The following is a 71,384-nucleotide window of genomic DNA, read 5'->3' as shown; positions in this document are numbered from 1 at the left end:
AAAGTATTCTTCTCATCAGCATACCATCCACAAACAGACGGCCAAACGGAGGTCACCAAACGGACGCTCTCTACACTCCTCTGCATGTTGATCAAAAAGAACATCAAGGAGTGGGAGGAATGCTTACCCATCATCGAGTACGCCTACAATCGAGCAAGACACTCTACTACTGGCAAGTCCCCCTTCGAGGTCGTCTATGACTTCAACCCATTGTCCCCATTGGACATTCTAGCGCTACCACTACAAGAGTGAATCAAAATGGACGTGAGTGCATGAGCAAGTTATCTCAGGAACGTGCATGAAGATACAAGGCACACGATCGGGCACCAAGTACAACGCCTTGCGACCAAGATCAACACAAACAAGCACCCTATGGTGTTCAACCCCGGAGATTTTGTGTGGCTACACCAACACAAAGAACGCTTCCCCAATGAGCGCAAGTCCAAGCTACTACCATGAGCCGATGGCCCTTTTAAGGTGCTAGCACACTACCACAACAATGCATGCAAGTGTTGGGAAATGTTGCATGGAAAACAAAAAAATTCTACGCACACGCAAGATCTATCCATGGAGATGCATAGCAATGAGAGGGGAGTGTGTCTACGTATCCTCATAGACCATAAGCGGAAGCGTTTGTTAACGCGGTTGATGTAGTCAAACTTCTTCATGATCCAACCGATCGAGTACCGAACATATGGCACCTCCGCGTTCAGCACACATTCAGCTCGGTGGCATCCTCGCCTTCTTGATCCAGCAAGACGGTGCTGTAGTGGATGAGTTCTGGCAGCACGATGGCGTGGTGACGGTGGTGGTTATGCTATCTCCGCAGGGCTTCGCCTAAGCACTACGAAAATATGACCGAGGGACGAAACTGTGGAGGGGGCGCCGCACACGGCTAAGAGATTTCGTGGCTTGGGCTCCTGCCCCAAGTAGGCCCGAATCCTACTTGGGCTCCTGCCCTGGCCGCGCCCCCTCCCCCTTACCATATATACCGGAGGGGGAAAGGAAAGGGGGGAGAGGGAAGGAAGGGGGAGACCGAATCCCCCTCCTTCCTTTCTCCCATAGGCCGACTGCCCTAGGGGGGTGCGCCAGCCCCTTGTGGGCTGGTGTGCTCCCCTCTAATGGCCCAATAGGCCCATCATCCTCCCGGGGGTGTCTGGAACCCCTTCCGGCGATCCGATGACTACCCGGTGCATTCCGAAACTCTTCCAGTGTCCAAATAGTATCGTCCTATATATCAATCTTTACCTCCGAACCATTTTGGAGCTCCTCGTCATGTCCGTGATCTAATCTGGGACTTCGAACAACATTCGTTCACCAAATCATATAACTCATATAACACTATATCATCAACGAACGTTAAGCGTGCGGACCCTACGGGTTCGAGAACTATGTAGACCTGACCGAGACATCTCTCCGGTCAATAACCAATAGCGGAACCTAGATGCCCATATTGGTTCCTACATATTCTACGAAGATCTTTATAGGTCGAACCTTTATGACAACATACATATTTCCCTTTGTCTGTCGGTATGTTACTTGCCCAAGATTCGATCGTCGGTATCTTCATACCAAGTTCAATCTTGTTACCGGCAAGTCTCTTTACTCATTCCGTAATACATCATCTTGCAACTAACTCCTTAGTCACTTTCCTTGCAAGGCTTCTTATGATGTGTATTACCGAGAGGGCCTAGAGATACCACTCCGATACTCAGAGTGACAAATCCAAATATCGCTCCATGCCAACTCAACAAACACCTTCAGAGATACATGTAGAGCATATTTATGATCACCAGTTACGTTGTGACGTTTGATAGCACACAAGGTATTCCTCCGGTATACGGGAGTTGCATGATCACATGGTTGAAGGAACATGTATTTGACATTCAAGAAAGCAGTAGCAATAAACTGAACGATCATATGCTAAGCTAACAGATGGGTCTTGTCCATCACATCATTCCCCTAATGATGCGGTCCCGTTATCAAATGACAACACATGTCTATGGTCTGGAAACCTTAACCATGTCTGATCAATGAGCTAGTCTAGTAGAGGCTTACTAGGGACATGGTATTTGTTTATGTTTTCACACATGTATTTAAGTTTCCGATCAATACAATTCTAGCATGAATAATCAACCTTTATCATGAATAAGGAAATATAAAATAACAACTTTATTATTGCCTCTAGGGCATATTTCCTTCAACAAGATCGACATTCCATGCAACTAGTACAACATGAGTGACATCTTCAATGTCAAGGACCTATCTCACTTACATGGTGATGAGGATTTTGATCCAAGGTCGGATCTTTCCCGGGGGGAGATGATGCGGGGCATCCCACGGTCATCCCAATGGACCTACCTTCATCTCCCCAATTGCTAAGTGGACCGATGACACGAGCACGTGCAAGAGCTATCGAGACCAACGTGACATCTCTCTTCGCTCAATTCCCTTTCAAATCACATGAGACATGGCTACTACCTCAAACGGAGACACTTTGCATACTCAAGTACCAAGGAACCATCCATGGAAAAGCTAAGGAGCAAGGCCGAATGATGGAGGGAGAAGAACGCGAGGACGGAGAAGAAACGGAGCAATGCAGAGCTTGCCCGGATGAACCACGCTTCCATTCAGACAAACCAGACCAACCCAGATGAGCCGGACCTCCTTCCAGACAATTGGGTAATGTGCCCGAAGACAATAGCACGCCCCTCGATGAAGCAGCATCATCCGGGACTCCACCAAGATCATACGGACCCAGTCGGACGTCCGGACCAGGTCCTGGACATCCCGGCCAGCCACATCGACCTAGCCGAACCATCTGAGTGACCAACCGTCATCCGAATCATCTCTCCCTTGCCTGCATGCATGACTTGAGCCGAGGCCCATGTCCCCTTCACTCCCCTAGACTATATATACTCGTCTCCTACCCACGTTTTAGGGTTAGCTAAGTGATAGCTCATATCTAGAGATTGAGTTTTGCTCATCCACTACCACTCCCATGGAGTTCAAGACCTCCACGTGAGAAGAACCCCTAGTGGATTCAAGACCCCCTTGTGGGAACATCCATCATGGATTCAAGACCTCTCTCCTTCAAGGATTGGGATGAACTAGCTACCCTTTGTCACCTACTTGTGTTGGATTTGGATCCTTGTATCTCCTCTTTATCTATGTGGATTTAGCATATGTGTGATTGGATCTTGTCTATTTGAGTGTTCATCTTGTGTTCCTATCTTGTTTGCTCTCTTTCCCCCTCCAAGTGTGGAAAGGTCTCCCTCTAGGGTTCCACACTACATCAGAGAGCCCATCGAGCGTACTTCACTTTTCGTATGTATTTTGCAAATCTCTATGTCTCCATCCTTGACCTTTTCACGAATGGAGTTGAAGCGTCTGTTTATGTGTTTGGTTCTCTTGTAAAACCTGGATTCCTTCACTAAGACAATTGCTCCAGTATTGTCAAAAAAGATTTTCATTGGACCCGATGCACTGGGTATAACACCCAGATCGAATATGAACTCCTTCATCCAGACTCCTTCATGTTTTGCTTCTGAAGGAGCTATGTACTCTGCTTCACACGTAGATCCTGCCATGACGCTCTGCTTGCAACTGCACCAACTGACAGCTCCACCAATCAATATAAATACGTATTCGACTTGTGACTTAGAGTCATCCGGATCAGTGTCGAAGCTAGCATCGACGTAACCATTTACGACGAGCTCTTCATCACCTCCATAAACGAGAAACATATCCTTAGTCCTCTTCAGGTACTTCAAGATGTTTTTGACCGCTGTCTAGTGATCCACTCCTGGATTACTTTGGTACCTCCCTGCCAAACTTATGGAGAGGCACACATCAGGTCTGCTACACATCATAGCATACATGATAGAACCTATGGCTGAGGCATAGGGAATGACTTTCATTTTCTATCTATCTTCTGCAGTGGTCGGGCTTTGAGTTTGACTCAATTTCACACCTTGTAACACAGGCAAGAACCCTTTCTTTGACTGATCCATTTTGAACTTCTTCAAAACTTTGTCAAGGTATGTGCTTTGTGAAAGTCCTATTAAGCGTCTCGATCTATCCCTATAGATCTTGATGCCCAATATATAAGCAGCTTCACCGAGGTCTTTCATTGAAAAATTCTTATTCAAGTATCCTTTTATGCTATCCAGAAATTCTATATCATTTCCAATCAACAATACGTCATCCACATATAATATCATAAATGCTACAGAGCTCCCACTCACTTTCTTGTAAATACAGGCTTCACCATAAGTCTGTATAAATCCATATGCTTTGATCACCTCATCAAAGTGTATATTCCAACTCCGAGATGCTTGCACCAGTCCATAGATGGATCACTAGAGCTTGCACACTTTGTTAGCACCTATTGGATCGACAAAACCTTCTGGTTGCATCATATACAACTCTTCTTTAAGAAATCCATTAAGGAATGCAGTTTTGACGTCCATTTGCTAGATTTCATAATTATAAAATGCGGCAATTGCTAACATGATTCGGACTGACTTAAGCATCGCTACGGGTGGGAAAGTCTCATCATAGTCAACCCCTTGAACTTGTCAAAAACCTTTCACGCCAAGTCGAGCTGTGTTAGTGACATTACCATCAGCGTCTGTCTTTTATTGAAGATCCATTTATTCTCAATGGCTTGCTGATCATCGTCCAAGTCCACAAAAGTCCATGTTTTGTTCTCATACATGGATCCTATCTCAGATTTCATGGCCTCGAGCCATTTATCGGAATCTGGGCTCATCATAGCTTCGTCATAGTTCGTAGGTTCGCCATGGTCTAATAACGTGACTTCCAGGACAGGATTACCGTACCACTCTGGTACGAAACATGCTCTATTCGACCTACGAGGTCTAGTAGTAACTTGATCCGAAGTTTCATGATCAACATCATTAGCTTCCTCTCTAGTTGGTGTAGGCATCACGGGAGCGGATTTCTCTGATGTGCTACTTTCCAATTTGAGAGAAGGTACAATTACCTCATCAAGTTCTACTTTCCTCCCACTCACTTCTTTCGAGAGAAACTCCTTCTCTAGAAAGGATCCATTCTTAGCAACAAAGATCTTGCCTTCGGATCTGTGGTAGAAGGTGCACCCAATCATTTCCTCAGGGTATCCTATGAAGACGCACTTCTCCGATTTGGGTTCGAGCTTATCAGGCTGAAGCCTTTTGACATAAGTGTCGTGATACGTCCATTTTGCATCATGTTTTCTTACTGATATCTATAATGTTTTTTATCCATAATAATGCTATTTGGAGTAATTCTAATTCCTTTTCTCTCATAATATGCAAGGTATACACAAAGAGGGAGAATTCCGGCAGCTGGAAATCTGGATCTGGAAAAGCTACGTCAGGCTACCTATTTTGCACAACTCCAAACAAGCTGAAACTTCAAGGAGATTTTTTATGGAATATTTAAGGAATATTGGAGCAAATAACTACCAGAGGGGGCCCACTAGGTGGGCACAACCCACCTGGGCGCGCCAGGGAGCCCAGGCGCACCCTGATGGGTTGTGCTCACCCAGGCCCACCTCTAGTGCCCATCTTCTGGTATATAGGTCATTTTGACCTAGAAATAATAAGGGGAGGACTTTCGGGACGGAGCGCCGCCGTCTCGAGGCAGAACTTGGGCAGGAACACTTTTGCCCTCCGGCGGAGTGATTCGGTCGGGGGAACTTCCCTCCCGGAGGGGGGAATCATCGTCATCATCATCACCTACAACTCTCCCATCTTGGGGAGGGAAATCTACATCAACATCTTCAACAACACCATCTCATCTCAAACCCTAGTTCATCTCTTGTGTTCAATCTTGTTACCGGAACTATAGATTGGTGCTGGTGGGTGACTAGTAGTGTTGATTACATCTTGTAGTTGATTACTATATGGTTTATTCGGTGGAAGATTATATGTTCAGATCCAATATGCTATTTAATACCCCTCTGATCTTGAGCATGATTATTATTTGTGAGTAGTTACTTTTGTTCTTGAGGTCACGGGAGAAATCATGTTGCAAGTAATCATGTGAATTTGATATGTGTTCGATATTTTGATAGTATGTATGTTGTGATTCCCTTAGTGGTGTCATGTGAACGTCGACTACATGACACTTCACCATATTTGGGCCTAAGGGAATGCATTCTGGAGTAGCAATTAGATGATGGGTTGCGAGAGTGACAGAAGCTTAAACCCCAGTTTATGCGCTATTCCGTAAGGGACCGATTGGATCCAAAAGTTTAATGCTATGGTTAGAATTTATTCTTAATACTTTTCTCATAGTTGCGGATGCTTGCAGGTGGGTTAATCATAAGTAGGAGGTTTGTTCAAGTAAGAACAGCACCTAAGCACCGGTCCACCCACATATCAAATTATCAAAGTACCGAACACGAATTAAACCAACATGATGAAAGTGACTAGATGAAATTCCCGTGTACCCTCAAGAACGCTTTGCTTATCATAAGAGACCGTTTTGGCCTATCCTTTGCCTCAAAAGGATTGGGCTACCTTGCTGCACTTTTTTCACTACTATCGTTACTTGCTCGTTACAAATTATCTTGCTATCAAACTACTCCGCTACTTACAATTTCAGTACTTGCAGATATTACCTTGCTGAAAACCACTTGTCATTTCCTTCTGCTCCTCGTTGGGTTCGACACTCTTACTTATCGGAAAGAGCTACAATTGATCCCATATACTTGTGGGTCATCAAGGCTATTTTCTGGCGCTGTTGTCGGGGAGTGAAGCGCCTTTGGTAAGTGGAATTTGGTAAGGAAACATTTATATAGTGTGCTGAAATTTAATGTTACTTCTTACTACGGAAAACAATCCTTTGAGGGCTTTGTTCGGGGTATCTTCACCTTGACCGGAACCACAATTAGCTACCTCTCAACCTACTGCACCTACTGAAAATATTGAATATGAAATTCCTTCGGGTATGATAGAACAACTGCTAGCTAATCCTTATGCAGGAGATGGAACCGAACATCCTGATATGCACTTGATATATGTAGAAAAAAATTGTGGATTGTTCAACTTGCAGGTTTACCCAGAGATGAGGTTATGAAGAAGGTTTTCCCTTTATATTTGAAGGGAAAAGCATTGGCATGGTATAGGCTATGCGATGATATTGGATCTTGGAATTGGAATCGATTGAAATTGGAGTTCTACCAAAAAAATTATCCTATGCATCTAGTTCATCGTGATCGGAATTATATATATAATTTTTGGCCTCGTGAAGGAGAAAGTATCGCTCTAGCTTGGGGGAGGCTTAAGTCAATGTTATATTCATGCCCCAATCATGAGCTCTCGAGAGAAATTATTATCCAGAATTTTTATGCTCGGCTTTCTCGTAATGATCAAACCATGCTTGATACTTGTTGTGCTGGTTCTTTTATGAAGAAGACTATTGAATTCCGGTGGGATCTTTTGGAAAGAATTAAACGCAACTCTGATGATTGGGAACTCGATGAAGGTAAAGATTCAGGTATCAAAATTAAATATGATTGTGTTAAATCTTTTATGGATACCGATGCTTTTCAAAAGTTTAGCACTAAATATGGACTTGACTCTGAGATAGTAGCCTCCTTTTGTGAATCATTTGCTACTCATGTTGATCTCCCTAAAGAGAAGTGGTTTAAATATCACCCACCTATTAAAGAAGAAATCAAGGAACTAGTACCAGTTAAACAAGAAACTATACTTTACAATGTTGATCCAGTTGTTCCTTCTGCTTATATTGAGAAAACACCTTTCCTTGTTAGGATAAAGGAACATGCTAATGTTTCAACTGTGGTTAACAAAAGCTATATTAGAACACCTAAACCAGATGAACAAATTAAAGTAGAACCTAGTATTGCTATGGTTAAAGATCTCTTGGAAGAAGATATGGATGGGCATGTTATTTACTTCTGTGAAGAAGCTGCTAGAATTGACAACCCTGATAAAAAGGATAAACATAGACCTGTAGTTGGCATGCCCGTCATCTCAGTTAAAATAGGAGATCACTATTATCATGGTTTATGTGACATAGGTGCTAGTGTGAGTGCTATTCCTTACACCTTATATCAAGAAATTATGAAAGACATAGCACCCGCAGAGATAGAAGACATAGATCTTACTATTAAACTTGCTAATAGAGACATTATATCACCAATTGGGATTATTAGAGATGTTGAAGTCTTGTGTGGGAAAATAAAATACCCTACTGATTTTCTTGTTCTTGGTTCCCCACAAGATGACTTTTGTCCCATTATCTTTGGTAGACTTTCTTGAACACCGTTAATGCTAGAATAGACTGTAAGAAACAAACTGTCGGTGTTAGCTTTGGTGATGAGTCTCATGAGTTTAATTTTTCCAAGTTTAGTAGAAAGATTCATGAAAAAGAATTGCCTAGTAAGGATGAATTAATTGGTCTTGCTTCTATTGTTGTACCACCTACCGAACCTTTAGAACAATATTTTGCTAAACCATGAAGATGATTTACATATGCATGAAAGAAATGGAATAGATAAGATTTTCTTTGAACAATGTCATCTACTTAAACACAATTTGCCTATTGAAACTCTAGGAGGTCCTCCTCCACCCAAAGGTGATCTTGTGTTTGACTTAAAACAATTGCCAGACACTTTGAAATATGCTTATCTTGATGAAAAGAAAATATATCCTTTTATTATTAGTGCTAACCTTTCAGAACATGAAGAAGAAAGATTATTGAAAGTTCTAAGGAAGCACCAGGCTGCTATTAGATATACTCTTGATGATTTTAAGGGCATTAGTCCCACTCTATGTCAGCACAAAATTAATATGGAACCTGATGCTAAACCCGTTGTTGATCACCAACATCGGTTGAACCCGAAGATGAAAGAAGTGGTAAGAACGGAAATATTAAAACTTCTAGAAGTAGGTATAATCTATCCTATAGCTGATAGTAGACGGGTAAGTCTTGTTCATTGTGTCCCTAAGAAGGGAGGTATAACTGTTGTTCCTAATGATAAGAATGAACTTATTCCACAAAGAATTGTTACAGGCTATAGGATGGTAATTGATTTTAGAAAATTAAATAAAGCAACTAGAAAAGATCATTACTCTCTACCTTTTATTGATCAAATGCTTGAAAGATTATTTAAGCACACACACTTTTGCTTCCTTGATGGATATTTTGGTTTTTCACAAATACCTGTTTCTCAACCTGATCAAGAAAAGACCACTTTTACTTGTCCTTTTGGAACCTATGCTTATAAACGTATGCCTTTCGGTTTATGTAATGCACCTGCTACCTTTCAAAGATGTATGACTGCTATATTCTCTGACTTTTGTGAAAAGATTGTTGAGCTTTTCATGGATGACTTCTCTGTTTATGGGAAGTCTTTTGATGATTGTTTAAGCAATTTTGAGCGAGTTTTGCAGAGATGTGAACAAACAAATCTTGTCTTGAATTGGGAGAAGTGCCACTTTATGGTTAATGAAGGCATTGTCTTGGGTCATAAAATTTCTGAAAGAGGTATTGAAGTGGACCAAGCTAAGTCTGATGCAATTGAGAAAATGCCATGTCCTAAAGATATAAAAGGTATTCGTAGTTTCTTAGGTCATGTTGGTTTCTATAGGAGATTTATTAAAGAATTTTCTAAAATTTCTAGGCCTCTTACGAATCTTTTGCAAAAGGATATTCCTTTTGTTTTTTATGATGATTGTTTAGAAGCCTTTGATACACTCAAGAAAGCCTTAATTTCGGCACCTTTTGTTCAACCACCTGATTGGAACTTGCCTTTTGAAATTATGTGTGATGCTAGTGATTATGCTGTTGGTGTTGTTCTAGGACAAAGAGTTGATAAGAAACTGAATGCTATTCATTATGCTAGTAAAACTCTAGACAGTGCTCAAAGAAATTATGCTACTACTGAAAAATAATTCTTAGCAGTAGTGTTTGCTTGTGATTAATTTAGAACTTATATTGTTGATTCCAAAGTAACTGTTCACACAGACCATGCTGCTATTAAATATCTTATGGAAAAGAGATGCTAAACCTAGACTTATTAGATGGGTTCTCTTGTTACAAGAATTTGATTTACATATCATTGATAGAAAAGGAGCTGAGAACCCCGTAGCTGATAATCTATCTAGGCTTGAAAATGTGCCTGATGACCCACTACCTATTGATGATAGTTTTCCTGATAAGGAGTTAGCTGCAATAAATGTTGCTCATAATACTCCTTGGTATGCTGATTATGCTAATTACATTGTTGCTAAATATTTACCACCTAGCTTTACATACAAACAAAAGAAAAAAAATCTTCTATGATTTAAGACATTACTTTTGGGATGACCCACATCTTTATGAAGAAGGAGTAGATGGTATTATTAGACGTTGTGTACCTGTCGGGGATATACCCCGCAGTATGACCCGGCCGGATATATGACCCGGCTAGGACTTGGTGTTTCATTGGTAACCCGCCGGAGGATTGGTGACTCACTGGTGACCCAGCGGGTGTTTCAGATGGATGACAAGGCCCAAGGCCCAGAAGGCCGGTTCATATGAAGGTGGGCCGGCTTAAGAGGAAAGGCATAAGGAATCTTCTCCTACAAAGGAAGCAAGACTAGGACTCCACTTGTAATAGAGTAATCCTAATCCTACTAGGACTAGTCATGTAACCCGCCCCTTCAACATATATAAGGAGGGGCAGGGCACCCCAAGAGGGACAAGGAAGAAAATAATCGCTAAGGCTAGACAAAACTAAAGGGGAGCCGGCTTATGCGGAGACTCCCTCATGAGCATAATGAGACCTAGCCACAAACAGCATGTAGGGATATTACCAGATGATGTTTCCCGGGGCCTGAAGCTGTGTAAATCCTTGTCTTGTGCGTTGATCCGCCTCGCGTCTCTCATCCCGATCAACCCCTCTCAAGCTACCACATAGATGCGCTGGCCTCATGAATAAGTCCTCACATTAGGACATCTGCCGTGACAATTCCACGACAGTACCTGAGCATGAACAGGGACAAATCCTACGGAAATGTCGCTCCGAAGCTTATGGAGGGCATCATGCTGGAGATAGAACTGCTCACAAGGTATTGCAATCTGGATTTTATTGGCCTACTCTCTTCAAGGATGCCCGTAAGTTCGTCTTATCTTGTGATGAATGTCAAAGAATAGGTAATATCGGTAAGCGTCAAGAAATGCCTATGAATTATTCACTTGCTGTTGAACCATTTGATGTTTGGGGATTTGATTACATTAGACCTTTTCCTTCCTCTAAAGGGTATACACATATTTTGGTTGCTATTGATTATGTTACTAAATGGGTAGAAGCTATTCCAACCAGTAGTGCTGATCACAACACCTCTATTAAAATGCTTAAGGAAGTTATTTTCCCAAGGTTTGGAGTCCCTAGATATTTAATGACTGATGGTGGTTCACACTTTATTCATGGTGCTTTCCATAAAATGCTTGCCAAGTATGATGTTAACCATAGAATTGCATCACCTTATCATCCTCAGTCTAGTGGTCAAGTTGAACTTAGCAATAGAGAAATAAGATTAATTTTGCAAAAGACTGTCAATAGGTCCAGGAAGAATTGGTCTAAGAAATTAGATGATGCACTTTGGGCTTATAGAACAGCATATAAAAATCCTATGGGTATGTCTCCATATGAAATGGTTTATGGAAAAGCTTGTCATTTGCCTCTTGAGTTAGAACATAAAGCATATTGGGCCATCAAAGAGCTCAATTATGATTTCAAACTTGCTGGTGAAAAGAGGTTATTTGATATTAGCTCTTTAGATGAATGGAGAACCCAAGCTTATGAAAATGCAAAATTATTCAAAGAAAAAGTTAAAAGATGGCTTGACAAAAGAATCCAAAAGCGTGAGTTTAAAGTCAGAGAATATGTTCTTTTGTACAACTCTCGTTTTAGATTCTTTGCAGGAAAACTCCTCTGAAAATGGGAAGACCCCTATGTTATCGAGGAGGTTTATCAGTCTGGAGCCATCAAAATAAATAACTCCGAAGGTACTAACCCGAAGGTTGTCAATGGGCAACGAATAAAACATTATATCTCAGGTACACCCATTAATGTTGAAAGTAATATTATCCAAACTTTGACACCGGAAGAACACATAAAAGAGTCCTTTCGGAACACTCTAGAATCGTGAAAATAAGGAGGTACATGATACGGTAAGTAAACGGACTCCGAAAAATCCGCAAAAATATTTTTTATCAGTTTTGGAATATTTAAAAATTTAGGAAATAAAGAAACTTCCAGGAAGCATACCCTGGTGGGCACAAGACACCAGGGCGCGCCAAGCAGCCTGGCACGCCCAGGTGGGTTATGCCCACCTGGGACACCTTCCGGACTCCGTTTTTCTACCGTATGCTTGTCCTCCAAGATAAAAAAATCTATATATACTTCGCAAGCCTGTTGATCACCGTATCACGGAGAAATCCTCTGTTCTCTTTTCTTGTTGTTTTCTGTTTGATTTATCAAGCCACGTCTCATGTCTTCCTCCTCCTCCAACAACATGGAAGAAGATGCTTGGTTGATGAAGATCGAGCTGAAGAGGGAGGAGCCTACGGACGTCGTCAAGGGAGACAAGGGCAAGGAGGCCACCGTAGATCCACCTTTGATGGTAGAACAAGCACTACCTGCCGAGGAGGAAGAGGAAGATATCCTTAAACCTTACCTTGCTCACCTTACCCCTGTTGAGATTGAAGCCTTTCGCATCATTGAAATAGTTCGCATACAAAATAAGTACCTTACCCACGAAAATATTATGCATCAAGAGCATATTATCCATCTCTAGAGCGTCATCCATCATTTGGAGAATCTCTTGATCCTTAAGGGTAGGATCGCTTCATCACCACCATCATCTTCTTCACCACCAAAGGACAACTGAGTATCGGGTATGGGCACTCCCCTTGGCTTCCGCCAAGCTTGGGGGAGGTGGCCCGGTATTGTATCATCCCACTATCTTTTTGCCTTTACTTATTTTAGCTCGATATTTTTCTTTAGATAAATAATAGTTTAGTTTGATCCTTTCTTCTTTGAGAGTTTGCTTAGTGATCTATCCTTGTAATCGTGTGCAAGTTATATAATAAAGTTTAGTTTGAGTTTTTGCTTTCTTTACTTTCATGTTGCAAATAAAAGAAAAGAAATAAGAAAGAAAAAGAAAAAGGAAATAAATAAAAGAAAGGAAATAAATAAAGACAAGATCGTATACTAATCTTATGGTAGGTGATGACACCACATAAGGAAAAGTATAAGTAGAAAATTTTATTAGAGATTGACAAACATAGCATTAGTCAATGATGCAACTCATGAAAGAATTAATAAGGGAAGAGAAGATTCACATGTAAATATACTATCCTAGAAATCTTTTGTGATTGTGAGCCCTCATCAAAATATTATATGCCAAAATTGTTGACGTTGGCAAGGAAGACAACTTAATGGTTTATGTTTGTTTCTATTCACATAGAATTCATATTGTCATAGATCCTTTAACATGTGGTGCTTGCCCCCTATCTTTGCTAGCCAAAAATTCCGCACTAAGTAGAGATACTATTTGTGCATCCAAAAACCCTTAAACCCAAATCTTATTTTCAAGTGTCCACCATACCTACCTAGGGATTGAGCAAGATCCCTCAAGTAAGTTTTCATCGGTGCAAAAAGGCAATAAAATTGCTTCTAAAAGTGTGAGATCATTTAGTGTAAGAGAAAATTGAGCGTTGCACGAACTTGTGATGGTGAAGAATAAAAGCGACAGACTGCATAATAAAGGTCGCTATCACAAGGGGCAATGCACCGTGATGTTCTTTTGCACTAAGGGTTGAGCATACAAACAAATAAGCGCATGGCAATCTCTGCTTCCCTCTGCGAAGGGCCTATCTTTTACTTTTATGAATTTACTTTTATGCAAAGAGTCAAAGTTTTCCTTCTTTCCCTTTTTATTTTCTCCTTTGGCAAGCATCATGTGGTGAGGAAAGATCTAGGCACATATGTCCAGTTGAATATAGATAGCATGAGTTATTATTGTTGGCATCACCCTTGAGGTGAATACGTTGGGAGGCGAAACTATAAGCCCCTATCTTTCTTTGTGTCCGGTTGAAACGTTTTGCTCATGTGTACGCGGTGAGTGTTAGCAATCATAGAAGACTATATGATGGTTGAGTATATGGACTTACCTAAAGGCTCCGATACGTGACCCTTCCTGAAAAGATGCTGAATTGTAGTTGCAAAGTTGACTGAGAACATAGTTTGTTGGTTTTTAATAGAGTTTTTGCTTTATACTTCAATTGTGTGATGAATTGTTACTTATTCATGAGAAGTATATGATAGAAGTTTATGATAAAAGTCTTATGTTTAATTTTGTTGCTGTTATAATAATCAACATGATACTTCTATGTTCGTATTTTGTTTTTATCCACACCTCTCTCTCAAAGCATGTGGACATGTTTTTCGTTTTCGGTTCTCGCTTGAGGATAAGCGAGGTCTAAGCTTGGGGGAGTTGATACGTCCATTTTGCATGATGTTTTCTTACTGATATCTATAATGTTTTTATCCATAATGCTTTTTGGAGTAATTCTAATGCCTTTTCTCTCATAATATGCAAGGTATACACAAAGAGGGAGAATTCCGGCAGCTGGAAATCTGGATCTGAAAAAAGCTACGTCGGGCTACCTATTCTGCACAACTCCAAACAAGCTGAAACTTCACGGAGATTTTTTATGGAATATTTGAGGAATATTGGAGCAAATAACTACCAGAGGGGGGCACCAGGTGGGCACAACCCACCGTACAAAAAAAGACACATCCGTGACATTTTGGGCCGAACGAAAAAAAATTCTGTCATACTTATAACACTTCTATGACGATAATTGTGACAAAACCCGGTATCATCACAGATGTGGTGGGCTCCTACTTCTATGACAAAAAATCATGACAGAAAATGGGTTTTTCGTCCTGGGCGGGCCGGAGACGCAGCTGCATGGCATTCTTTGGGCCGTCCATGACGGAAAAAACCGTGGTAGAAGCGAGGGCGAGGAAAATATCGGGGTGTTCCCGGTTACGGTGGGTGGTCGGGGCCGAGCGATGCACGGAGGTTTGCGCGTTTCTCTCGTACACGCACGCGTGTGGGTGCGAGGCGTTGGGCTCTAACTGAAACCGAGCGAGGCGTTCGCCTACTGAACCCGAGCGATTGCACTGCAGGCTACGCGCTACTGAACCCGAGCGATCGATCAATGGCTGTTAACTGAACCCGATCGAGCGATTCCTTCGCTACTGCTGCTAACTGAAGCCGGTCGATGCTGCCTTTGGATGCACAGTGAGCGTTGCTGGGGGGGTTTGGATGAACAGTTCCCGGTGGGGGTGGATGTACAGGGCCCCGTGGTGTTGCCTCTGGATGAACAGGACCCCGATCGATCGAGCCGGTTGGGGCTGGATGAATAGGACCCCGTGGAGGGCTGGATGAACAGTAGACGGTGGAGGGATGGATGAACAGTATCCCGTGGAGGGGTGGTTGAACAGGAGCCCGTGGAGAGGGCTGGTTGAACAATAGCCAGTGGAGTAGCGCGCGGTGGGGGCTGGATGAACAGGAGCCCGTGGATGAACAGTCGCAGGTGGAGGCTGGAGGAGGTCGACGATGGATGAACAGTAGCCCGTGGAGGCTGGAGGGGGTCGACGGTAGAGATGAACAGTATCCCGTGGAGTCCCGTTTTGCGGTACGCCACACCCCTCCCGATCAACAGGACCCCGTTTCGACCGTAGGAGGTCCGTTTTCTCCATTTTGCGGTATGCCAGACCCCTCCCGATGAATAGGATCCCGTTTCGAACGTGGCCGGTCGAACACAAAGCCGTTTCCTCCGTTGTGCGGTACGCCAGGCCTCGTTTCCATCGGCTGTTCCGTCCAAGCCGGTTGGCTCCCACGTGTTTCGTTGCCTCCCGATCAAAACGACGCATTCCGTTGCCTCCCCATGAACACGACGACGACGCAGTTTCTCCGTTCCAACCCAGCCATGTACACGAGCCCTGGCCGTACGTATGCACGAGTAGGCGTTCGAGACCCCGCCCGTATGTATGTACATGGCCGTATTTTCTTTCTTACACCCTGGCCGCTGTACGTACGTGTACATGCTACATGCGCGCCTCTACTACGACACGTGCGCACCTCTACTACGACACGTGCATGCCTCTACATCGACCAGTATGTACGTACACGTTCGCGACCAGAATGACAACGCTACTTACGCTTCGACCAGGTGGGTCCCGACTGTCAGGCACTTCCTTGTGTGCGAAGATGTAGCTGGTGGGTCCCAGAAATCAGGGGGGCGAATCGTTTTTTTTGCCCGGACACACTCCCTTGCGTGCGAAGATGTAGCTGGTGGGTCCCAGCAGTCAGGGGAAACATTTTTTTTCACGAAATACGGTGGCTCGTCTGGTGGGTCCCTGCTGTCAGGTGGAGGAATAATTATTTTGCGCGTAATAAGGAGGCACTTCCTTGCGGCTGTCGTGGACCCAGCTGTCAGCCTCTCCACGTACAGTACTCTTCCGATGGAAGTCGGTCATTGATCACATTGACCACGCCGCGCCAAGAGCACCACGGGTGTGGACGACGGCGAGGCCTAGGAAGGGGACGACGCGGAGCCGGGGAGACGCGGCAGTGGAAGCCCGCACATAGAGGAGTACGAGGGTTCACTGGTTCGGCTGCGGTGTGAGGCTGTCATCGCCATAGAATAACATGGGGTGTGGGTGAGTAGAGGGATGGCCTGGCCAGCGGTGGGAGTAGTAGGGGGCGGTGAGGCCTCTGCGGCATCACAGCCGGCCACGGGAGGCAGGAGCACGCGGCACGACCGGCGCTGCTTTGGGCGGCTGGAGCAAGAAGACCAGAGGTTGAAGAAGCACTACGGCCGTTGGATGGACATCGTACGGTCACTGCAGCTAGAATCGTTTATATTGACTAAGTTGACAAAGCCCTTGGTACGCGTCAACTTAGTAGGCCCACAAGTCAGCCTCCGAAACGGTGCGCCCCAGATGTCAGGGGGAGGAATCATTTTTTGGGCGGCTGAAGCAAGAATATTCGAGATTGAAGAAGAAGCACGACATCCGTTGGATGGACATCCAACGGCCACAGCTGCCAGAACCGTGTGTTGTTGACAAAGCCTTGCATACGCGTCAACTTAGTTTTTTTAGGGCACGCGTCAACTTAGAAGGCCCACAAGTGTGTGGCAGAGAACATATAGCCCATTTGCGATTTGTAAGAATGTACAACCCATTTTTTAATTCTAATGGAATTTACTACAGCCCATTTACAGTTTGTTAAAAGTACAGCCCATTTTCTAGCTAGGACAACGATTAATAATTTCAACCAACCGTTCAAAACAGAATTCAAAAAAATTCCCACATTTTTATGGGATCCGAAATATTTTTATCCAAAATTTCTAGTCATATTAAATATAATTTCAAAATAAAGTTGTATTACGTTAAAATCCAACGAAATATTGCGCGCGCAACAAGTAATGAAATTAAAATTTTCAAATTCCAAAAATAATATATTTTTTAAACTAATTACGCGTTTGGTGCATTTTTTATAGTTACTGCCCAGTTATTATAATTACATCCCATTTATTATTTCTTAAAGTCCATTTTCTTGTTAATCCTAATGCATACCTCCTAGGAAAGTTTGCAGCCCAGTGGGGCGGAGAATGACAAGTTCACCCGGATATTGTGTACAACTGTCGGCCCAGTTGCATTGCTGATGTTGGAAAAAAAGGCCTGTGTAGTACAGTACAACCTAACATGGCTACTCAGCCCATATTCAGCGACGCCGGAGAGGCCCAAACAAGGCTTTTATACAACTTTTTGAAGTCACTGAGCTCAATTAATAACTTAAGAAAAAAGTTAGATTACAGTGGAACCTAATTAAAAGCTGTCACGAGTAAAGAAATAATTCAACGGGTCCCACTTGTGCGTGTGTGCGCGCGCGCGCGTGTGTGTGTGAGAGAGAGAGAGAGAGACCCATCGGTCGTTGCTCGTAAATACATCTTTCAGCCATATGCATTGATGATGCTCAGTAAAAACTTATATAGTTGACACAATCATATAGAACATCATAGCACACTGAACTTGCATACAAAAATTTCACGTAGGCGGCACAATCAGGATGGAAGCAGTGGATCGCTACGGGTAGGGCTATGTTGAAACCAACGAACTCGTACATAACGGTTCGTATTAATCAATGACGGGGAAATATCTTGAATGATGTGCAAAGAAAACAGACAGACAACACAATAAGTTCTGCTAGCACATTAAGTTGACATGCAACCCTTTCTAAAAAAAGTTCGGGTACAAAATTAGAACAGGTCACAATCAAATGTACTGGCACATCAGTGCTTCACACCCATAGCTCGGATTTAACTCGTATCTGACAAGATTCAGTTGTTACCTCACATTAGAGCACATCCAGGCAGCCGGCCCTGCCTCTTCTCCCAAAGAAGCAGTGGCCTCCGCCGCGCGATGAAGTAGGCCCTGTGCCATCCATCGTTCCGAGCAACACGGGGAAAGTCGGATGTTGACTCTTGTAATGGACGTCGTCGACGGACCCTGGCACCAGCGACGGCGGCAGGACTTCGATTGATGGATTGACCACTTCTTCGACATGCACGAACACTCGATACAGGTACATCCCTAACGTGGTCCACGGCGGCCTTGGTGGCGACGAATAGTACAACCCCGGTTCCTGCACCGGTATCTCAACACCAATCACCTTCGGTATGGTGGACGGCTTCTTCATCCATGCCATAACCGTCAGAGCCTAGCTGTCTAGAGGAACAAACATACTTACGAGCTCACCTCCAAGGTCGTTGATAAGCTCATTCATGGAATCGTTGTTCCAAGCACGTCGAGGCATGTCGTGGAAGGTAAGCTTTGTTAAAAACTCAAGCTCAGAGGACACCGAGCCCCATCCTGGGTGCCACAGATCAAAGCTCACCAGCGCGCCATTGCAGAACAAACGCCGGGAAGATTCGAACACACGACTGCAGTCGAAAGTTGTCCGGAACCTGACAAAGAAATCAGCTGGTGGCGGACAGACTTCGACGAGCAAGTCACTTATTTAGATGCCGTGCGCAATGCCAAGAGCTTTGACAAGGTCGTCCGGCGAGACGGGAGGCCGGTCGCCGTTGATGGTTACCATCAGCACTTTGTCGGCAAACTGTTCGTCAAGCGCCGCCATGCCACTGTTCAGCGACAGCACGCAGCTACCGAAGGCAGGACGGACCTCAGGATCTCCGGCTCGGAGATCTGCGTTGACCGGCGACATGATAGTGCGCTTGAGTACAGGGAGTACAGGAGGGGGATTTGGGGGAACTGGAGTAGGAATTGAGATTCTAGAGGTGGGGGAGGGGCGGGAGATTGGGGATGAAAAGGTAGCTTGAATTTTGAACACGCGCCAATATGCTCTCGGCGCGCAAGCGCACGAAAACACCGGTGGCGCCCACATGTCGGCCTAAGAGTCCTTATTCTTTCTTTTTTGGAGAGCCCGGCCTTTTTTTGAGGATCTTTTGAGAGCCCGGCCTAAGAGTCATAATTGACCTATTTGGCATTGCGTTACTACTCGGCCCATATTCAACGACACCTCACTGGCCCAAACAAGTGTACATCATCAAAAAGACACTGAGCTCAAATTATATAACTTGAAAAAAGGAGATACACTATGAACACTGGAGAATGGTGATGCCCTCATTTAGCCCACCAGTAGTTCAAGACAATAAACAGTTCGAAACAACGATATATACAACATTCAAACACTGACTAGTGACTACTACTGACATAAACAGCAAGACATGATAGTTCATAAGAAGTCTTGCTACACCACCAAAACGCACCCATCTGCAGTGCTCAGACTCTCGTGAGAATGACATTCTAAACAGAGGCAACTATTACATAGTAAGAGTGACATAGACGAGGATGACCAAATGACAAGGAATATGCATAACAAAAGAAAGAACTACCCATCCAGAACAAGCAGCAAAGACAACAAAGTCATTCGAAGAGATGATCCAACACCATCATAATTTGCAGCCCCGCTTCAGCGACCAATGATCCGGAGACACCAGTACTCCACCCTTTCGATGCAACAGCCCAATTACCTATCAACCTGAAGGCTTGAACCACATCACTGCCTGTCGTAATTGAGACATCCAAGGATCAAAGTTAATCCGGATGCCTTTGTCATTCTCACCTTCTTTTGGCTGTAGGCTGTGTCGTTGACAATCAGGGGAGTTTGCTCCTGAACTCCTAGGGCTCGCCGTGTAGACACAGTTTTCCATAGCAAATAGAGCCTCTCTGCCATCAAGGTCCTTGCGGGTGATCTCCTGGTTAATTGGATAATTGAGTCCGAGAAACAGAGAGTGTGAACCAAGGCTGTTGACCCGCCTCCAACTAAAAAATCCTGAAGGCCCCAACAAGCTGGTATCCTGCTCATAGACGTAACAGCCACTGTCTGGATACTCACGTATTTCACGATGCTTGTATACAGTGGGGTTTTTGCAATATAACTTTTCCGACTCATGTGTCCGAATGATCATCAGTCTTTTGCCGTCGTCTGATCGAGCGAGGAACCAGTTGTGCTTCCATGTTTTTGGCAAAGGTGGTGTGATTACAAAGGGCAGTAACTGTAGGGACCCTGCATCATATCAAAAAGGACAGGCATTGTTAATGTAAGATCAGCATTGTTCAGAGTATGAGTAGGATAATGCAAGAAACATCATTGATATGTCCCTGTTGGAACTGGGAGGAAAATACAAGGAAATGTATACTGGGTTCGAAAATATAGAAGTGCCATGCATGGTTATACTCATGTTATCTCGCAATCAATTCTTCACAGGAAACTACCATGTCATGCATGTTATGTAATCATGTTCTGTCCTCACAAACAAATTCTTCAAGGTAACTAACAGACCATGCATTGTTATATACTCGTGTTCTGTGGGCAAAATTTTTGTGAGGATATTATTCTAGCCATTGATTGCTGAAGGGCGAATATAGGTATGTACACATGGTAAGCATTACAGGATTTCACTACTTCCAAATATAGAGTTCTCCATATGCACATTTACTCCCCTAATGTATGGTTAGATGAAACCAATAGTGTGGTGCATGTTTCTACATCATGAAAATGTGGAAACTAACATGGCCATTGATACACACTCATATTTAGTAGTAGTATATAGATTACTGTAAAATAAGGAGAATATCCATATATTCCTAACCGTTTGATTATTCAGGGGTACAAATTGGTTGTAATGACATGGTCACAATCGCATGAATTAACTCATTCCAAATATAGCTGATTTACGGCGTCTCTAATACATTGCCATAGTTCTACTCAAATTCTGCTCAAACAAGGATATGCCAATCATCACAAAAAGTTCAAACAGTTAGGGGGCCCACGAGGTAGGGGGCGCGCCCCCCACCCTCGTGGGCAGGGTGTGGGCCCCCTGGTCTTCATCTTTTGCAAGGATTTTTTATTATTTCCAAATAGATGTTCCGTGGAGTTTCAGGTCATTTCGAGAACTTTTGTTTCTGCACATAAATAACACCATGGCAATTCTGCTGAAAACAGCGTCAGTCCGGGTTAGTTCCATTCAAATCATGCAAGTTAGAGTCCAAAACAAGGGCAAAAGTGTTTGGAAAAGTAGATACGACGGAGACGTATCATGGACACACTCTCCCCCACTCGTTGCTATGCATCTCCGAGATAGATCTTGTGTGAGCGTTGGGAATTTTTGCAATTGCATGCTACATTCCCCATCAGTGGCATCCGAGCCAGGTCTATGCGTAGATGATATGCACGAGTAGAACACAAAGAGTTGTGGGCGGTGATCATCATACTGCTTACCACCAATGTCCTATTTTGATTCGGCGGTATTGTTGGATGAAGCGACCCGGACCAACATTACATGACCACGTTCATGAGATCGGTTCCACCGACAGACATGCAACTAGTTTTGCATAAAGGTGGCTGGCGGGTGTCTGTTTCTCCAACTTTAGTTGAATCGAATTTGACTGCGGCCTGTCCTTGTTGAAGGTTAAAATAGCAAACTTGATAAATCACCGCTGTTGTTTTGATGTGTAGGTAAGAATGGTTCTTACTAGAAGCCCGTAGCAGCCACGTAAAACTTGCAACAACAAAATAGAGGATGTCTAACTTATTTTTGCAGGGCATGTTGTGATGTGATATGGTCAAGACATGATGTGATATACGTTATTGTATGAGATGATCATGTTTTGTAAAAGTTATCAGCAACTGGCAGGAGCCTTATGGTTGTCGCTTTATTGTATGAAATGCAAACGCCATATAATTGCTTTACTTTATCACTATGCGTTAGCGATAGTTGTAGAAGCAATAGTTGGCGAGATGACAACGACACTACGATGGACATCAAGGTGTCAAGCCGGTGACGATGGGAATCATGACGGTGCTTTGGAGATGGAGATCAAAGGCACAAGATGATGATGGCCAAGTTCGTCGTGCCGAGACACCATGTGATGATCGGGTGTGATAAGCTCTACGTTCACATACAACGGGTGCAAGATAGTTTTGCACATGCAGAATACTCGGGTTAATCTTGACGAGCCTAGCATGTACAGACATGGCCTTGTAACACCGGAGACCGAAAGGTCGAGCGTGAATCATATAGTAGATATGATCAACATAGAGATGTTCACCATTGAAGACTACTCCATCTCACGTGATGATCGGACATGGTTTAGTTGATATGGATCACGTAATCATTTAGATGACTCGAGGTATGTCTATCTAAGTGGGAGTTCTTAAGTAATATGATTAATTGAACTTTAATTTATCATGAACTTAGTCCTGATAGTATTTGCAAATTATGTTGTAGATCAATAGCTCGCGTTGTAGCTCCCCTATGTTTTTTATATGTTCCTAGAGAAAACTAAGTTGAAAGATGATAGTAGAAATGATGCGGACTGGGTCCGTGATCTGAGGATTATCCTCATTGCTGCACAGAAGAATTATGTCCTTGATGCACCACTAGGTGACAGACCTATTGCAGGAGCAGATGCAGACGTTATGAACGTTTGGCAAGCTCGATATGATGAGTAATTGATAGTTTAGTGCGCCATGCTTTACGGCTTAGAATCGGGGCTTCAAAGACATTTTGAACGCCACAGAGCATATGAGATGTTCCAAGAGCTGAAATTGGTATTTCAGACTCATGCCCGTGTTAAGAGGTATGAGACCTCTGACAAGTACTTTGCCTACAAGATGGAGTAGAATAGCTCAGCCAGTGAGCATGTGCTCAGGATGTCTGGGTACTACAATCGCTTGAATCAAGTGGGAGTTAATCTTCTAGATAAGATAATGATTGACAGAGTTCTCTAGTCACTATCTCCAAGTTACTAGAACTTCGTGATGAACTATAATATGCAAGGGACAACGAAAAACGATTCCCAAGCTCTTCGCGATGCTGAAATCAGCGAAGGAAGAAATCAAGAAATAGCATCAAGTGTTGATGGTTAACAGGACCACTAGTTTCAAGAAAAAGGCAAGGGAAAAAAAGGGAACTTTGAGAAGAATGGCAAGCAAGTTGCCACTCCCGTGAAGAAGCCCAAAGCTAGATCCAAACCCGAAACTGAGTGCTTCTACTGCAAAAGAAATGGTCACTGGAAGCGAAACGCCCCAAAAAACTTGGCGGATAAGAAGGATGGCAAAGTGAACAAAGGTATATTTGATATACATGTTATTGATGTGTACTTTAGTAGTGTTCATAGTAGCCCCTGGGTATTTGATACCAGTTCAGTTGCTAAGATTTGTAACTCGAAACAGGAGTTGCAAAATGAACAGATACTAGTTAAGGGCGAGGTGACGATGTGTGTTGGAAGTGATTCCAAGGTTGATAATATCACCATCGCACACTCCCTCTACCTTCGGGATTAGTGTTGGACATAAATAAATGTTATTTGGTGTTTGCGTTGAGCATGAATATGATTGGATCATGTTTATTGCAATACGGTTATTCATTTAAGTCAGAGAATAATTGTTGTTCTGTTTACATGAATAAAACCTTCTATCGTCATACATCCAATGTAAATGATTTATTAAATCTCAATTGTGGTGATACACATATTCATAATATTGATGCCAAAAGATGCAAAGTTGATAATGATAGTGCGACATATTTGTGGCACAACCGTTTAGGTCATATTGGTGTAAAGCGCATGAAGAAACTCCATGCGGATATGGACTTTTGAAATCACTTGATTATGAATCATTTAATACTTGCGAACCATGACTCACGGGCAAGATGACTAAAACTCTGCTCTCCGGAACAATGGAGCAAGCTAATGACTTAATTAAAAATAACTAGTAAATATGCCCGGGTTGTTGTCCAAACCATGAACTATAGCCCGTGCATTGCAATAGTTTTACAAAATTACTTATAGTTAGTTTACCTGTTGTTATTTCATCAGATACATATTGCAAAAAAAAAGCTTATCAATCAAGCTAATTAATCCAGAGAAATATATGCCGCTTCCATTGATTATACAGGAACTGGTCAAAATTTATTATTAGATTTGGATCAAGATAAACTACTTTAGTTTCCCGAAAAGCAAAAAAAAACCTTCAAAGTGTAGAATTAACTCTACACAAGATGCTCAATGGAAGCAAACATTTGTATTTGTATAAGTCTATGCAAAACAAACTCACTGAAGTTACTCACCAAGATGCACGACGCAATTCCAAAGTAGAAACGGAATACAAACTCGTAAAACTCACAACAATGTCTGTATGCAAAGCCTCGCAAGAGGTTTCTGCAATCTCACAAGACACTAGGTTTAGTCTAGACGATCTTCTTCTGATCCTCATGATGCAATGATTGCACACCAGGTTTGTAGCTCTATTGGAATGTGTTGGTCTCGTTTATACCTTCGCATGATTGCGACTTTGGTTTACTTGTGCATGTATTCAGCGATGTACTGAATGTAAATAAGGCTATTTAGTGCCAGTCTGCCATTGCCTCTCAAGGCTTTAGTAAACAGACATATAATACCTCTTATTTATTTTATCTGAAGGTGTTTGTTGGATTCACAGTGTGAAAAATTGACAAAAAACTGACATTAAAATTTCTAAAAGTGGACAACTAAAGGAAATGTACAAACAAAATTTAATTTGTGTCAAGTAGGTCAAACCAGAACTATAAAATGTCATTTCTGAAATGTTTGCCAAGTATGTTATCAACATAAGAAAGGAGCCTTGCACTGTGTTTTGACTGAAAGGTGCACATTGGTGACCTTAATGTAAATAACATGTCTTAAAATAGTTCATGCAAGGGCTACAAAAACATATGAAGAACATAACCCTTCCAAGGTCAAATGGAGTTTTGAACCATTATCATAACCATGAAGATTCGAATCCCCAAAATAGGGCAGTATTAAGATGTAGATTTCTAGAGTCGTTACACTGTTGTTTGTATCCCTGTGGAAAACAAAATTTAAGTACAATTAAGTCCTATTAACCTACTACAATAATTCAAAATAATCAACTAAATTGCATTTACTGAACATGAGAACTTATTCTTGGAAGATGTCAGAAAGGAGATCAAACACCATCAACAATAGGCTGTTTAGAAAATAAATGACATGTCAACTGGCATAGAAAATCTTTAAATCATGTTTGACATGAAAATTTGGCTATTACAAATGGCAACTAAATTACACCTGAGAAAGAAAACATCAAGAAGCTAGAGAGAAAATGAACATGAAAGAACCACCTGAACATACAATTGCACCAACAGGATAGAAATCCATCTCCATCGATCAAACTTGTTTTCACCCTGTCGTACGTAGTGGAGTACACATACGGCATATCTGATGCCATCGGTTCATCAATTGATTCGAAAGAAAAGGTTCCGACCAAGCATGCATGAGCACATCCCAGGAGCTCCTAGCATTGACTTCCAACACCTATAACAGATTTTAATACCATGGAGCAGTATTTTCCATATGAGATCATCCTCACCTAGTGGTCCAGTCACGTGAATTTTTACAAGCCAATGCAACTTTTAACTGTCGGACTGAAACCACAAGCTATAGGCCTGAAGAACAAAAGGCAAAAATCCTCAAATTAACTGGCCGGCCACTTGTACTGGAATAACATATCTCTCCGTAGTGCATTACAGCATCATGTTAAACCAACCGGTGGCCAACAAACCAGCTTTGACCAATCAAAAATAGATCCCATAGGAATCCCCAAATCAAAGAAGAGCAACACTACAGCAGCAGATTACAACCTGATCAGAGATGCCAGCCCAAGGGCAAGGAGAGGAGGCCATACCTCGGTGGTGGTCGTCGAATCCTCATCTACAGCCTGGCCTACCTGCAGCTCGTCCAGAGAATATCGTAGATGTTGCTGCAAGAGCCCGACCCGCCGCATCGATGACCAGCAGTCCACCTGCAAGAGGGCGCAGGTGGAGGCCATGATGGCCCTCGTCGACGATGTCGCCTACCTCGCCGGCACCTACCTCGCCACTGCCAAGGCCCACTGCAACATCAAACTCCCAACAGCGCTAACTTTTCCAATTGAAAGAAGCAAAGATTATTTAACAACAATATTTTTTGATCTCAAATTCAACATCCTTCAGAGCACCAGGGTCTCTCTCTGCCAATCTAAAGTTTCAAACGGTCCAATGCCAAAACCTCATAAAGTCACCACAAGCTTATCTTCTAATGTTTCGGTTCGAAAGAAGTCCCAAGAATTTCAGGTATCATTGACCTGAGCATGGAAGACAAAGCTTGTAAATGTCATGGCTATTTCACTCCTAATCGATGGCAGAATTCGTTTGAGAAATATATGCAGAACAGAGGTACCGGAAAAATGATACTATAAACTGACCACATCTAGGATTCTGATCTACAAAAATAGAAGACTTAATGTTTCTGGCTTGCTTTGAACTGATGCACCAAATGAAAACATTTGATGTGCCCTCCTATATAATAATTAGAAAACATAATTATTTTACGAAGAAGAATAAATATTGTGTGTTGGACCATTCGGGTCGTTGGCATCAATTGTCAGTCTTTTTTTAAGAGAGAACATCAACTATTGATCTTAAAATTACTTTATGTCCACTCAAAAGTATTAAAGCCACTCTTCACTTGCATGATCTACAAGTATCTCAACACTTCCTTATGGACTATATGGCTCGGAGGTCCATCTTAATAACGATCTAAAGTTAGAATGGAAGCAAGTAAGGAGGCAGAAGCAGTCTGTTAGGAGCTCTAACTCAGAAACACATAGCTGCAGTTTCCTAATATAATCCAAATATATTTGAAAAGGTTGATTGTATTAAAACGGCAATAACCGACCATGAATAATAAATTTTGGAAATAGAAACAACCAAGAGCTAGTTAATCATACACCATGAGATGCGATAGGTATATTAAGTTTGAATGTTTTCTTGTGCTGAAACAAACAAATGTGCATGCAGTTTTTTTCAGCTTTAGCATGGGAGGACAGTACTTTGGCAGTGACTGAGTTTCTTCACCGGCACACTGATATTGACAATGACATATATTTGTTTCTACTGCATGTTAAATGAAAATTTTGATTAATTTGCTTACCTGTCTAACCTAGGATATCGCAATGCTCATAACAAATCTAATGACGTGTCTCACCTAACCTGCCAAACTCTGTTTTTTTCTTTGCGGGGAAACCTGCCAAACTCTGTTATAATCAAATCTTTAAGATAGAGCTCCGGTCAAGTCAGTTGACTTAGAACCTTTTCAGTTTAGAGTTAGTAACATGTAGCGGCCAGGTTTTTTTATTTGTGTTGGCTTGTTGCCTTAATAAATGATCCTTTTCCAAAATAATAATATTACATACACATGGAGGCTAGGAAACAGAAAACTGTGTCTGAATGGATTGATACATCTATCTATACGTTTGCATATAACCTTAATCTAATGGACGCAGGGCAATTCAAAGAAACTAATAATCTAAGAGCACATCATCAACTATGGAGGCGTTCTGTTTGAAGTTCGGTGTCATGTAGAAATTTAGAGCGACTCGCTGCTGCTGTGCACAATTACAGGAATCCTACTGTTTCATCATAACTGTAGCATCTACTCCAAATACTGAATGATGGAATTAACCTGTCAAATACTGAATGCAGCTAGTTTTGGGTTTTTAAATAGTTAATTGTCCTGACTAAAATAAGGATTTTGACATTGGTTGTAGTTTTGCGGCAAATTAATGATAGGCTGCAATTATGAATCCGAAATTTATATTAGTGCTAGAGCACAATCATTGTGCACAAAGTAAAGGAAAACAATTGGCATATACACGATACAGAAGAAATTGGAAGTATATAGTACATGGGTGCAATCAACATACAGAGAGGTCATGGACTTCGAAGAGATCTGCAACAAATCAAAGGAGACCGAGAGGGATGTGAGAGCTCACCCATTTGCCTGACACAAGAAATGGAAATTTTCTTAGTCTATAGATTCAGTAAAGCAATTACAGTGAAGCATAACATTCCAACTCTATCTGACCACTAACAGTGGCGCATATACTCTCAGTTTTGATCATAATAAGCCAATAAACGGATTTTGTTTCTTATTATACCATACGAAAAGTGCATAGATATGGAAATCGAGCAAAAAGAAAAGAGTTTACACTAAAGATTATCAACAAAAAAAGCATGTATAACTCTTTACATTCAATCTGTGCTGAATAAGTGGTTCTGTTTTCTTTTTGGTTGGGGGGTTGACTATAGAGACTTTCATTTCTGCCTGGAATCTTTCTGACATTATTAGTGAGAATCATGGCACACATTATCATCCAGGTATGAACTTTATGACACAGTAGACCGAAATCATGGCACAACTTACAACATGCAGCACATGCACTAAAATTTGTCAAATTATTGTACAGAAATATTTAGTCATTTTTTTCCAGAAACTGTCAATACAGAACAGTTGAAATCAAGTGTTTTTCCTTCACCAGCCTTCACTGTCTTAGTTTCACAAAAAATGCAAGAAGCAGACCCAGAAACGCATAGACAAAAAATTTGACTAAAGTAATGAGAGAATATGTAGTTGCATTGCATGCACAACAAAGTCTGCCAAGCTTGCAGTGTTAGGGGAAAATGCTAATTGTTCCTTGTTGGTTTTAAGCAACAGCGAAACTTGAAGCTTCAGAATACATTACGGTAATGTAACACTGAGCCTGTGTGTTGCAACAGGAGAAAATGCGGGATGGGGAACCGGTTGTGCGTTGCAACGGAAGAAGGTGCGGGATGGGGAACCGGTTCTGCGTTGCAACGGAAGAAGGTGTGGGATGGGGAACCAGTGTTGATATTATTTAGTGACCAGTATTTACAACCCATCTCACATCAAAGTGATATAATCAAATGTAAATAAACTTCCTGGATTGTACAACATATGTTGTTTAGAGTTATTATAGAGTTTTTAAAATAAGTAAATTTGATTTAGCAAGATGAAAGCCAATTCTACACTGTAATTTTGTAAGTCCAAAATATTTAGATGGCTCCATCAAATGTATAGCTCCGGCAGAGCTATTATCCTTTTGAGACATCTCTGCACACACTCAAATGCTGGCTTTGCTTGTAAAATAATTCTTGCTGGCATAAAAAGATACAGTGGTAAGGGAACTTACCGAGTAGACATTGCAGTTCCATAGCCCAAGATCAATTGCCAATCATGAACCTTCATGGTCCTGTACAATAACCTCTGTACCTCTCCATAGCACACTATAGCATCACATGAAGCCAGCTAGCTGCAAACAGACCAATTTTTACCTGCCAAATTTAGGTCCCGGATAAATCCTCTGCTCGCTCGTCGTCCGTCCCTGCACGTCCTCCACATCAGATTAGCAGCAACTGCATCAAAGTAGAAGCAGTAGCAGCAGCATCAATCAACAAACAACAGGAAAGGAGCAGTATTATATGCAGCTAACAGCAGCGCAGCAGCCATCCCTCTCCCCTGCCCTCTCCGCACCAGCAGCGCACCAGACCGTCCTCGTCCTCATCGATCCCCCCCCACTCCCGCAAATGTCCGCACCCCATCTTTCACCCGAGCAACCAGCAGCACAACGCCCTGCTATACCTCCCCTCGTTTCTCCCCTAAAAACCTAAACATGATTAGTTAGATAAAGGGAGACCAAGAAGGAACGAGGAACGAACTTGGGGCAGCCGGAGACGTGACGGCGAAGCCCTACCCGAAACCCTAGCCATGGGGGATGGGCTTGCGAGCGGGCGGTAGAGGACGGGAGCGGAGACTCTGGCCGGAGGGGAGGGAGGCGTGGACCGTGGGGAGCTAGGGGGCGTGCTGCACGGCGCCGGAGGTCGCCGGAGAAGCGGCCGACGTGGGTGGCGGCGGCGGCGGCGGCGGGTTCGTGGGCGAGAGGGAGAGGAGGCGAGAGCCCGTGCTCCGTGTGTGGACACATGTATTTTTTTTCTGTCACTCCTATCGGCTTGCCTGGCTGCTGGATTCGATTCGGTGGGCTGAGGCCCATGTAGGTGACGTGTGGGCTGAGAGGGAGGCGTGACCGAGTGAATCTGCCGCTATGTACGACGGGAAAACGTGACTTGGGAGCCGATGAAACCGAAAATTACCTTACCTAAGCAAAAAATTAGTACCACCTCGAATATGGGTTTTTTGGAAACTGAAAGCGTAAATTCACCGAAAAAAGCGTATTGTGACGATGAACCCGACAAAGTCAATTTGTGCTTTATTATTATTATTATTATATATATATATATATAATTATTATTATTATTATAGCACAAGAGCCCGTGCGTTGCAACGGGGATAATACTTATCTCTCTCCCTCCATCTCTCCGTCGGTGTTGATGCTTTCGATCTTCTTGAGCAAGTGTATAGTGTTAGAGCTTGATGCTCCTCTAGAAGGCAGCACTCATATTGTTGTACATAAATCAATGTAAATAATTAAGGAGCAAAGTCATATAAATTCAACCAAAATGTTACAAAATAATTTAAACCAATATGATATTTCCTTTTCTTTGTGTCCCGAGAATCCAGTGATTTGTTGTACATGGAGCAGAGTACAAAATGTGCCCCCAAAATGATAAATAAAGTTACGATCAGAATTTCTAGAGATTAAATTTAACTTTCTACATCTCTTAATTATCGAACCAAGTCAAAATCAAGCTCTCCAAAGTTGCTTACACCAGTAATCTGCGCAAACATGTGCCCATTGTGCTCTCAAATAAATTCCACAATATCATTTGTACACGTATGTCCATCTTATAGTTCGTATAATCCTCTTATAGTCATGTTTTACAGCTTGAGGCTAACAATTCTTTCAACCTAACATCGTCTATATGCCCCTTATGTCGTACATTGTGCTACTGTAAATTTTCTCTGAAAATGTAATGCATTCCACTTTCACATGGTTCGTTTAGCTATCGCAGATGGCCCGATATGGTTGATTTATTTTCTTAGCACCTAGAAGTACACTAAGTCATGAAAATCAACAATGTCCTTAATCGAAGAAGAATTGAAGAGCTAAGTACTAAATTACTAACCTTCAGATTCTCTGTGCCCATAGCATCACTGCATGACCTCCAAAGAAGTAAGGAGTTAGCTTACAGGAGGCACGCCACGTGCAGCACATACACCACCTCATACCAAGCATACGCCACCGGCATGGATGCTCATGCAATCAGACCATGAACATACTCTGAACATTTATCTCAGCCTTATCTCTAAACATAGGTGTAACCCAGCCTACCTCAGCATTGTGTCGTCCTCGTTAGCACAAATAAATCAGACTTTATTTCTCAGATCACTGCATGCAACGTCACGCATGATGAATCAATCAAAAAACACCATCTGAAAACCAAAGCAAAACATTGTAGGATTGGATAATAACTTTCTTTCACGAATTCTAGCTGGCATGTACTCTTCTAAAGCCTGGAGAAGATTAACAATGCTAACAGTCAAATAGAACAGGAGTAAGAGAGGAGATAGAGCAGACCGTGCAACTACACACGCAAAGAGAGGACGACAGTTCCTGCTTGAGAGTTGCGGCTTGGCATGTTCCCCTCAGATCAAGTCAATGATACATGCAAGTAGTCGGCTGCTTCTCACTTGAGGATCCGTTTGGCAGAGGCGGAAGCACCAGGCAAGTAGGACGCTGAGGCGTTCACTCCGGCGACACCGACACTGACAATGTGATCCAATCGGCGCCGGCAATTTGATCCGATTGGCGGAGTTAAAGGTATGAATTGGCCGCGAGTTTCCTTGGACCTCTGTGCCACTCTGCTGCTCTCTATACTGCCTTTCGCCCTGCACATATTTGTTTTTGTATGTCCTTTCTGTCTCTTGATAAGCCCTTCCATCAAATTTATATACGCATCAGACTGCAATTCTATGGCCGGTGTATTCGTCGTTCCACCGCTGCGCCAGCAACATGAACGCCGGCACATCCGGAAGCGGCACTGAACACGCCAGGATCTACACAGTGGCCTTCGTTTTCCCCTGGTTTGGTTGGCTGCGCTAGGCCCAACAGCAGAAGCATCACCGCGTCTCTCCTCAAAATTCGCAGGAACCTTGGGTCGACCTCGAGTATGGATTCCCTGCCGGCGCCATGCTACATGAGGCCCAGCTGCAGCAGTCGCTCCGCATGGCCCTCGTGAGATCGTTGGCGGTGAGCAATACGGATTCCCGGCCGGCGCCATGGTACATGAGGCGGCGTGCCTCGGGTCGGCAGCCTTGCACCCGACAGATCTTTAGGTTTATCGATTTGTTCCGATTTGATTCTAGAGATGCGATCTGAGGAAATCGAGAGGATTAATTCATCTTTATGGCGATGGCGATTGGATTGGTTCTCAGAGTCCGTATGATTCTATTCACGAGTCGGCAGGAACACGCTATGAACGAACGAACAAGAGTGGTGGGCTGGATGTAATGGGCTGACTTCATTGGCCCAAATAGATCAATAAAATAGGACTGCGGGTTTATATTAAGGAAAAAACATAAGGAGCTGTTAATTAGTACCACCTCGCCTATATGTCTAAATTCAAACTGAAAGCGTAAATTCACAGGAAGAAGCGTATTGTGACGGTGAACCCGACAAAGTCAATCCGTGCTTTCTTATTAGGAAAAGACTAGCAGAATGCCCGTGCGTTGCAACGGGAGAAAGAAAACTCTCTCTAACCCAATGAGGCTTCTTTCGTCCATGTCTAGTATTTTTAACATGACATCTATGTCAACGTGATAGCCCGCCCGTGTTGCCACTTATCCTTCATTAAGCTCTTACAACGATGCTTGTGTTGTTTACCTGATCAAAGCATGTTGGAACGCAATCAATTCCAACGTGATGAGGTCAACCACCACATGACACACTTTTCACTGAAAAGCTCAAGGAAATGTTTATAACTTCAAATAATAATCGCGTCAAGCTAGATATGAGGATCGCCCTCTGTGAGCTAGTCCTGCACCTAGTCTGTACACCGATCTACTCATGCATCAAGTCCATATAACGCCCCGATACTCCCGCTCGCTTTTGACTTGTAATGTTGTGGACTTGTTTCCTGGAGGGAGGGTGAGTCATGCGCGTGTCCCCACATGCCTCTTTAGTGTTTGGCTACGTAGCAAACGCCAAAATTTTCCTTAATTTCCAATAATACAATTGGAGATATGTTCGCCACAAATAGTACACAAATGTTCATCTAGAACATCCCATTCGACTATACTACAATGATCTAATGCATCTTAGCTAAAAATACATTATCAAAATCTACGTAAAAATAATTGACCAACACAAAGGTAAGAAACTTCTCAACAAATAAAAAGTGATAATGCACGTGCAGACTCTTTTGCCCATAAAAGAACAAATATATTGATGGTGGCCTTATTCTTGGAGCATTTCTTCAATTACTTGCGAAACCAAACTTACATAGTGTCAGGAATTCCATTTGAATTTCTACATACTTTCTCCACATAGCCTTGCACTGGTTGAAAGCAAAAAACTCTATAGTGATTACATAGAGTAAGCACATAGAAAATGACAGTCATCCACACTCCCCAAAGTAAGCAGTCAGTTAGCATAAATTGCTAGTCATTGATCATAATTTCACTACTCTAGTCACCATAAGTGAGAACAATATTCTTCCGCGATAACAACACAAACTCAATTGCAACTGAATCAGAGCCGACACAACACACAACACTTGCCAGATCAAATAATTTCATGGTGATGTTGTTTAGAGCGAGTGTTTTTCAGTGGAATAAATGAGTCATCTGGAGCGAAATTTTGGGATGCCTGCACACTGTACTATTTTAGGATGACATAGTAGATAAGTCATAATACAAGTAGAAGTGGCAACTGACAAGAAAACATACTTAAGTACTTAAATGCATAAATAATGTCAATGACTCACCAATTAAAGTACCGATCAAGCTGTTTTATAGGGTGCTCTAGTATTCTTGTGTATACCACAGCTAGATGACTCCATGCTTGAAGTGATTCTTCATTCTTGATGTACTCATCCCACAAAGTATTGGAACCATAATCTGTTCCAACATATGCCAAACCCCGATTAAACAGTCTGTGGAAAAAACACAGTGGGTTTAGTTGCTGATGAAAGAATGAAACAATCAATCCCGAGAAAAAGAAACATTAGATAGTTCCAGGAACACTAAATGAATGGTGGTTTGCATGGTCAAACAGTGAAAGCTACATTTGCAACGAAGGAGGACTGTATTTTTCTTGAAAGATCTAGACTTCAGTACTTTGTATAGCACAAACATGTGATCTCCAAATTGGCCACTTAGTTAATGCGCTAAATGACTAATATTGGCTATATGAAAATACTTATACTCCCTCTATCCAGGTTTATAGGGCATGAGCGGATATTTTACGAACTCGACAATTTGACTAACGAAACATATGTATATACCAGCAAAAGCATACCACTGGATTTGTATTCGAATGAAGTTTCTAGACATACTTTCGGTGGCATATAGCATGTTGAGGACCTAAAAGCCTGTGCAAGCCCTACAAACCCAGATGAAGGGAGTACAGATTATAGCTGCTACAAAAGGAAAAAGGTCAAACAGATTATGTACTTCATGGAGAGAGATTAGTCATTACAACTAGCAGACATGCACGGAGTCTAAGAACACACTGCCTAAGCCAAAATTTGAATATATGCAACATCTCTATGGCCTACACTATCACAACGACTGCGAAAATACAGTGCTATATTATAAAGCATTTCATCAAGCATTCATGTTCAGGTACTAAGAATTGTAAAATCACTTCTCGTCATGTATTCCTGTATATATATACAGCCTAAAATGCAGTAGTTAACTAAAGTCAAGACATAAAAAGAAGTTAAAAACTTCATTATAATAGTTTGGGTATTCAATTGCTACCTTCTGATGACATCTGGGTCATTGTATGTTGAGATCGCAAACTGACAATAATTACACCATATGTCCACTGAATAAGTAACTGCAAGAACTGCCCGTTCATACACCTCAAAAACTTTATTGACACCATCTAGACGGCCTTCATGATCTGCATATTTCTTCCAATAGCCAAAGCACAGAGGGAACTCCGCACGGAATGCATCATACACTTTCCGTATTTTTAATATGTCGCTCTGACCAGGAATACACAAAAATATGCCATTAGCATAAATTTGTTTATCATTAAAAATCCATTTTATTTTGTTAACCAAACAGAACAAATTTATATCTAGTGTTGTCCATTAGAACACGAATAAGGACAGATTGACAAGACTACAGTAGGACAATGATGAAACTACTACAGGGAACAAGGCCCATGAAGTCAAAAAGAAAATATACTGGGATCCTACAAGACAGAGAAATGTAGAAAGAAAATGTGCTAAACAAAAACAAGGGAGCGAGTGACCATCCATGCATAACAAAGATTGGCATAACTTTGTGGTCCACAAGATACAGATCGATTGCATATGACCACAGGAATATGTAACGCATGTGGGCACAAAAAGAGGATAAGCTGCTGAAAATTATGACACATCCATACAGCAAGTTGCAAAAAGGAGAACAATGCACTGTATGGTAAGGCAACAATTTCAATTTCACCTCAGCAATCCTCTCCGTCTCTTCAATAAGTGCGGTCCAAGCATCGCCGTCTAAGCAATCCAAGGTGACAACATCCCATAATTAACCTAGCCTCTTCCACTGAAAGCAACAACCTATTAGCAACAAAGTAGCAGGCAGGCAACGAAACCAGATAGAGAAGGCTTCTGCCTCAGCAACATTACCATCCTCATACGACTGCTAGGGAACCATGGGATCGGCCATCTCGACGGCGGCGGCGCCGTCCTCCGTGGCCCCCGCGGCCTGGTAGCCCGTTGCCTCGCCGGAGGTCCCGTACGCGGATCCGCTGGCTGTCTGCGCCCTGTCGTAAGGGGCGCCCCCCGGGAGATGCGGGGGTGGCGGTGGGAGAACCTCGGCCGGGTCGCTGCCCAGACCCGCCTCCACGGCGTCCAAGGGCGACGGTGGGGGAGCCTGGACGGGTCGCTGCCCAGACCTGCCCCCGCGTCAGCTTCCGCGTGGCCGTTGGGGTTCTCCATCCCCACGCGCCCACGAGCAATGGTTCGGGCTGGTGTGGTGGAGGCCGGAGTGGGCGGCGGCATTGACCCGCTGGTCCTCGGCGTCCGGCAAGGCCCAGTACGCCGTCCCGGCATGGCGGCGGAGCGGCAGGGGAGGAGGCGCGTGGTGGCTCGGGATACGGCCGGGGAAGAATACCGGCCGCGCGGCCGCGCGAGGTGGTGGCGCCGGCGCCGTTGTCGTAGGCATCGAGGAGGAGAGCCCGTGCTTTTTTTTTTGAGGTGAGGAGAGCCCGTGCTGCTGTATTTCTTTTTACAGAACTGCTTCCTCCGTGACCGTGAGTCAACCCAGCCCACAAACGAAACGTGAAGTCCGGATCGGGCACGTATTTTTCACGGAAAGGGCCAGGCGGGACGAAGGCCCAGCCGTTCAACGCACGAAGAAACACACGTGACGTACCAACGGACCCTAAATTAGTACCACCTTGTTTATATTATGAGTTTGTCTTTATAAATCGTAAAAGCGTATTATGACATGAGAAGAAAGCGTATTGTGACGGTGAACTCAACAAAGTCAATCCGTGCTTTATTATTAGGGAAAGAATAGCAAAAAAGCCCGTGCGTTGCAACGGGTAACAAAACTTATATTTCGCCACTTATCACAGTTGCTCCGTCCCCTCATTGTCATCAACCTATTCATCCTTTCGCCATTTTGCAAGTTTTATTATGTACACGAGGTTGTGGTTTTCATCATCATACTGAGCAAATGCCAGTTAGAAAGGAGAGGTGGAGGTCAAGGGCTACTTTGAGGGCCATCTTAATGACTGGAGCCTCGATCTGTTTTACTCTGAGTGCCTTACTCGAATGAATGCGACGTAAGAAAACAGTCCATTGAAAGAATTTTTCAGGTATGCATGTATATATATTTAAAATTTATACACATTTTTTCTCAGGAAATTTTCATATATAACATGCTATATTTTGAGTTAGTGTCTGATAGTTAAATATTTTGAAGAGTATTTTAATCTGTCAGAACGCAATGCCTTCGACGTGGTTGATCCCATGATGATGATCTCGATTACTCCGCGCGCAGCTGACATTGAACCACGCCATCACAAGTCAATGTCTAATACTTTTAAAACTAATCTCCTCAAGTTGGACGTGACAGTCGCCCTTCCCGTTCTACGGCTTACACCTAGTCCATACGTCGTCCCTCATACACCCATTCACTTTTAAATTGTACATGTTGTTTTTCAAAATGCATCAACCTTCCATTTAAAACACATAAAGACTTTTTAAATCACATGGACCTTTTTAAAGAGCATAAATATTTTTTAAATTACGGATATTTGTATGTATGTGAACACTTTTTAGAATTACATGAACATTTTTTGAGAAAGGGTGAACATTTTTCAATTTATATGAACATTATTTTAATACGTGAAAACTTTTCTTAAAACCACACTAACAATTTTAAATGCATGAACGATTTAAAAAAATTATATAACATTTTCAATAGGCATATAAACACATTTTAAATGTGTCACTCATATTAATTGGATTTCGAGTGTGATCAGATTACACGCACGTGCCCAAGTTTATTCTCAAAGATTTAGTCATCTTCCTGCTGAACACGTCTCACCAAGAGTAGCAGGTTGATTTGGCTCATAATTCTGGTCGAGCCGTTTCATCGAGACACATGCAGCGTCGCATTTTGATTGGACATGCATGCGCATGCCCGGCAGGCACCCCATGCTTCTTTCCGAGGCTGAGTTAATTTCCTCGTTTCTCTTAAGCGAACCCTCTTTTTATTTATTGATGCCATGGCTTGTTGATTGTGGCAACTCACGTGTATATAAATAGGTGTGATTTGATGTCAAAAAGCAATGTGGGACTATGACTTAGAATACTGGCCTTTTTTTTGCACAAAGAAAAATAGCTTAGTTGGTGGCATCCTTAAAAGTTGTTACATCAGCACATCAGGACCAGTTGGCCCATAACACACTGGCGAGGCCCAACTTGGCGACAGACGTACGGAAATTATCCGGGCTGCTCCTGCTATAGTAGCGACCGATCGACGACGTACGTACGAGAAGCGCTAGCTGGCTGTTGATGTATACGAAATCTATTTTTATTTTACGCTAACCACTACCCCACAGGACCAGCTGGCCCATATAACTTTATTTAAAAAATAGGCCCATATTACGTGGATTTAGGCCCAGTTGGGTGACGCAACAGGGATGACGATTCAAACACCAGAGCTAGTTGGGGACGTAGTAAGATTAATACCACCTTGTCAGATAGAAAAAGATAGATGAAACGGACGGACAAAAAAACTGAAAGCGTAAATTCACAGGAAGAAGCGTATTGTGACGGTGAACCCGACAAAGTCAATCCGTGCTTTATTATTACTAGCACACATGCCCATGCGTTGCAACGGGAGGGAAAAAATATCACAACCCCCGAACCCTCCCGCACCCCCCCCCCACACACACAATCCGCGGCACCACCTTTGTTTTTGCTCCTTCCCACCGCCAGGAACGGTGGCCGTCCACGTGGCCATGGCGCTTCGAAAGTGATTAACCCAAGGCGACGAGTTATCTTTGAACCGTGCCAACAAAGCAATGTATCTACCCTGCAAAAAAAAGAACACACCATTTATAACTTCAAAAAACTAATCTTGTCGAGGTAGATGTGAGCACCTCCCTCTGCGAGCTACTCTGATGCATGTGGGTTGCCATAAAATAAAAATTCTCTCACAACCAAGATGTGTCAATTCAGTAAAATTCAGTAAGATTGTTGCCTGATATAAGCTTCCTTTACTCTTGTGTTGCCCAGTGGCCCGTGCAGATACATGTCACGAGCCCGTTTTGACCAGTGCAGATAAATGCATGCCGTGCATGTATCCCTTCTCCTTCCTTTATTGGCCCCCTCTTTCTTATTATATCTTTTTTATCCGACTCGATGATTCTCATAAACTCACGGTCATATATAAATTGGTAAAATTTACTCTACAGAAGCGAGGTGGGACTATGTAATACTCAGTGAACCCACCAAAATGGCAGAAAACAATTCTAGCTTAGTTGGTTACTGTCGTGGTGAAGTTAGGACATGTCACGAGTTTGAATCCCAGCCCCAACATTTTTCTTTCCCTATTTTATGTAGCCCTAGAGCAGGCCCAACAACTGCACAAGCCCAGAAGCAATGGAGATGAGGTGGCCCATAGCAGCAAACACACATACGGGAAGTGTCCTGTATAAGCAATGGATTAATACCACCTTGCCAACCGTCGAAGCTTGAGACTGTACGGGAGTCGCGGAGATAGTAAAAGCTTATTACGACGGTGAACCCACAGAGTCAATCCGTACTTTATTATTACTAGTATAAAAATGCCCGTGCGTTGCACCGGGCGAAAAAAATTCAGAAAACCTGCTCTGCGTGTCATCAAGCACCATTTCTTATATCCAATCTTGATAAACATTGGTAATAAGGTTACACTTATTATCGCTTTTCGAAGCATCAATTGTGGATGTGAAGGAGCCACCCTATCTGATGGAAGAGTAGTAGTGCATGGAATAGTCTGTCAATCGGTTATATTTTTTATTTTCGGAAAAACAAATATATTATTATTTAAAAAATGAACATTTTTTAATATTTCTAATTTCTAATTGCAATGGGAATATTTTTGAACTCATGTAAAAATGGAACATTGTATTGGAATTTTCAGCTTTTTTTAAAGCATGAACATCTTTAAAACTGTGAATACTTTTTGAAAGCAAGAACAATTTGAAACACTCTTTATTTTAAAAAAGCACATGTTTGATGTCTGTGGTTTTAAAAAACGATTGTTGGTGTTCAGACCATGGAGTATAGAGTTGAAAAAGTCATAGTGATGTCCTTCGATGGTGCCTACTTCAGATTGGCGCTATCACTGGATGAAAGAGGAGTGGTGTATGTGTTTTTAGTGGGATCCCAAATAGGCCCGGGCATTGCAATGGAAGAAAATATATCACACAGAAGGTAAGATGTACCGATGTGGTAGAGATAAAGAAATTATAGAATTCTAGAGCACAAAAGTTCACCCACCAGCTTGTCTCCGTGGGCTTTATCCAGGGACCCTCATGACTTTGAAAGTTTTTTCTGGTTTAATATGGGCTCACACAAAAAATTAAGTTCACACTCATGTTGCGTATATACCCAATTCCTTTCAGTAGAAGTGTTCAAACAACAAGGCTTGCCATATTTTATGTACCGCCAAGGCTCCAGCTAAAAGAAAAAGACATATCAATATCGCAATGTAAATAAATACATAATTTGCGCAAGTGTATGGAAATCAAACATCAGATCAGCAAACACAATGCAATTATTTTTTAGAAGCATGCACAAAACGTATTGTATGAAAAACGTATTATATTCTCGGTGAACCGTTGTTCTTTTGTTCCATCATAATTTATCTTCACTGTATCTGCTCTATTTATCCTTTTTTGTTCAGAGCATTGCAGCATCCCCAAATCTCGGCGCCAATGCAATATCACATGTAAATTTCCTTTCTTTATAATTTAATGGGCCAATACGCAATGCAATATCTCCTCACATGTAAATTGTCTTTCTTTATAATTTAATACCCATGGCAGCCTTCAATTCCTTTCTTTAATAGACAAGGATCAATTCTTTCCTTTAATAGACCGCCATCAATTATTTCCTAAAATAGACACAGCCCTCAATTCCTTCCTTTTATGCCCACAATCCGGAAATTCATCTTTACTTTATTTTGTTCATATTCAGCCCTCAATTCCTTCCTTTAATAGACAACCATCAATTATTTCCTTCAATAGACAGCCCTCAATTCATCTCGCGGTCTCTTTTCTTATGCGTCTTGCTGGTTACATGACACTTGCTAACATATATAAACTGGTAGGATTCGGTCTAAAGGAACAATGTGGGATTATTTAACATCAAATATGGACGTCTAGTTGGTTGCTCGAGCCTTTCGTCACGACAGAAAGTCACGAGTTCGATACCGCCGGGCCTTTTGCGAGGGTGTTGATTAGGCCCAGCCGTGGCCCAATACGAAAATTTCCCTTCAAATGTTTCGCTCGGATCTACTCGTCGCATGTTCATTCAAATCTGAACCTTGGTTTTTTCAGAGTCGGGCCATAGTTCGCATGGCTAGCCAAGCCCGCTCACATGAAGGATACCCAGGTTCGAGTTCAGCGCCGAGCAATTATTTTTTCATCTCGTTTTACGGAACCTTTTTTTCTACTAACAAATTATAGATGGCGTAAAATCACAGGAAGAAGCGTATTGTGACGGTGAACCCGACAAAGTCAATCCGTGCTTTATTATTAGGTAGGGATAGACTAGCACAAATGCCCGTGCGTTGCAACAGGAGGATATCACAAACTCTAACCCAATATGCACGGCTCAAAAATCATTTCATGTGCAACACAAAAAATTATTAGTATATTTTAAAAAATAACATAATTTTTATAAACAAAAATGATTTATACCTGTGTAATTGGGTAGGATAGTGTACGTCCGGTGAAATATTCCATAAATTTGACCGTAAATAAACCACAAGAAGAACTGTCTTCTTGAATTGGAGTTTGTAATTGTTCTGTGATCTTTCATTCAGTAAGATCAACGTCTTTCCAATCGTCCTTAATCAGGTTTTGACTTTTAAGAATATCCAAATGAAATTGTACTCCTCGTAGCTAAAAAAGATTTGGTGTTCAGAAATGATAGACATTAACAAAATATGAATTTATATCATTTACATGTAGGATTGAAATTGGTGTTGTAACTAACCGTAATAGCAAGGTCCTCTCGGACAAACTTCCAGCACAATGAGTCCAGTACTTGAATCTCACGCTTTTTTGTATTCACGATAGCTAAATACCAATGCATGTTGCTGGCATTTATTGGAAGTTCTATCTGTAATAAAGATAATTAGGGAAAAAATAAAAATGCTTGAAACATAAAACATGAAAATTATGGATATGTATATTACCATGTCATACTCCATATATTTTTGGACAATATTTGTCATAAAGGCACTATCTTCTTGTATGCCAAGGTTACCATCCCGTCTTAATAGTGAGGTAACAAAAGGACTCTCAACATATACTTTATTGTCATTCTGGACATGAATTTAGTCCTTTAAACAACATATATATGCATAGATCACCTGAAATTAAGATTTCAAAAAGTACAATACTGATAAATATTAGTGCTTAGAAACTCTTTCCTGTTTTAGTAAGTGTACTTACACCATCATTTACCCACTCCTTTTCATCTAGCAGGCACATCAATTGATTTTGTAACACATAACTTCTATCTATCCGAACCAGCAATTCTTTACTCAAAGATGATTCTACTGCTATATGTGCACATAGATCATGGTCGGTCAATGCATAGTCTGCAAAAAACACAATAATTTAAGAATTTATTAAATACAAAAGTGTACAAATAATAAATCAAACAAATACCTTGTGGGAGATAATCATGTCTCATCAACTTTGATCTCTTTATTTGAATCTGGTTCCTTAATATCATGTAATGAGAAAACAGGAGATAATGTTGAGCTAGATGGTGATGGAGTAGATGGCAATGGATCATTATCTATCTGATCATCCAATTCCGGCACAATGGATTCAAAACATTCAGAAATTGGTGTAGATGCTGACATAGTTGGCGACATTGGCGATGGCTCCAGAACACCTGGTTCAGCAATTTTTGCTTTTTTTAAGGTCGATTATCCAAATCCTCTGCAATGTTCAGTTCAGTGATGTCATCTATTTTCTGCAGTTACAACACAAATAAAAGGTAAGCCTCAAACCGTTAGTTTGTTGGTAGAATATTTCAGATCCAGACCAATCACAAGTATTAAACATTCAACTTTTCTACCATGCTTGACCTGGCATGCTTGAGGGAAACAAAAATAGAAGTTTAACCTTACGTAAAGATACATTCAACTCTGCAGAAGACTTGCTAACTGCTGCTACAACCAATTGACTCATGCCCAAACACCTCTAATGTATAAACGTACAAACATGACTTGCTGCTACATATGGATTCTACTCACTGCTACATATGAATGCTTGTGAATTCTTCATGTTACAGCAAGCAACTGAAGGATATACAAAATCATGAAAAATCTTCGTTCTTCATGCAGATGAAGGTACATCATTAATTGTTCTCACAACACATCAACGCTTACTTCCAATGATTTAAAATGCATGTCACTTTTCTTTGTCATGCATATGAAAAAAAACTAAGGGAATAACGCTAGAAGACTACACACTTCAGAGAAGAAGATTCATAATATCACAGAACCACATGACGTGAGACGTTTATGAGCTCGGCTTCAGCAACATTCAGGCCTTCCTTGCCTGCCTCTTGCAAGGCTAGCAATAATTCACAAGGTTATTCTAACTTGTCTCCAAATCGAATTTTTTACAAATCTGCACAATCAAGCAAAAATTGGGTATATAGTGCGGATCTGGGAGCAAGCACCTGGTACTTGGGGACTTCGAGACGGGGCATCTATATTACTGAAAGTACAGTACAGTATATATAGTTTCAGTTTTGCTAAGCTAATAGATGAGTAAGCAACTGGATTTCATTAATACCACTATAAGTGAAGAATAACCAAGTAGATTTCAGTACGCAATTGGATTTCATTAGTACTATATGAGTAAGGACAAAGAAAGTAGTTGTCTCCCTCTGGAAGAGAAACTCTTAAGGAACAAAACTCCAAATAATACACCCAAACTCTGGTTACTCTGATAATATATCTTGGGCACTATAATTTATGCTTACTTAGGATAGTATATAATTAGCACTATCAATACACTAACAGTCCATAGTTGTTTGCCTACAGTACCAGTGTAGTTGTTTGCCTACAGTACCAGTGTACATGGTTATGGCCTGCATCCCATTGATTTTAGCCTGGCTAAATTACAGATTTATTTGAGTAATAAAAATAAGAGCACACAAAGGAATAACAAATTCACTTAAATTTGTTAGTCAAGTCAAAACCTGCGGGAACCTGATTTTTTTCAGTTACAGATATATTTAGGTGCATAAGAGATACTAAAACTGTGAATTGTGTAGGGTAATCTGTCTTACGAATCACCCGGGGAAAAAAGTCTTAAGATTACTTGCCAACAGAAGAAATAACCCTTGTGGCTATGTCCTACATCATAATTCACATCACAAGAAAAGATGGACCAGGCCGTTCCCCTCAGAAACTCTAAACTGACTTGCATGTAGCACTCACAGAGACTACTAAATCAGTCTATAAATTTGAGCTTACAAAACTTTGCTGCTGTACTAACCATCCTCCATCAGTTTTCTCATGCTTTATAAATTAAGTAAAGTACTGTCCCTTATTTCAGTCAGGCTACAGAGCAGAATCAGAGACAAGAGACAGGGGACAAACAGGGGATTCCATCCAGTGAATATGAAGGCGATACATTACCTCTGGTGTAGCTGAGGCAGGCGAAATTGGGCGGTTGGACAGATGGTCTTGTTCCTTCGGCGAACTCGGCACTTCCTCCTCCGGCGAACTCGACGGCGACATTGTACGTTGCGTCAAAAAAAGCAATTTGGACGGGCTTTGATGGAGCTTATGGTCCAAGGACGCAATATGATGGAGATTTCGGCCGAGGACCACTCCTTCTTATAGCAAACAACTCAAATCCGGGTCGGGCACTCCATTGCTTGGTGTTGGAGAAGGACACGACCTCCTATTGTCCATCCAAATCACGGCACGGGAATAGCTCGTCCGAGATTGAGAAGGATACGGAGGAGGCCGGAGAGGATTGGTGGCGGCGGACAGATCACAGCAAAGCGCGCCCGCGGCCGGCGTACCCACCAGAAAATGTTCCCCCTTCTATCCTCCGTCAAGCACAGCAAGGATGGCCGTCCGGCGACAAGGGCACCGCCCATGAACCTCTCCTGCTCCACCGCCCATGAACTCTCCTGCTCCGCTGGCATCTCCCCTGAACCTCTCTTGCTCTGCCCGCCGCGCCGCACCTGAACCTCTGCTGCTCCGCCCGCCACGCCGTGCTTGAACATCTTCTCGGCCATCTTCTCCTGCTCCGTTGCACCGCCCCTTTTGTCGCAGCTCCGCATGAACCTCTCCCGCTCCGCCCGCCGCGCCGCGCCTGAACATCTTCTCCTGCTTCGTCGCGCCACCCCTTCTGCCGCAGCTCCGCCCAGCTCCGCCCGCACCTGACCTTCACTTGTCCGCTGAGCGTTTGGATAAAACGTACCTTTTTTTAACGAAACGTTATTAGTAAAATAAGGACTACGGGTTGTATTACGGAAAAACACAGGGGTGTTTTAGCAAAAGTATGACGACGGTGAGCGGACGGGCATAATAGAGAGACGGGCCAAGGCCCAACTGGATCGCAGCCCAGCTAAGCGAAACGTAGCGGTCAATCGAGTCAATAATATTGTGAGGAGACAAAATTTAGTACCACCTCGAATATGTTTTAAATTCAAACTGAAAGCGTAAAATCACGGGAAGAAGCGTATTGTGACGGTGAACCCGACAAAGTCAATCCGTGCTTTATTATTAGGGAAAGACTAGTACAAATGCCCGTGCATTGCACCGGGCAAACAAAGAGACACAAACAGCTTCATATTCCACTGTGCACCATTTTATATATCCAATTTTAATAAACTTCGATGATAAGGTAAAACTGATTATTGCTTTTTGTAGAATCAAGTTTGGACGTGAAAAAGCCAACTTAGGGTTCTTCATTAGATGGAAGAGCAGTTTTGCATGGAGTAGTTTGTCAATCGTTTTTTTTTTTGGCTTTTCAGGAAACCATGAAAATTTGCTTATTTTTAATAGAAGTTAGGTTTACATAAAAATTGGAACACTTCTTTAAGAATCTTAAACGTTTATGAAAATTAAAACATTTCTCTAAAGCACATTTTTAACAGATGTTTTTTCTTTAAAAAATGCTTGATTTTTATACATTTCTAAATGATTTTTTTAGTAAAAGTGGAACTTTTTGGGGGAACTTTTTATGATTTAAAAAAAGTGCAAACATATATTTTTGAAACAAAAATAGTGTGAACATGTGTAAAACTGTGATCATTTTTAAACTAATTTCTTCAGTAAACAAATTAAACCAGCCACATGCAAGGTCTGGTCCTGAGCTCTACATATAGTTATAAATCGAAAGAGTTGATCTTAAGATTACTAAGTAAAACCAAGTATCACAGTAAGAAGAAGATCCAAATGTGTAATTGGAATGTATCAAGTCCTGAAGAATCATCTTAGGTGTTTTACAGTTAGTGGGCGGACACATGACCACCGGTACAACACTACCCATTTTCCGATCAATTGTTTCGTCCAAGCACCATCAGCTGCTCATTACGGAGAGTCGAAGAGCATTGAAGCAAAGCGGCAATAAGCTAACTCTTCGGCTGATCTCCAGCAACAGAGGCGGCAAGGTCAAGCCTGACAAACATGTCCTTCAGAGTGTATGACGTGTGTTGTTCCTGTGTGACGGCACGCAAAAGAGTTCCCGCCCATCTCGCCGCTGGTGTCGTACATAGGGTGGCGGGAGGGCATCACGGCGAGCCACCGTGGTGGTCGATGGCGACCTGGTTGCTGAGACACCAAAGTGCGTGTCAATTGTTAACGACGCCAAAGTGTCTGTCAATAAAATTTACTGGAAATACCAGTCTATATAGCTCAACATCGGGAGATGCAGGACCTCATCATATATTGGGTCTTTCACATAATCAAATACATGGTCAGAGTGTTCCTGATATTGATGGTTTTTGAAATCTGTTTCTGCAATTCTATAAGTTAGCCATGAACAAGGTTTGATATTCTATAAGTTAGCCATGAACCAGGTTTGCTATTCTATAAGTTAGCCATGAACAAGGTTTACACCATCTGTGAAATGACAGTAATTCTGGAAAATAAAATAATAAGAGCACCACTACAGCTAGTAAGAAAATCATGACATGATATAGACGGAAAGAATCCTTAGTACAGCTGCAATTAAAGGGTTTGCTTTCAGTCAAGGAATATAGCATGACGTCAATAGCAAAACATGATGATATTTGTGGAAATAAAATAACAAGAGCACTGCAACTGCTAGTAAAAGCAAATATTATCCAACATGATAATTTCAACCAGCACATCAGTTGATTTTTTAAGACGGAACTTTTATTTATCTTCACAAGTAATAGTTTTTCCAAAGATGATTCTACTGCTATCTGGGCACATAGATCATGGTCAGTCAATGCATAATGTGCAAAAAGTCAAATAAGTTACGAAAACATTGAATACAGAAGTACACATGATAAATCAAAAAATTACCTTGTGGGAGATAAACAATATACAATTCTTCCAGAGCATCATGTAAACATAGAACTCTAGGCCAAATTAACGCAAGCAAGAGATGCTTTCTATGAATTAGCATTGTGCTCGGGTCCTGTGGATGCTATATCATTAGAGAATAAAAACTCAAACAAATATAAACCTTGTTTCGTGGTTGATATGATCAACACCACAACAATAATGTACGGCACATAATTAGAAGTTTAAAAACATATCGAAATATATTACTTCATGGGAATCGTTTGGGTAAGATTTTGGGGAGAAATACCTTATAAAAATACAAAGATATGTTTTAGTTCTAATGAAAGGGAACAGTCACCCTACCGCTTAGTTTGTGCTATGGATGTAAAAAATTAGTAAGCAGCAAAATCCTTGAAAATACTCTTCCAATGGATCGGCATGCGTAAAGCATACATATATTACAGCGTTGTCAGCAAATTGAGAAATATTGGGCATCGCAATTCCTATGAGCAGAATTGGAGTTTCTGGAAAAGAGATTTCTGAAATATTGAAGATGCATCTTTGCCAGAATGACTAATCAACATGTTTATAAAATAGATTGAACAGCAACATAGTGGAAGTAAACCAAACCTTCTTATACTAACTATGTCAAGTTTCAGTGTTACATGAACACAACACAACTACGGCGACTCTGTATTGTCTGTCAGGCGGTCAGAGACCACCCAATACAGCCTCGTTCCTAAAGTACGCCAATGGAATTGATTAAATTAACCTGTAAAAAAAAATAATCAGTACCTATGAGCATTAGAATATACTAAGTCATTACTACATGGAGCTGGAGCTGTAGTTTTTTAGATATGTACGTAAGTTAGTAGCTGATGTAATTCTAGCAGCACCTCAGTTGTCGCTGAGCTCCTCTGTACAACCTGAAACAAAGGAAATAAACTACAGGATGGAGGCTATAGAACATACACTTGATGGAATACCTCAAATTAAACTTTTGGATTATGTTGCATAGAAACATCTCTTTCCGATGCTTTCCTGGAACAGAAAGAAGAACAAACGATTATGATCGAGCAATTTGTTCCCTGATCCAGAAAGGAAAATAAGATAAGCATGCCAGCCACGAAGTCTACGATGGAAGTTGTGAGCGCTTCTTGTGAAGTGAGCAGGTTTGCATCAACAAGAGAAATAAGAGGAACCAGGTCAGTAATCTTAAGTAGGGTGACAGTGGACAAGAAGAAATCGATCATCTCACCTTGACGGCTTCATCCAGCATGGTGAAGATTGGTAGCAACTGCCTACGCAGCACTACTGCGCCACCAATGCGAACCGATCCTATTATGATCTAAATACAGTCGTTGCCCTGTACCTTCTTTAACCAAACAAAATCCAGTCGTTGGCTCTGCACCTTCTTTCGTTGTTGCATGCCGTACCTCATCCTCTTCCTCGCATCCCGCAGCGGTGAGATCCGGAACTTATGGATGCAACGCTAGGAGCCGGTGTTGGCCAGATCCCGACGGCGGCGAGCCGAGGCTGCCTACGGGCGCCAGGAGGGAAGCCGTCCCCTGTTGCCTGTAGAAGATGAGGCAAGCTTTGGGGGCTGGGGCATTCAAGTCCCCGTCGATGGCCGCCAAGAGCCATGGGTGTCCTCCGCTCGTATCCGGCTGGAGCTCCTCCCTTCCTCTGCTTCGACGGCCAATCTTGGCTGAGGCTCTCGTTTGCCGCCGCCCGGCTTGGCGAGCTGCTGCCTAGGTCGCAGCACCGCTCCTACTTTCTCCCTTCTCCCCGAGCACAGTGGCCGGGCGTCGCGCGAGATGCAGCCGATCCTGCCGATCTCGTCCGGATTCGGCGACGGCGGGGAGAGGACGAGCACCGGGGATAAGAAGATGTGGGCGCGGCGGCGGCGGCAGAGGAACCCTCGTCTTCTCGTGCGGGGCAACAATCGTATGAAACGTTTTTTTTTCACTTACGGTCCAGCTACGGTGGACTGCGGGTTGATTCCTATAAAGTAGACAAAATTTAGTACCACCTCGAATATGTTTTAAATTGAAATTGAAAGCGAAAAATCACGGGAAGAAGCGTATTGTGACGGTGAACCCGACAAAGTCAATCCGTGCTTTATTATTAGGGAAAGACTAGGAAAATTGCCCGTGCGTTGCAACGGAAGAAATCGATGGGATGCATAACCGGCTACGTGATAGGGTTAAGTGCTTTTATGGGAGGACTTTACCTAAAAATCAGAGATCACAGTTGATAAGGAGGAGCCGGGGGAGGCCAATGGCATGGTTACCAGCGGTGGCAATAGAGCAGTTGAGCTAGTCATCAATCCACGCAACTGCATGAGCTAGAATTTTTCATGACTATTATTTTTGTACTGAGTGAATTTATATTTATCATAGTCAGGATTAATAAAGCTCGAGAAAATCTGACATTAAAAGAAAGTAACTTATTCTTTTAGTATGTACGCACTTCATGCCAACCCAATAATTTAGATGCAAGAATGCGTTGAAGGGACATGAAACTGTGCTCCAAATAGGTCATGTGATCTCCAAAGAGATTGACGTCCTATATGAAAAATGAAAACATGAACATTGTATTATTTTTTATGGCTAGTCATTTTCAAAGAAACCATGATAGAGAAGCTGCATAGCAGATTACTTGGTGGCATTAGGATAAAGAAATATAGTACATTATATGGCTCAATTAGAATGTAGATTGCTTAATATTGATCGCCGACCACTAATTTAGAAAGTGCATAGAGCTGCCGAAATGATAATTAGAATGTTGAATGCTTAATATTGACCGTCAACGATTAACTCAAGAAGAGCCTTACTTGAGAGCAGCTAACAAATTAGTAGGAGTATATGTTCGACCAGTTGCAGCTACATTATTGCAGAGATCTGCAAGAATACTAAAATGACTCGCAAACTACTTATGACATGAAGCATCCGTGGGAGAGAAGAAAAACTGATTTAATGAATTGAAGACGGTAAATCTTTAATAAGATATGTGGCACAACATATACAAAATCGCAGACTGGTCAAGGGATCCAACTTTAGAGATTGATAATTGAAATTAAACGCATCTTTTTTTTGTGGGGTGAAATTAAACGCATCTCATTTAACAGTTTCAGGTCATCTAACTCTCACAATGAAAAGCCATAAATACAGTAATTAATTTACAGCAAGACATATTATACAGATATTGTCTTCCAAAAATTCTAGCCTAGTTACGTTTCTTCTTTGCTTGAACAAAACATCATAAAAAATGCTAAAACATATATATTCTTTAAAATTCAGTAATCCATGTCACACAACCCGAAGAGAGAAGAACATAACTGCTAGTCGGAGGTCATCAACTAACATGTTTAGTGTTTCACTTAGTTAACTTTTGAACACTTGTATCCTTGTAATTTGGAACTAATCCAGCAGAGAATAGGAAGTAAAAGTATGTCCTCTCTCATGAAACATAGCTGTACAAATCTAAAATTTAACTAATAGAATAAGAATGCACTAAGCTCGCATGAAACATATTAGTGCAAGTACTACCTCGTTGATCTGCCCCCTGCTTTTGCTTAGGCCCTCTCCTCCGTACTAATAACTCCTTTGGATGCTTCTGTCTTGTCTGCTTGACGGGGGAAACAGAAAAGTTCTACAGATAAGTCCTCCTATCTATGAGATTTTCGATTTTTATAACATAAGACTTCTCTTAAAATTCATCGATGCTTTTTGTTGTTATTAATTAGTAAGAAGAACGCTCGTCGACGCGCGGCTATCAGTGTGCATCGCCTCAGGCGACGGCTGGCATGACCTTGAGCCACTGGGCTTGGTCAAGCGGCTTGCCAATTGCATAGATGATGAATCCTGCGACGGCGAAGACGAAAGCCGGCTTCTGCATCACGTTGTACATGCGCCAGCAGTCGAGGCTCCTGAACTCATCCCACTCGGTCAGGATGCAGACGGCGTGCGCATCGCAGACGGCCTCGTACGTGTCCAACGTGACGGTGACGGGCTGCCCGGCGGGCTCGCCCACGGCCCACCGGCTGCAGGTGGCGAGGGTGCGCGTGGTCCCAGTCAAACTTGTTCATGGCTAGGTCATGCCTCACCTGTGGGTCGTAGATGCTAACGACGGCCTTGTCGCCAAGCAGACCTAGGCACATGTCGATGACCGGTGTCTCGCGGGTGTCACCGGTATCCTTCTTGAAGGCGAACCTAGCATGGCCACCTTCTTCACGGCGACGGTGTTGAACATGGAGGAGACGACGCGGTAGATGAAGCGGCTCTTGCAGTCGTTGATGCCGATGACCTGCGGCCTGCCTCCATGGACGTCCTTGAGGACCTTCACGTAGACATCCTTGAGGACCTTCACGGCGGTGCCCTCAGCGAGGAACCTCCCGATTGGACAGGATTTGGTTCAGGACGCCATGGCCGTTGTGGGTAGTGAGGATCTTCTCGATGGCTTTGGCGGTCTTGACGGTGACGGGCACGGTGAACTTCTCGACCATGATCTTGTTGGAGTGGGATATGTCAACGATCATGCGTGCGCTCACCTAGTAGGTCAGGATCGGCGCGCGGCCTTGCCGGTGCCGAGGCCGCGGCTCTTGGTGGGGGGTGTTGACGGAGACGGAGACGAAGTCCGCCTCGCCGACGTCGGTGCTGAAGAAGAGGTTGCGGCTGCGGCCGCGGCACTGCTTGGCGACGTCGTCAAGGCCGGTCTCGTAGATGGGGAGCCGGTCGCTATTGCAGCCGGCGATCCGTGCCTTGGAGATGTGTATTAAACTGATATTTATGAGAGAAATTAGAGGAGACGTGGGATGAAGAGTTGGACTACAACTAAGAATCCACGTTGAGAGGGGAGTTTAACATACCGAGAAAGACCAAGATGAACAGACGGAACAAAAAAAACTGGACACAACACACAAACGTTATTTATTTGAGTGTGGGTTGATTCCTAAGAATTACAGGGACTTTTCTGCAAAAAGGACGCGACGGTGAACCCGACAAAGTCAATCCGTATATAACAGGCACCACCAGAGCACCTACACCCACCCCCTCCGGCCATCGAACCAGAACTCTATTTGTTCAGGTTTCGAAATTTTGTTCGAATTTTCGATATTTATTGACGATTTATATAACAGGCACCACCAGAGCACCTACACCCACCCCCTCCGGCCATCGAACCAGAACTCTATTTGTTCAGGTTTCGAAATTTTGTTCGAATTTTCGATATTTATTGACGATTTTAAAAACGTATTCATATTCAAATATTTTAAGGAAAATCGTCCACACTTGTTTCCAAGAATTGTTGAAAATATTTAAGAAAAATAAATAGACCTGTCGCTAAACTACTTTAACTGGGGCGCTGCAATTTGAGCATAATCAACAGCTAGCTCATGTGGTTGGCGTCCCTGCTACCTAGCGTGAGGTTGCGAGATCGAACCCATCATGTGTGGTTTTGTTTTTCGTGCTATTTTTACGTTCTTGTTTCCTGGTTATGGGCTGGCCCGATTACGTACGCGAGGTTTCAGCCAAAGCTCGACTGGGCCGCCGATTACCTACACGAGGTTTCATCCAAAGCTCGACTGTTAGAACTCTCGGGGAATAGTACCACCTTGGATTTTGATTTTGTCTACACGAATTGTAAAAGCGTATTACGACATAAGAAGAAAGCGTATTGCGACGGTGAACCCGACAAAGTCAATCCGTGCTTTATTATTAAAAAAATAGCACAAATGCCCGTGCGTTGCAATGGGAGAAAATAAATACCATACATATCTAATTCAATAAGCCATGACATATTCGGCATTATCTAGTAATGGTGTCATACCACCCAAATCTTCCCCATTTGCCCGGAAGTATAGTCCGATCACTGTCCAGAGAAAAGAGAGAGGAAAAAAACAAACCGGATCCTCACTTTGTCCTCATATGACCGGACAGTCGCAAATGGGCATGTCCACATCAAATATAAGGAGAATATGAGGATGTCCGTGTATGTCTGAGAAGCCATTCACGTAGGATATAGTCCACACCGGATTATCTTTTCTCTTTGTTTACCCTCTCTCCATCTACAATTCAAAAACAAAGTAAGAAACATGGTTGCATGCATGTACAAATAGAGACTCAATATAAAGACGTGTACGCAGCCGTTTGAGATCGAAATTAGACAATCTAGAGCTAACCACGATAAATAAAAGAATTTAAAAATATATGCTCACTCGGTGGGGTCCAGTTGACGCCACGTACAGTCACGTGTAGTTCAAGCGAGCAACCACGTTCTATTTATCTATCGCCCTATCAAGCGGCTGCCACTTCAAAGCTTATCCCCTCATAGCGATGTGAGCCGGTGCTGCGAGATGCATTGCGTACCTGCGAGCCTCGGCGCTGCAAGGTATGTACCTGGGAGCCCGAGCTCGTGCGTCCGAGCACCCCCAACCCCGCCGCCAGCTCATCTCACCGGAGAAGCAACACCAGCGGCGCCGCCCCGGTGCCTTCCCTCTCTCCTGCATGGCTTGCCGCCTCCTGTTCCTTCGTCAGGGAAGGACGCGTTCGCGCCTGGATGCCCAGACACCAGCTCATCTCGCCAGAGGGAGCACCAGCGCCGCCGCCCTCTGTGCCTTCCTTTTCTCTCCCACCCCCCGCATGGCCCGCCGCCTCGTGTTATCCGGCAGGAATGACGCGGTCGCGCCCGAGCTCCTAGCCGCTAGCTCGTCTCGAGGGAGTCCGGCGCGTCGCCGGAGGAGCACCAGCGCCGCCGCCCTTGGTGCCTTCCTTTACTCTCCCACCCCCCGCATGGCCCGCCGCGGTCGAGCAAGCAGGTCAGCCCGATGACTTGTAAATCATGGTCAGTTGCTTGGGCTTCTTCGCTTCCTTTGCGCTGGGTTAATTCTTCTTTGCTTCCTTCTCTTCGGTACCCTTGTTGATCCGGTTTTGCCTGGGCTGAGTTTGGTGGGCTGAGGCCAGATGATGATACATAGCAAAAAGAATATGTGCATTACCAAGGATAATTATTTTTGTATAGATATATGGAGGAGCGTGTGTAAATAAATCAGTACCACCTTAGATAGTTAAAAAAAACTAATATGGGTTAGTAGATCAAAAAATCGGAGAAATGCACCTTACTTTATTAGTAGGCTGACAAAAAAGACCCGTGTATTGAAAACGGAGAATATCACACACCCTAGCCCTGATAATATTACATTTCTGTCATAAGTATCTCTTCTTTCATTTCCTTCAATCCACACTGCAGCTACCTCCGAATTGATTGGCTCGTTGTATGTTCTTTGGTCCAATCTCTGGTCAAGGTTCAAGATCAGTCTGTAGTCCTCAAGGTTTTGGGCTTGTCCCAAACTCCTAAACTGCTGAGAGTACGGGTTACCGTGTAGTATGTCTGTTATTATTGCCATCACATGCTTGTCTTGCTCGTACATTTCCTCACGGCAACAGCGGTATCGATGCTCTAAGCTTGGATCATCGTCGTAGAAGTATAGTTCTAGATGCTTTGGATCTGAGTGACTATTACCAAATGAGTGTATGTTGTGATATATTTGACCATGTGCTCGAAAGGTGTAAATACCGGCCGTTCGCATGTCTGTTGTATCTCTGTCGAGCTGGCAGTATAGTGTAGTAAATGAGAAGTGCCCATTGAAAAATCTTATATTTTGCCGAAAATGTCTTGCTCAGAGTCGTTGCTTGTCCAAAGCCTCATAAGTTCCGGTGGTGTATTTGGATTGGCTAGCCTTATCTGTCCTTTTTTGCAGCATAATCCCGGACTTTCATACTTGAATTTGGTTGCATGGCAGAAATCGCAATCTTCTTCTTTTTCGAGCATGTTTGTGCTTGTTGGTATGTTGCTGTAGATGAGATCATATGGATCAGGGTTGAGGTCTTCCTCGCCTTCTATGATTTCAATTTCCACTTCTCTGTCCCACTCTGATTTGATATACAACATATTTAATTTGGTAAGTAGTATTGTAATGTTGCAAATTTATTTTAATTGTATTAAGCATACCTTCACCGGTGAACATGTATTCATCTTCGTCTGTGTCTTCTTCAAATATGACTCCATCATTACCTGTGTTTTGCATATATATATATATATATATATATATATATATATATATATATATATATATATATATATTATTTTTATTGCGTAAGAACATATATGAAATTGATAGCCTTACCATGATCCTCGTTGTAGATTGATCTTGTTGCAGCATCTATTTCCTTAATGGTTGCTTCTTGCTCATATATGATTCCATCATTATCTGTGTAATAATTTTTTATTGTTATGAACATAAAATGTTTGTATATAAAAGTATTTGTATGTAATTTATAACCTTACCGTGGTTATCATTGCAGAATGATATTATTCGTGCATCCACTTCTTTGATTGCTGGAAGCATTGAGGAGGGTATGTCTGGCCAGAGAGCCACTTTACCTTGATCATCATTGTATAATGGTTGTGTTTGTTCATCTGTTTCTCTGATGCTTGGAAACATTGAGGAGGGGATGTCTGTCCAGGAAAGATGGTTAGTTGTACATACAGGTTTATATTTACTTAGAGTTTGAGTATTATATAAACTTGAGATTATTACCGTAAGTCATGACTTGTGGTTGCTCCAGAGGTTCTTTGTTTTCGTCGGTGTTTTTCGTCATGGATGCATCTTCTTTTGATGATACGGAACCAGTTTGCCTCCGTTTTCTCATGAATTGTTCGTTACGATGGTGTAGCAATGTTTACCTTTTTCCTGCTGCCACATGATCCCTGTGTTTTACAGCCAACGTAGAAGTACTAACCTCTTGTTCGGTTGCGACATACTCAGGGTTTTCCATTGCAAGTGAATCTTTGCATGGTGTGCTGCGTTCCATTTGACGGCGAGCTTTTCTTTGTTCTACTCTTGCTTTCTTTTGAACTGGCTGCAAGTTTGCATATTTTTGTTTTTCATGTGTGCAATGTGCTGCCTTCTGTTCTGCTGTCTTCCCTGAATCTTTCTTTTGATGATAGGCCTCACGGCGTTTTTTGAGTTTGTCCTGCCTTTCTTCATCGGTCATGCGTTCATTCCGCTCTTTATACCGCTCTTGATCTCTCTTTTCTTTTTTGTTCCTTATCATTTTTCAATTTCTCCTGCCTTTCTTCATTGGTCATCCGTTCATATCGCTCTGTATCTCTTTTTCTTCTTTTCTCCTTCGCATCCATGGCTTGCCTGCATCAAAGTACAAAGCTAGCTAGCCTTTATATATGTATCACCACAGGTCTTGAGCTCTAGAAAATGGTGGAAAGAATTATTTATCAAGTTACATGAAATAAAACTGCTACAGAGAGTCAAGGGTACTTGGTCCTTTCTTATTTTGTGTTGTTCTGTCCATTCTAGAATTATATTAGTGATATCTTTTTGGTGATTTCTGCGGAAATTTTAAGCTTCTTATCATTTCTATTATTTTCTTCAAAAGAGAATTATTTGATTTGCATTTCAGTTAGCAAAATTAAGTAGTTCATGCCTTGGATTAGATATGAGAGGGATTTATTATAAGTAATAAACTGTATTCTAAATATGCATCCGTGCAGTTGGAGCCTTCATGGACTGGATATCTAGGCCCTGTTCGGTACCACTCCGCTCCACAACTCCGGTAGCAGAGTTGGTGGAGCTGCACTTCAAAACGGCGGAGGTGCACTTCCCCCGCTCTGCACATTCCGGGAGCGGGCGACTACCGAACATGGCCCTAATATTGTGAAACCGACTGTTCACTTTCCCATATCTATATGATGATGTAGATATATTTAGGAATATATAAAATCCATGACCTGATCCATGTATTTACAAGAGTTACCCAACATGCAGTAGTAGGACATGCATATTCTCAGTAATTTTGAGTTATATCGATTGTACTCCTTCGCTGATCAGCATGTAATCACTCTAAGACTGTACGATTAATTGTTTTATTCTAATGAAATTGCAATAGCAGGACAGGGGCAGAGGGCCATATACGCCTATGGTTGTCCTTAGAAGCATGAGGAGGTCATTGCTGATTCTAAATTGATTTGTACATACCTGGCTCGTTGTTTTTGACGTCAGCGGCGATACCGGCAAGACGATGTGGAAAGGTGACTTGTTAAGAAGAATCGACCGAAAGCTTGATATATATTGGATCAAGGGGATTGTACATGTATGTATATAAATAGGATCTGGAGTCTTGTACTCAGTAGGAGTCGGGCTTTCACTTTCCATGGACTCATGTACCCAGTATGAGTCGGACTTGCACTGGCTTGCACTTTCCATGTCACCCAGTAGGATTCGAACTGCTATTCAACTTGCACTTTTCAGCTTCGGGTCTTGTTTTGTTTATTCTCAATTTTCCATGTGCGGCCAGCACAGTGCTGTTGTTGTGGAGAGCGAGATATTTTGCGGTTGTATTTTTTCTGAGCAATACCTAGACAAATGAGGCTAAGAAGAGATACAGATGTGTAATATCTTCGTGGTTTATTTCTTTTGAAAATTGGACGGTACTTTGTGTTCTCCTGCTTAAATTACGTGTTTTAATGAATATATTATTGTTTAGCTATTGAGAATTAAGTATATACTAATCCAAAACGTTGTTTTTTCATCAACACCATACATGTACGTACACTCTACAGTGACGTTAGAGGGAAATACAAAGCAAGTTGAACAGACCATGAAACATATATATATATATATATATATATATATATATATATATATATATATATATATATATCAAATGCTCCTGGCAAAGTTCAACTCAATAAAAGTCATTAGTTGATTTTTTTTCCTGTGTGACTGAAGACTCAGGATTTGAACCAAAATTATGTGGTTTTTTTTTCTCTAGCCAAAGTTAGGTCAAGCCTGCTAAACTCTGTAGCCTGTTTAAATTACGTGTTTTATGAATATATTCTCGTTTAGCTCTTGAGAATTAAGTAAATATACCAATCCAAACGTTAATTTTTTCATCAACACCATACATGTACGTACACTCTACAGTGACGTTAGAGGGAAATACAAAGCAATTTTTTTGGTACAGTACATATAGATTTGTCTTTTTTGTGTAGCTCACATTTTAATGTATTTCGACCTGAAAATTTGCACAGATGTACATTATGTATCTAGGTATATGTGTATTTATTTTCAGAATTTTTTGAAACTAAAATGTTTGGATTTAGAAGTTACATGTGCATTATGTATCTACGTATATGTGTATTTATTTTCAGAATTTTTTGAAACTAAAAAGTTTGGATTTAGAAGTTTTCAAATAAAGGCCTCCGTGGAGCTCGGTCTCTAGTTGGCATTTTCGAATAGAAACAAACTATAAAATAATTATTAATCAACAGAGTACACGATTCTGTACTATTTGTGATTTCCACAGTATTGTCATGTCTGAACCCACAAACATCGAATTTTGAAGCAATCCGTCATCTCTTATAATTGGCAACCCCCAAAAATGTATATCCTGGCAAGCTCCAAAAGTTTTCTACATACATGTAAGGGATATCTTAAGTAGAAACCAAAATCTACTATTAATTTCTCAAAGGAAAAAAATCCATCTCTACATGTTCATCGTCTCCCTGCTCATTGTCTATTAACTGTTGGCTGCAAGAAATCTCTCTGACAAATTACCTTCCACCGATTGAGCTCCCTACACAAGCATATTGGTAGGAAAACAAGGTTAGCATATTGGAATAAGATATTTGAGTCATTTGACATTTCGAGATGAATTGATACTATTTGACATACCCGTTTAACTTTGGATTTTCCTAATACAATTGATGAAGTCCAGTACACCAGCAGGCATGTTATCTTCACATTCATTGTCCTTGAATGTTAGTAGTTGGCCCAAAATTTGTTTTCTGAGTTCATATCAATCCTATTCATTCATTTTTTTGTAAAAGAATGACATCAGCATCACATGTATAATAATCATAAAAGCAAATATCTATACGGTTGCAATATTTACCTTTAAAATGGCAAATGTGGTCTTTCGTCTTCCCATGTGGACATGAATAGGGGAACAAGATAACCAGACAGTTCCCTTATATAAGAATATAAATATACTTTATTAATATTGTCTACATACTCAAATCAACAAATAATCAGTATCTAGTATTCATCTTCTGAAAAATACCTGTTGTAAACTGGAATATCATCTAGGATTCTATGATGCCATAAGAGAATATCCTCGTTCCATCTAGACCCAGGGCATGCTTTTGACATTGCTTTCGGTAAATGTTCGGAAATCCATATAATTTTTTTCACATATTTTGCGAGTGGGTTGTATCGGTACATTGGATTAATAGGAGTAGGGTCCAAAATGTACACTGTTCTCGTATCTTGATCCAATGTGAATAGAATGAATTCATCAATGCATTGTACTGGAATATGGATCTGAAATAGGCTACATATTAGATGCAATAAAAAAATTGCTCTAAAGTATACAAAAGTGCTCTTACCGATTTGCATGTTGAAACATTATATTTGATACCAGGCCAACTACGAACAGAATTTGCTAGTTGCTCCACATCTAACTTTTTACGAAAATCTGGGTGCCTTCCAAAATCAGTAGTCATCTAGTATATAAAATTATTGGTTAGAAAGATGATAAAAAATTAGAATATAAAAAGAATATAACGAATATAAAAACATACCCAAAATTTCATGTCGAGATAATGCTTTGCTATCAGTTGCTTTGTTTTTTGTGATGTTTGGATGTCATCCAACATAATCTTCCGTACGATCAAATTAAAGCAATCACGGTCCATGGGTAAATCATCCTTTAGCAATCCTTGTAGTTTTCTGAGAGACAAGCTAATTGGATATGGTTTTGAACTTCGGATCCATACTTTCCTGATAATGATACAAATTAAGAAAATAAACCATTAATAAAACAATTCAGATACTATACAATTGCAATACTAATTTAAAATGACTTACTCTAAAATCTCGGTGTAATTAATTGATTTAATGAAGCTACAGAGTCCAGCTGTTAACTCATGTAAGGTCATATTAGAAAGAATTGATATTAGTGATCTGTATTTATTTTCAACAGATAATGGGATTTTTGTTTTTGTTTTTTTATATCATCTAAACTTTCCAATATTTGAACATCATCAGGATCTCCCTTGCTGTCATCGTCACTTTCTTCAACGATTGTAGTCATTGCTGCAGTGTTTGTTTTCCAACATAATAGTATGCTGGCTAACTTAAACCTAAAAGAAGTAATCATTTCCTGTGCAACACGAACAATTATTAGTATATTTAAAAAGTACTTTTTGTAAAAGTAACATACTTTTTATTAAAAAAAGATATATACCTGTGTAATTGGGTAGGATAGTGCACATCCGGTGAAATATTCCATAAATTTAACCATAAATAAACCACATGAAGAACTATCTTTTTGAATTGCCTTTTGTAATTGTTCTGTGATCTTCCATTCAGTAAGATCAACGTCTTTCCAATCGTCGCTTACCAACTTTTGACTTTTAAGAAGGTCCAAATGAAATTGTATTCCTCGTAGCTAAAAATAAAATAGTGGTAAGAAGAAATGATACACATTATCTAAGTATATTAAAAATCGTGTTGTAACTAACCGTATTAGCAAGATCATCTCTGTCAGAATTCCAGCACAATGAGTCTAGAACTTGAACCTCACATTTTTTTGTATTCACAACAGCTAAATACCAATGTGTGTTATTGGCATTTATTGGAAGTTTAATCTGTAATAAAGATAATTAGGAAAATAGTAAATGAAAATGCATGAAACCTAGAACATGTAAATTATGAATATGGAGATTACCATGTCATGCTGCATATATTCGAGGACAATCTCTGTCATGAAGGCACTACCTTCTTGTATTCCAATGGTGCCATCTCGTTTAAATAGTGAGGTAACAAATGGACTCTCAAAATATACTTTATTATCATTCTGGAGATGTATTTGGTCCTTTATACAACATATATATGCATTGATCACCTATAATTAAGAATTAAAAAAATACATTACTAATTGATATTAGTGATTAGAAACTCTTTACTGTTTGAGTAAGGGTACTTACATCATCATTTACCCACTCTTTCTCATCTAGCAGGCACATCAATTGATGTTGCAAGACAGAACTTCCATCTATCTGAACCAGCAATTGTTTTCTCAAAGATGATTCTATTGCTATATGAGCACATAGATCATGGTCGGTCAATGTATAGTCTGCAGAAAATCAAATAATTTAAGAATATATTGTATACGAAAGCACACGTGATAAATCAAGCAAATACCTTGTGGGAGATAATCATATGTCTCATCAACTTTGATCTCTTTATGTGAATTTGGTTCCTTAATATCATGCAATGGGAAAACAGGAGATATTGTCGAGCTAGATGGGGATGGAGGTGATGGTAGTGTATCATGATTCATCTGATTATCTGATTCCGGCACAAACGATTCAAAACACTCTGAACCTGGAGAAGATGTTTTCATAGTTGGTGACATAGGTGATGGTTCCAGTACACGTGATTCAGAAATTTTTGCCTTTTTGGAAGGCCGGTTATCAAAATCCTCTGCAATGTCCAGTTCAGCGATGTCATCTATTTTCTGCAGTCAGAACAAAAATAAAATGTAAACCTCCAACCGTTAGATCAGTTGAAACAGAGGTAGTACACCATAGCTCCCAGTCTGAATATATGAAACGTACAGTCTTCACGTCGGTATCATCCAGCATTATTGGTGCAATGTCCGAGAGCTGAACCTCCTTGGCCTCCACCTCAGTTGGATTGGATGCCTTTGGCACCTGCACGTGCATACACATCAGAGACATGAAAACCAGGCCAAATCACTTTTTTATTTATTGCATGAATGGCAGGGCAATTCTGAACATCAAGTGACAGCAGACACTTAATTCTACTAAACCATCAAAGAGATGCCACACTTCAGTGTTAACAGAAATAATACAAACAGTGCCATCAACTAAAAAGGCTGTATTCATCATTCTCTCAATTGTTCTGATAAGAACTGAGCTATGTTGCATTGGTGAGATTAAAATATGAAGATGAAAATAGCACTCTCCACATATGATTTTTGTGGCCATGATAGTCCAGTCAAGATTTCCCTTGCTTGAGCCTTAAATAGCATAGCATAATGTCATTAAAATGGCTCATTACCGCAAGGAGAATGCTTATCATAACATTGACCCACTGGGAGGCCAAAAAGAGAATAGAGTAGAATTTGGATAATAAACATGATCCATCATTTCTTATTATGGATAATAAACAGGATCCATCATTGCTTATTACGCCATAAACAGGTATAGCCTGAATATTTAGTGTGCACTCGTCAAATATTTAGGAAAAGGGCATAGAAAGAATCATTTGCGAATCATATTTAGGAAAAGGGCATAGAAAATCACTTGGAGAGTTGACAGGTTCAGTTGAATAGTAACCTGCTGCACATATCTAAACCACAAATTCAGGAGCACCATTTTATTGACATTTTTATTTATCCTACATCTTTGTGAGACCCGCAGACTCAGCGCAGAACCTAAAAAAAATCCTACATTTACTTTCTCAAACAGAACTGCATTTTTCTAGTTGTTAAAATACAGTGAGCAGCAATTTTTCGTAAACATAATGCCCTCTTGAAAACAATTGAGACCCATCCATCACTTATTTGTGAACTACTTTTGTTCTGGTCACCTATGTCCTTACGAATTTACTCTGCTTCTGTCAAGTACAAACATAATCCATCTATGTAGGAGTGCATGATGTGTTGATTGTCAATGAAATATAGTCTACTGTCGGCAACAGCTATATTTGCTACAGTACACTGATGATTTGACAAACATATGAGTCCCATCAGATGCTTCAAAAGTACCTGAACCAAAGTAGGTCTAGGCGACAGTTGATGGTCTTCCGGCAAAGTCAGCGGAGGTGATGGCAGATTGTCTTGCGGCGAAGTCGGCGGAGATGATGGCGGTGAGGTCAAAGGAAACGACTGCTGCGAAGTTGACAGATACAATATAATACAATCATAAATTTGGCTAGGAGGAAGATCAGGGCATAGTAATGCAAATTTTGCCACTAAAAAGAAAATAGAGTAGAATTTGGATAATAAACATGATCCATCATTTCTTATTATGGATAATAAATATGATCCATCATTGCTTATTACGCCATAAACAGGTATAGCCTGAATATTTAGTGTGCAGTCGACAAATATTTAGGAAAAGGGCATTGAAAGAATCACAACTTAGAGGCTCAACACGAATTGGTTCATTCACATGCCTTGCCCATATAACTGAATATCTAATAAAAAGAAGAAAAAATAAGCTGCTAGCATAGTCAGAGGCAGGGGACAGAAACAACATCTAAAACAAGGAATTGCATCCAATGAATATCAAGGGGATATATACCTCTGGTGTAGCCGCCGAAAACGACATTGGACGGTTGGACGGACGTTCTTGTTCCTTCGGCGAACTCGACGTTTCTTCCTCCGGCGAACTCGGCGGCGACATTGGACGTTTCGACGAAACTTGCAATTTCGACGGGATTTGATGGAGCTTCTGGTCCAAGGACGCAACCTGATGGAGATTCCGGCCGAGGACACTTCCTTCTTATACCAGGCAAATCAAATCCGGGTCGGGCACTCCATTGCTTGGTGTTGGAGAAGGACACGGCCTCCTATTGTCCATCCAAATCACGACACGGGAATAGCTCGTCCGAGATTGAGAAGGATACGGAGGAGGCCGGAGAGGATTGGCGGCGGCGGACAGGTCACAGCGAAGCGCGCCCGCGGCCGGCATACCCACCAGAAAATGTTCCCCCTTCTGTCCTCCATCAAGCGCAGCAAGGATGGCCGTCCGGCGACAAGGGCACCGGCGATGAACCTCTCCTAGTCCACCGCCCATGAACCTCTCCTGCTCCGCTGGCACCTCCCCTGAACCTCTCCTGCTCCGCCCGCCGCGCGGTGCCTGAACCTCTGCTGCTCCGAACGCCGCGCCGCGCCTGAACATCTTCTCCGTTTCCAACCAGCTTGCTCTTCTCGTCCTCGCGCACCTGCTTGAATCCTGACGAGGAATGCGACGGACGATGAGCGGCAAGCAGGCCACGAGAGAGGGGACGGCGAGGAAGGGGGGTGTACTGAAGATGGTGGCGGCTGCCGGCAGGAGGTGGCCGTGGCGGCGGCGGAGGCTGGAGGACGCGAGCCTCGTCGCGGCCGCTCGCAGGGACATGCCCTTCCTTACTTGGCAGAGCGAGACGGGGGGAGAATGGGAGCACGGGAGAGTACCCCTCCCCGGCGCTCCTTCTCCTCCGCGGCTCACCGCCGCCGTGGGGCCTCCTGCCGGCGCCCCCCTCACGACACGGGAGCGACTCTGTCGCGCAGAGCGCAAACCTCCTTATCTTGTGCGCCAACCCAGGCCCAATAGAAAGTAACGGCCCAAGCGTGCCCGTGAGTGAAAGAATTAAATCTTTAGTGCGTACCCCAAATTAGTACCACCTCGTTTATATCGTTTTTATTACGATTTTGTCCATACAAATTGTAAAAGCGTATTATAACATGAGAAGAAAGCGTATTGTGACGGTGAACCCGACAAAGTCGATCCGTGCTTTATTATTAGGGAGAGACTAGCACAAATGACAGTGCGTTGCAACGGGAGAAAACGATGGTTTCTATGAATCTGCCAGATCAAGGAACCATGTCGTTGGACAACGCTCGAGAAATTGGTTCATTTCATCAGCATATGGGGTATGATTTCAAGTAAACTGATCTGTCTGAACAACCACTTCTTGATTGTTAGTTCATTCTTTAGGTTATTTGTTCATTCTTGAACTTCAATAAATATGAAGTAATAGCAGCAAGCAAACTAACCTAGAATAATAATTGCAGCAGCAAGCAAACGAATCGAGAGGAGTAATAGTTGCGGCAAGCATAATCCGTTCATTTAAAAAAATTGTTTAGCTGGCATCACAACGTATTTGTTTATCAATAATCTAGTGATATATAGTATATATCCATAAGCACGTGAGTATTTTTTGCAGAAATTTTGTAAACTTACTTAAAGGTTTGTTTTCAAGTTCTGCATAATTTGGCTCCATGCCAAGAGTCAAAAATCGTTTACATGAAAGATGTACCATGTATAAGTTGCATCCACACTATTTATAGAAACATGTGACAACAACCTTGCAATGGAGGCAGCCCGTGCGTTGCAACGGGAGAGAAAAAAACGATGGCACGGTGATGCATATAGTAAATTCCCGTTGGCACGGCGGGGGCTCTGATTGTATGGCATCGAGTGCAATAGCAATGCCTATCCAGAAATACCATCACTAAGTTCAAATTATTAATGTTCGAATAGACCGCATGTGTGTCCTTTGTCAGGTTTTTCAATGTGTCCAAAACTTTCAAACTGATGTCTAGATACACAAACATTGGCTGAGCCTGCTCTGCCTCTTGAAGATGTGTGTCATACTGTCTTCTCTCTTCTCCTTTATAGCTTTTTTGGGTTGTCCTTATATAAATTAAAATCCCACAAAATAAGCAAGGCATACCTGCAATAGAACTCCTTTTCAACATGGAATTTTACAAATAGAAACATGCAGCTGATAAACATGTGTGGCAGTAGGAGTATTCAATAGTAGCGTGAAGGATTTGTAACACTACTCTTTCATGTCAAAAGGACTGCAACTGCATGAAGACTTGCTTTCACTTGGGAAACCAAGCTAAGTAGCAGTCCAGAGAGACAGTATAAGTACATCGCATCAGATAAACACCACGAGCAACACATGGTTCAAGAATAATGATATGATGCAAGTCTTTAACATCCTAGCACACATGTCCGTGCGTTGCAACGGAAAAAATAAATGTGTCCAGCAAAATGCCTATCGGTGGCTTGACAACATCCTTGGGGGCAGGTAGGTGCATGCCGAGGTCTAGAAGAAATACATATCATGTTTTAGTCTCCATTAACCATGGTGAATGGATGTGGTCCCCCCTGAATGATTAGGAATGTTGCATGGTCATTCTTTTAATCCTTGCATGCAAATTTTAGTGCATCTTATAATCTAAACAGATGAGTGAAAGAAATAAAAGTAGGAGTTACAAACAAAAAGGATAATGAGATAGAGTAAACAAACCGGAATGAGGAAGAGTATGTATGTATCATACCCCACACTTACGTTGTACTCCTTAGGAATGCATTCTGAATGACATGTGTTAAGAAGCACTGCCCTACTTGAAAGCTTATCCATTCGTCTCCCCTCGGCTGCTAGCGCTCCATCTATCATGTCCTCATTTGACCATATTGTATCAGATTGACAAAAACTACCTTTTTGTTTCCTTTGCCCTCTCCTAGCACTCCAGACTCTCCAACGCCTGCTCTCCTCTTCTACTCGGCCGGCTCATCCGAGCGGAGTGCTAGACAAAGATGAAATTGAATATATGTTGATTATTTCTATGACCCGGGAGAAATATCTATCTTTGTCTAAATCCCTTCTCTAGCCTTGTATTTCTTTTCTTACGCAAAAGTTTCTGTTTAATTGAAAAGGAAGAGAGGGAAGCCCATCGGCCAGCGCAGCCCAACACCATCGGGCCCAACCTACTCCCGCTATCCATCGATCCCATCGTCTCCCTCCAGCGCTGCCCCCCACGCCGGCCTCAACCCTCACCTTCCTCCGCACCGCAGGTGACCGCCGCCACCGGGAAGCCAAGCAGATGAGCACGCCCCCCCCCCCCCCCCCCCCCCCTGCCTGTTCTTTCCTCCCCCTTCTCCTTACTCCTTCTCACTTTTCTCTCAGCAGGAGCCCGCCGCCATGGACGCCTCTGCCTCACGCTACCCACCGGATCTGGTTCTCCAGGGCGGGATCCGCCCGTTCCCGGCCTTCACTCACCCGCTCGCCAACCGCCGGAGTCCCAAGTCCCGCCGGCGCCGTGACCCGCCGCCAGGAGCTCGTGTTCAAGCCGCGACGACTGCCTCCTCCGCACAGCACCCCGCGCGTCCAAATCCCTCCTCCTCCTCTGGTTTTACGAGACCTTGCGGCATTGTTTTTGCCACCGTTCCTTTCTTTGGTCGATTCGTGTACGCCTCATCCTCCTGACCTCTGTTTGAGGTTTATAGTTTGGTTCCTTGTTGAAATCATTAGTTTGTACCTATATGAACTGGTTAGATTGAGCGTAAATTCATGATGTGGGATTATTGCTGGTCGAACCGTACGGGGAAAGATCAAGACGAAGGGATGAAAAAAAGTCACGTTTGTTTCTGTTACCCATTTTTTTTTATGCTCTCAGGAACAGGCCATTAGCCCTCGATGTGGCCCAGGGAGTTTGGCGGGGAAGGGAGCAGGTGCGATCGTTCGTTGCACCCGCGTGGTTCCTCCAATTAGTACCACCTCGTGTATCTCTACTCCTAATGGAGCAGTTGGTAAATAGTCCGCGCGGTTTATTTTTGCTGGTTTATTTTCGTCATCCTCCAACCACCGTTTTTTCGTCATCATCCCATCTGTGCCAAAAAACCTTTGCCAAAAATTGGAAGAAGAACGAACAGAAAAAACCGGACGAAGCGGGAGCGAGCCCCCTCGCAGGAACAAGAGATCCAGGCCCCCTCCCACGAGCAAAAAACCGGAGGAGGCTGCCCTCAATCTAATCGCTACAGCGATGGGAACCACGCCCCAGCCGCCATCGCCGATCTATTCGCTACGTGGAGGATCCCTTTGCCGGCGCCGAGGTGCCAGAGAAGCCGCCGCCGAGTTGTTAGAGGAGCCGCCGCCGCCGTGGGGCCGCCGCAGCCGAGGTCCTCCATCGCCACCCCGGCCCCGGCCATCCAGGTGCCGCCGACCCACCCACGCCGCCGCCCCGCGCGCGTGGTCTGCCCCTCCTCGCCTCCATGCGGCTGCCGCCCACGCACGCCATCTGCCCCTGCAAACCTCCACGTGTCGCCGATGAGTTCGTCGTTGCCGATGGGATCGCCGCAAGGTGAGTTGAATCAACCTAGCACAGAACGCGGTGATTGGGAGATGGGATCTTCTGTTGCCCGGGGATGTACATCTGATTTTAAGAATATTATCTGAGTCCTGCGTCCCTTTAGCCTCCTCCCCTCCAACGTCTATGGCTCTGTGATGTGCCGTGTTAGTTACCCATTTACACCGTCTTTTTTTCCCGAGATTGATGCGGTGTTTGTTCTCCGTATCGTGCATGAGGAGGGAGAAGCACAGGGAGAAAGGGGACCATGGGCGATGCTATTGTGCACTGATATGTGAGAGGATGGATATCTAATAATCACTTCATTTTTCCTGTTAAACAAAATCAGCCAACCATATTTAACAAAATCCCAATACTAATTGTTGCATGATTTGGATTAATTATCAGTGGTCTGGCATTTTGTATGCCTACAGATTGTTCCTTTTTGGGTTGCACCTTCATTGTAGATGATACGAGGTACGTGTTTTATCTTTCTCTCTCAGTTTTGAACAATGGGCAGGTTTGAAAATAATGTTCTGTCAGTCAAATTTGTTGGCATGAGCATGAGGCACATCCATAGCAATGATTTGGATCTGTCATTGGTCGTCAACTGAAATAGTCACTAGGCTCCCTTGTGTAGTTTCAAGTAGTCAGAGGGCCCTTTGTATACTCAATAATGTTTACGTTGCAATAATTGGTCAAAAATGGACCTGGATGTTACACACAAGTAGGAATATATATTTACCAAATATGACCTCAGCTTGTAAACAGTTGAAAAGGGAGCAATGGCAGCGTCTAATATTAGGTTTCCTCCCTTGAGCTTGATATACATTGTTAGTATATATACTCATGTGTGTTTTCTCCTGCAGATTGGTAGACTAATATATGTCCAACCAGTGAAAGAAAATAACATAAATGAATTCTGAGCTTTCTTGCAATATTCACCCGCTTGCCGTTGTTTCGTATATGTACATATAAAATCAGGTCTGCACCCAAGACTTGCTTGGAGCATTTGTTTTCGTTTTAGGACATTCATCTAGACATGCATGTTGTTTCTAGGTGTTACAAAAGAAGGTTGATGAAGATTATATTATCTAATCAGCAACTGATCTGGTACAATAAAGAAGCAGCAAATGAGCTAGAAAAAATCAGTCTGGAGATGAATAAATCCGGCATCTTGATGTTTCATATCTATTGGTTCCTTGTTTGGCAGCCTATGTTGGTAGATGTGAGAGGTAAACTTGTCTTCAGACCTGCTTAATTGTCGATTCGAACAAATACTTGAACAGGTATCTTGTGCAATGCATGATTTCAACCACTAACAACCTGGACATTATATATCTTAAATAAAAGAAATAGTACTCTATTCTTTAGTTATTTATATGGACTTACTTCTATTGTGAATAACAGTCCCTTTTTAATCATTTTACCAGCTCCAAATATGGAAGCAGCCAGCGTGCGAAAGATTAAAGGATGCATTGCTACAGTGAAAACATTCAGTGGGCGACCAACAACCAGAATGTCATTGCTTTTATCATGGCATCCAACACTTGCAGATGTGACATAAAAGGGGGTTCTGAAGCTGATGAACTTGGATGGCCTGACAGTCTACCATACCAACGACCATCTCCAAGTACACGAACTTGAAAACTTTCTAAGATTCGTACACACCTTCAGGTACAGATGCTTGGTTTTTCTCTAGAATTTCTATACATTTTAAGCGGACGAGCCGCCCATATATTCATTAGAAAATGATGTAGGTGACCCTATTTAAAATGACATTTCAGATTTGTTTTCCAGGTAAAGATCAGAAAGCGGACAACGTTTCTATTATGTTTCAGGAAAAATTTGGATCTTTTTGGTCGGTTATTGCAACCATCTGTCTGAATGAGTATAAAAACAATGCTATGAGGTAATGCAAGCATGAGGGTGCCTCTTTTCACAATATGCGAACATATGGGCTATTCGAGGCTTTATGTTGTTTTTCAATCTAAGGCACGTGAAACTTTACTGTGTCGTTATTTAACATACCAATATCATTGCTTCCTCCAAATCCATATATTTTTCATTTCTTCATTCATGTGTGTATAGGACAAAGAGGAGATAAAAGGAGTATTGGAAAGCTTAAAACCAGCCCCCCGAAACCACTCTGCCTGGAGAAAGAAGACAATATCTGGCATGATCCGATCAATCAGTGATAGATCAAATAGCTTATTCCGCATTGTCATACACAATGCGGTATAATTAGAAAAATACACAATGCCATCTTTTCCTGTGAGCCCGAGTCCATTATCTTGCCCTGTGGCAAAGAAATATATTTCAAGTTTCTTGGGTGCGTCTGTTAGCTGCTAAGGTGGATTTAATTAGGTAGCTTATTGATCTCAAGAACTCTTCAATCTCATATGGCTGTCGCCCTTTCCAGCCGACATAGAAAGAAAAACTCAATGGTGATCCGAACATCT

The 71,384-nt window shown here is 42.1% G+C and overlaps 2 protein-coding genes, 4 long non-coding RNA genes and 1 pseudogene across 20 annotated transcripts in view; 2 read left to right on the top strand and 5 right to left on the bottom strand.

The window, feature by feature from the left end:
- Positions 1-24,786: 24,786 nt before the first annotated feature.
- On the bottom strand, positions 24,787-30,554 carry LOC123163897 (uncharacterized). 3 transcript variants are annotated; one of them, XR_006482043.1, is made up of 4 exons: positions 30,282-30,550; positions 29,721-30,194; positions 25,813-28,510; positions 24,787-25,517 (listed from the first exon to the last, which is right to left on the bottom strand). It is a non-coding gene; the product is annotated as an uncharacterized lncRNA (long non-coding RNA). The 3 variants fall into 3 exon arrangements; XR_006482042.1 differs by lacking the exon at positions 24,787-25,517 and having other exon boundaries at positions 25,641-28,510; positions 29,721-30,186; positions 30,282-30,554; XR_006482041.1 differs by lacking the exon at positions 24,787-25,517 and having other exon boundaries at positions 25,641-28,510; positions 30,282-30,551.
- A 3,359-nt stretch (positions 30,555-33,913) lies between these two features.
- On the bottom strand, positions 33,914-36,883 carry LOC123171108 (pre-mRNA-processing factor 39). Its single transcript, XM_044588748.1, has 6 exons — positions 36,725-36,883; positions 36,371-36,604; positions 36,164-36,241; positions 35,468-35,697; positions 34,471-34,638; positions 33,914-34,359 (listed from the first exon to the last, which is right to left on the bottom strand). Exons 1-6 carry the CDS (start codon positions 36,881-36,883, stop codon positions 34,269-34,271), a joined length of 960 nt encoding a protein of 319 aa, XP_044444683.1. The 3' UTR covers positions 33,914-34,268.
- A 2,219-nt stretch (positions 36,884-39,102) lies between these two features.
- Positions 39,103-49,960, bottom strand: LOC123169098 (uncharacterized). 7 transcript variants are annotated; one of them, XR_006484652.1, is made up of 10 exons: positions 48,955-49,960; positions 48,832-48,894; positions 45,116-48,740; positions 43,122-43,434; positions 42,903-43,051; positions 42,644-42,820; positions 42,442-42,567; positions 42,144-42,347; positions 40,720-40,899; positions 39,103-39,268 (listed from the first exon to the last, which is right to left on the bottom strand). It is a non-coding gene; the product is annotated as an uncharacterized lncRNA (long non-coding RNA). The 7 variants fall into 7 exon arrangements; XR_006484651.1 differs by having other exon boundaries at positions 48,832-49,124; positions 49,227-49,960; XR_006484654.1 differs by having other exon boundaries at positions 48,832-49,009; positions 49,227-49,960.
- Positions 49,961-51,760: 1,800 nt separating this feature from the next.
- LOC123171107 (UDP-glucose 6-dehydrogenase 1-like) lies at positions 51,761-53,815 on the bottom strand (annotated as a pseudogene).
- A 1,979-nt stretch (positions 53,816-55,794) lies between these two features.
- LOC123169097 (uncharacterized) lies at positions 55,795-57,940 on the top strand. Its single transcript, XR_006484647.1, has 2 exons — positions 55,795-55,928; positions 56,332-57,940. It is a non-coding gene; the product is annotated as an uncharacterized lncRNA (long non-coding RNA).
- On the bottom strand, positions 57,048-64,514 carry LOC123169095 (uncharacterized). Of its 4 annotated transcripts, XM_044586941.1 has the most exons (16): positions 64,382-64,514; positions 63,844-63,966; positions 62,669-62,764; positions 62,253-62,568; positions 62,036-62,184; positions 61,777-61,953; positions 61,571-61,696; positions 61,294-61,497; positions 60,915-61,209; positions 60,629-60,827; positions 60,434-60,550; positions 60,109-60,368; positions 59,941-60,015; positions 59,721-59,850; positions 59,604-59,622; positions 57,048-57,176 (listed from the first exon to the last, which is right to left on the bottom strand). In XM_044586941.1, the coding sequence occupies exons 1-9, from the start codon at positions 64,481-64,483 to the stop codon at positions 61,003-61,005; spliced, it is 1,500 nt and encodes a 499-aa protein (XP_044442876.1). In that variant the 5' UTR covers positions 64,484-64,514; the 3' UTR covers positions 57,048-57,176; positions 59,604-59,622; positions 59,721-59,850; positions 59,941-60,015; positions 60,109-60,368; positions 60,434-60,550; positions 60,629-60,827; positions 60,915-61,002. The 4 variants fall into 4 exon arrangements, with proteins under 4 accessions (XP_044442876.1, XP_044442874.1, XP_044442875.1 ...); XM_044586939.1 differs by lacking the exon at positions 57,048-57,176 and having other exon boundaries at positions 59,309-59,622; XM_044586940.1 differs by lacking the exon at positions 57,048-57,176 and having other exon boundaries at positions 59,337-59,622; positions 60,109-60,378.
- Positions 64,515-67,525: 3,011 nt separating this feature from the next.
- The window catches only part of LOC123169096 (uncharacterized), a 4,015-nt gene continuing 156 nt past the window's right edge, over positions 67,526-71,384 (top strand). The window contains exons 1-5 of one of the 4 annotated variants that reach the window (XR_006484644.1): positions 67,526-67,651; positions 67,767-69,906; positions 69,982-70,157; positions 70,356-70,599; positions 70,723-71,384. The exon at positions 70,723-71,384 is cut by the window's right edge and continues 156 nt beyond it. This is a non-coding gene — a long non-coding RNA (uncharacterized lncRNA). Of the gene's footprint in view, positions 67,652-67,692; positions 69,907-69,981; positions 70,158-70,355; positions 70,600-70,722 lie in introns of those variants that run through there. The other 3 variants (XR_006484646.1, XR_006484645.1, XR_006484643.1) reach the window with 3 other exon arrangements.

This window comes from Triticum aestivum, chromosome 7D (assembly GCF_018294505.1).
Source record: "Triticum aestivum cultivar Chinese Spring chromosome 7D, IWGSC CS RefSeq v2.1, whole genome shotgun sequence".
Lineage (NCBI taxonomy): Eukaryota > Viridiplantae > Streptophyta > Magnoliopsida > Poales > Poaceae > Triticum > Triticum aestivum.
The sequence above is the reverse complement of the archived record's forward strand: the minus strand, read 5'-3'. Positions and strand labels throughout refer to the sequence as shown.

Bases quoted from the DNA above. Each gene is read 5' to 3' on its own strand.
- LOC123171108 (XM_044588748.1), bottom strand. From the start codon at position 36,883: ATGCCTACGACAACGGCGCCGGCGCCACCACCTCGCGCGGCCGCGCGG. The intron at 36,242-36,370 runs GTTCCCTAGCAG...CTAGGTTAATTA, and splicing joins TCGAGATGGCCGATCCCATG to TGGGATGTTGTCACCTTGGA. The intron at 34,639-35,467 runs GTAGCAATTGAA...TTTTTTCCACAG, and splicing joins GACCCAGATGTCATCAGAAG to ACTGTTTAATCGGGGTTTGG.
- LOC123169095 (XM_044586941.1), bottom strand. From the start codon at position 64,483: ATGTCGCCGCCGAGTTCGCCGGAGGAAGAAACGTCGAGTTCGCCGAAG. The intron at 63,967-64,381 runs GTATATATCCCC...TCAACTTCGCAG, and splicing joins TTTCGGCGGCTACACCAGAG to CAGTCGTTTCCTTTGACCTC. The intron at 61,697-61,776 runs GTAATCTCCATA...TCTTTATTACAG, and splicing joins AATATATGCAGCATGACATG to ATTAAACTTCCAATAAATGC.